Source organism: Sorex araneus, chromosome 8, assembly GCF_027595985.1.
Source record: "Sorex araneus isolate mSorAra2 chromosome 8, mSorAra2.pri, whole genome shotgun sequence".
Lineage (NCBI taxonomy): Eukaryota > Metazoa > Chordata > Mammalia > Eulipotyphla > Soricidae > Sorex > Sorex araneus.
This window is the reverse complement of record NC_073309.1, coordinates 48159793-48230713: the sequence shown is the minus strand read 5'-3', so window position 1 is coordinate 48230713 and position 70921 is coordinate 48159793. Positions and strand designations below refer to the sequence as shown.

General features: G+C 49.0%; 2 protein-coding genes across 3 annotated transcripts in view; both read left to right on the top strand.

The window, feature by feature from the left end:
• The window catches only part of LOC129406810 (poliovirus receptor homolog), a 31398-nt gene extending 18044 nt beyond the window's left edge, over window positions 1-13354 (top strand). The window contains exons 2-8 of one of the 2 annotated variants that reach the window (XM_055145994.1): window positions 2947-3324; window positions 4937-5054; window positions 6149-6297; window positions 6973-7092; window positions 8109-8140; window positions 8624-8724; window positions 12866-13354. In XM_055145994.1, the coding sequence (XP_055001969.1) occupies window positions 2947-3324; window positions 4937-5054; window positions 6149-6297; window positions 6973-7092; window positions 8109-8140; window positions 8624-8704 (878 nt within the window). In that variant the 3' untranslated portion in view covers window positions 8705-8724; window positions 12866-13354. Of the gene's footprint in view, window positions 1-2946; window positions 3325-4936; window positions 5055-6148; window positions 6298-6972; window positions 7093-8108; window positions 8141-8623; window positions 8725-9551; window positions 10191-12865 lie in introns of those variants that run through there. The other variant, XM_055145995.1, reaches the window with a different exon arrangement.
• Window positions 13355-36233: 22879 nt separating this feature from the next.
• On the top strand, window positions 36234-62456 carry LOC129406812 (poliovirus receptor-like). Its single transcript, XM_055145998.1, has 3 exons — window positions 36234-36355; window positions 57093-57455; window positions 62019-62456. Exons 1-3 carry the CDS (start codon window positions 36277-36279, stop codon window positions 62138-62140), a joined length of 564 nt encoding a protein of 187 aa, XP_055001973.1. The 5' UTR covers window positions 36234-36276; the 3' UTR covers window positions 62141-62456.
• The last annotated feature ends 8465 nt before the right edge of the window (window positions 62457-70921 follow it).

The window sequence follows — 70921 nt, the reverse complement described above, 5'->3', positions numbered from 1 at the left end:
CTGCCTACATTTTCCTCTATGTACCTTATGGATTCGGCTCTCTCTGTAGATCTGTATGTTTTCTATTTCTCTGTGTGTCTGCTGCTCTGCTGCTTCATAACCATCAGCCCTTCCAGATATGATGGTGCTGAGGTCAGAGAGAGAAGGAGAGAGAGCACAGTGTGTAGGGCACTGGCGCACAGCTGTATGTGGCCCCCACCTCCTCTGAAAAAGAAAAGAAGAAAAGATAAAGAAGAAAAAAATTGAAGCTCCAAGAGGGGAAGCAAGTAGTTCAAAACAAAAACAAATAAGTTGCAACTTATTACAGTTGCTCGGACCCTGACTGTGGGGAGCCCTGGACTTTGTCTGCTGGGGAACATCAGTGGGTGGTTAAGAACTGGGGGTCTCAGGGCTGGAGAGACAGCACAGCATAGAGGCCTCCATGAGGCTGAGTTGGATTCAATCTCCAGTACCACACAGGGTCCCTGAGCACTGGTAGGAGTCATCCCTGAATGCCGTTGTAAGTGCAAATAAAAAAAAAAGAAGGAAGAACAGGAGAAAGACAGAAAGAAAGAAAGGAAGAGAGAAAGGGAGAAAGGAAGGAAGGAAGGATGGAATGAAGGAAGGAAGGAAGGAAGGAAGGAAGGAAGGAAGGAAGGAAGGAAGGAAGGAAGGAAGGAAGGAAGGAAGGAAAGAAGGAAGGGAGAGAGGAAACTGGAGTCACTCTTGGTCCCAGTTTCCAGCATGAGAAAATGTCTGGGTCTCAGAGATGGAGAGATAATCCAGTGGTTAGGGAGTTTCACTTGTCAAGTGCTAACCAGGGTTCCATGGCCGGGATCCCATATTGTCCCCGAGCACAGCCAGGAGTAAGCCCTGAGTATAGACAGGTGTGGGCCCAATCACCTCATCTGCCCCTGTTAGAGTTCGGAGTCGACCACCCCTCAAGGACAGAGAACACAACCGATATTGCAAATCACATAGCGAGGTTTATTGCTCCAGCTAGCTGGGATCCAAATGTCTGCCTGACACAGCGGGCTTCAACAAGGACCCTGAGCAATAGGTTCAGCAAGTTCTTATACTTTCATTTTGGCAAGTCAGCATTACTCAGCAAATTTTTTTTTTAACATTTATTTATTTATTTATTTATTATTGAATCACCATGTGGAAAGTTACAGAGCTTTCAGTCTTAAGTCTCCGTTATACAATGCTCAACACCCATTCCATCACCAGTGCACATTTTCCACCACCAGGAGCGCCCCACCCCCCCCGACTGTGTAGCTGATAGATTTCACTTTACTTTGATTACCTTCAATATTTCAACAAAAAACTCACTATTATTGTTTGGAGTTTACCCCCAAAGTCAGACCTGTTGAAAAGGAACCATTTGATAATGTTTTACATTGCAGAAATTGAGAGATATGAGGTCACCGTTGCGGCCGCGTGATTTTGCATTTCTGTATTTTAGTAACAAAGTCCAGGAAAATTTCTTCCAGGAATTGCATCGCTGCAAGCATTTACTTCCCTTTTGTGGTGCTCATAAGATGGAAAAGCCAAGAGAGAAAAACCTTTCCCTCCTGGCGTAGCATGGGGTAGTGGCTCAGTTCACAGTCTAGAGACATTTCTGCGAGCTGCTGGTGCCCAAAGTAGTTTAGTTGGCCTCTGGGATCATGCTCGTGCAGCAGTGGAAAGGTCTACTCAGCAAATTTCTATTACCTACAGAGTACACGCATATTTGTGTTGTTGTTGTTTTGGCCCGCAACATCCAGCCCACCTCCCCGACAGTTACTTTCCAGAGAATCTGATTCGGGGATGTACTCTCTGACAGAAGTATCTGGTTTTTCTGCTTTTCTTGTTCCTGGAAGAGGCCTCAGTTACTCAGAGCCTGTCATTGCAGTTCTCCGGCTAAGTGGGTCCTAACACCCCCACCCTGTAAAATAAAGGAAAAAGGAAGAAAGCGGCCCCTCAAGGGAAGTTGCCAAATAGGGTTTTTCTGGGCCCATCTGGCAAAGGTTCTTGTGTTCTTCCTCCCCTCTCCCCACACACACACTTTAAACATCACCCTGGGCTACAAAGTTGTATATGATGAATTGTTACAGACATTCAATATTCCAATACAATTCTACCACCACTCTCACCTTCCCTGCACCACTGTGTCCATTTTCCCAGTCACCTGTCAAACATGCCCCCATAGCAGGCTCTCCATAATGTATTTTATATTGCTTGTTACCCATTAAGGGCTAATAGAATGATCAAAAAGTATTTCCTTATAAGAAAATTAGTGAAAAATTTTGTATCTCATATGAAGATATTAAGTATTGGTCTTAGGAATTATTATGATTCTGTGCAACCTGAACAACCACCGGGTGCCCAAGATAAACAAAAAGGGAAAATAAATATAAACCTGTAAAAAGAGAAAGTTATACAATATTGGGGGAAATTTTTTAAATCCACTTACTGATCTATAATTTTTTGTGAGATTTCATAAGTTTGACTTTATTACTATCTTCACGATAATTTTTTAAACCCCTCTTATATGTAGGATATAACAAATATAATAAAGGAACAGCAAATAGTCAAAGCACCCAAGCTGGTGAGCTGGGTGTGAAGGCCGTGTCCGTGGGGAGGGTGTGGAGGGGCGCTGGGTCACGGGGAGGGAAGTACTCTGTGCGGGTGGGTGCGGGACTGGGAAGATGCTTGCAGGAAAAGGACAGTCACCAGCGTAGTAAGGCAGGGTGCAGCAGTGAAAATGGGGAAAGAAAAAAAAATACTACAATAAAATAGTGCTGATAGTAACAGAGAAGCAGGTGCCCCGCAGTGGACGGACGCAACCCTAGTTCTGCGCCCCCCCCACACACCCGCCCTAGACCCCTGGACCAAGGTGCACACCCAGGTGAGCAGCCTCAGGGACTCCTCCCCGTCCTGACCAGGGTCCTGTAAGCCTGAGACCCATGTTTCACTCTCTTCCAGCCAATGAGATGACCGAGATGCCTGAGATGACCGTGTGGGCACCCATAGAGGTGCACGGCCGCCTGGGCGACATAGTGAAGCTGCCCTGTGAGCTGCAATTTCGGGGGTCCGGCACCCCGAAAGTGACGCAGGTAACGTGGACGCGGCGGGCACCGTCGGGTGAATCCAGCGTCCTGGCAGCCCTCCACCCGCTGTCCAGGCCCAGCATCTCAGAACGCGGCCACGTGGAATTCGCGTCCGAATGGTGGGGCCCAAAGCTACGGGACGCTTCGCTGCTGGTTCGCGGGCTGCAGCCGGAGGACGAGGCCAACTACACGTGCGAGGTGACCATGGCCCATGGCGGGACCAGGAGCGCGGCCTTCTGGCTTCGGGTGTTCTGTGAGTGCGGCCGGGCTGGGCTGGGGAGGGAGGTTGGGGGAGGGGGAGTTGGTTCCCCCAAGCTCAGATACTTTCTCAGGGTGGGGTTGTTGGGTCACCCACGGGTCCTGAGGGGTTCCTCCCGGCTCTGCACTCAGAATCACTCCTGGTGGTGCTGCTGAGATCAAAATCAGGTGAACCACATGCTCAGCAAGCACCCTGCCCGCTGCACTGACCCTCCAGCACCCTCTCAAGTTATCTTTATAGAATTATAGATCTCATTTTATGAGCTAAATTTAAAAGGAAAGCACCAAATACTTTTGTCTTTTAAGCCTCTCCTACCTGTAACCAGGGCTTACTCCTAACTGCTCTCAGGGTTCACTCCTGGCGGGCTGAGGCTTCCACAATCTCTCTGGCCCAGTAGAAATAATACAGTTTGTTTCTGCCGTAGCAGCTGGCCAAATATTTCTATTTTCACTGGCTTGTAGGTGCAACAGTATTAAAAACCAATGGTTGGCACATATGCTGCCTCAGCCCCTGTGCTGCTTGTGCCCATGTGGCCAAGCACACGTGTCCCCCCATCTCCCCCCTTGAGATGTGTACTTTCATGCTTTCATGCCTAATGCTGGAATGTGTGTGGGAGCTCTATCTGCCCCTGGAGAAGCCCGGGTTCTCTCTTGAACATGTTATTCACTTCCTCTTTCTCCTCCCCTCCAAAACCTCCAAATCAAATCTGTTTTACTTCAAAAACAGAACACAACAAAAAGCCGCTGGTCTACACTGGCTCCCTGGGCTGCTCAGCACTATCCATGGTCTACACCAGTGGTCTAGATCACACCTAGGGGGATTCTCACTGTTCCCTGTGTCATCTACACTGGCTGCTGAGACCTGGTCTCCATGGACACCCTTCCCTTCCTGCCCTGTCTACACTGGCCCTACAGGAGAAGAGTCTACACTGTCCTTCCTGGTGCAGAACCCATTGCCCTCCGCCATGATACCATCTACACCGGCTTCTCAGGGGTGCCTCCCTGCCCCACAGCTGCCTCCCTGCTGCCCCATGGCTGTCTACACGGCCTCAACACCATCTGCCTGGTCCTCCTCTCACAGTCTCACCCCCACTAGCGCCCCCAGATCAGGACCCCAGTACAGCCAGATGTAGGTCTCATTGGGGCCATGTCCTGAGTGTCCCCCATGGTGCGTACACCCCAGAGTGTCTGATACCCTCCCCACCCTCCCAGCCACCCACACCAAATATCACCAAATATCACTCTGGCCCCCAGGGGCTGTGATCCACCATCTCTGCTCTGACACCTTCACACGACTTACACTGAGCCCATCAGGGGTCTACACTGCACTGCTGGACACTCCGAACCCCACTGGGGAGAGTCCCAGTCCTTCCTGATGGCCTGGTGATGTACCTCCACACCGACTGTCCAGAAGCTCAGATATGGGGATCCTGAGACGCAGTGCCCAGTTGCCCTCCCACCCCAAAACCTTTAGCCCTCTGTCCCTCAGGGACCCACATCCCTCCCCCAGGCCTCCCATTGCAGCTGTTCCTGCGGGACCTGAACCCCACCTGAGTGTGTGTTCCTCGGGGTTCCTGTCCCTGAGCCCATCCCTATTCCCTTCCCAGATGCCCCCCAGGTCTCCATCTCTCTCTATGATGACATCGGGCAGCAGAGCCACAGGGAGACCAGCCTGACCTGTGACGCCCGCAGCAACCCGGAGCCCAAGAGCTATAATTGGAGCACGTGAGTTCTGGGCTGATCAGAGTCTAAGGGGGGGAGACTGGAATGGAATCTCTGCTCTGAGAGAGGAGACTGGGGAATGGGGTTCTGGACTGAGAGGAGGGAGAAGCCAAAAGGATCCAGGGAGAAAAGTCCCCTCTGTTCCCTGTTAAATGTCTAGTTCTGGGGCTGGAGCTCAGCTCAATAGTGGGCAAAGACCTCGTGTGGGAGTGCGCAACCCCCAGGTGGGTGTATCCCCAGCACCCTTCACTCACAAGCTACAATAATGTCATGAGACCTAAACTTTAACAACCGTACTCAGAAATTTGCTGTCAGAGGGCGGGCTGCAGGGGTTGGGGGGTTGTATGGGAGGGAGCCTGGGAGCAGTGGTGGGGGAAGCTGACACTGATGGTGGGGTGAGGGCTGCAATATAGTATGTCTAAAACTAACTATGAATAGCTGTGTAAATCACTGTGCCTTAATAAAAATAAGTCAATTTTTTAAAAAGTGTCTTGCACACATGGTTTCTGAAGGGCTGAGCCCAGGGGGCAGGTACCCCAGCTCTTCCCAGGGCTGCTCTGTGCCTGTCCTCACCTTCCTACCGCATTCCCCACACTCCCCACTCAGCACTGGGCCATGCAGGGTCAAAGATCACTTGCACCCAGTAGGTGCAACATTTGCCCAGTCACAGCCCTAATGAAGCAGAGATTACAACAAAGGAGGCTGAAACTAGTACTGGATCTGAGGTGATGGGATTCATCTAAGGAACTGACTTGCCTCTGACTGAGGTGGCAGCACTGAACAGAGTTGGGCTTGAGCTCTGTTCCAGTAAATTCTCTCAGACCACCAGGTGTGTGTGTTGGGGAATGACAAGGAAGCAGGAACCAGGGGACAAGGTAGGAGTGGAGGCCACACAGGTCCTGAGGACTAGAAGGTTCTCGATGGATTCTGAAGGCGGGTCTCAGGACCTGCTGAGCACTTGTGGGGGAGAGGGAGAGTTGGGGGGACTCCAGGTACCCCTCAACTTGGGTCACACAGGGGGCAGTGCTGGGTTCCTCAGTCCCTGTCACTCTGGGCTCCAGCAGAGACGGTGTTCTAACCAGCCTGTGTCCCCCCAGGACCATGGGCCCCCTGCCCCCCTGTGCTGTACCCCAGGGCTCCCGGCTCCTGATCCAGCCCACTGAGGAGTCCATCAACACGACCTTCATCTGCTGTGTCTCCAATGCCCTGGGGACAGGCCAGGCAGCCATGAGAGTCCAGCTCCCAGGTGAGGACAAGTGGGGAACAGGAGACACCCCAGTAGGAGGCCGAGCAGAATTGCCCCTTTTGAGGTGATAGGAGAGTCCCTGGTAAAGAACCCCTCAGCTTTGAGATGCTCCTGGACTCCTGCCATGGCCTCTGCTGGACACTCAGAAAGGCCTTTCCAGGGGAATGAGGCAGAACTCTGGTCATTACATTTATTCAAACACCAGAGGTGTCCAGGAAAGTGGCACATTATTTAAAGGTAGCTTCAGGTATGATACAATCTAGGTGCCCTAGTTATGTGTATAAACCAGGATCTGTATTTTTTCCTGTCATTTTTTCCATGCTAGCTCTGTTCTTCTGACTCATCCTCACAAGACAGGGGATCTGTAGGCTTTTCAGATTCCCATCACACCGTTCAATAATGGAGAGGGAAAGATAGCAGCGCTTTCAATAGCTCTGCTCAAAGTCCCAGACCTGTCTCTCATTGGCTCCTTGAATTCACATGACCTCCAGGAACCAATCCAGCAGTGTCACGAGGGGAATACTGTGATTGGTCAGTCTCGGGTCCCAACTCCTGAACCACAGAGCTCTATGGAGTAACAGTAGGGACTGCACACAGGAGTGAGGGGCGATGTTTGTGAGCAGCGGGACCCCAAAGTCTCTGATCCTAACCCCCTGCCTCCTCCTCTCCTCCCAGGATCTCCCCAGGAACTGTCACCCTCACTCTCGGCTCTTTGGATCAGCCTCTGCATTTCAGGAATCGTGGTTGTGGCTGTGCTGGTGGCCCTGGTTTATTCCTGGGGTCGGAGACAGTCCCGTGAGTGTCTCCCTTCTGGAACATTCCCCACCCGTGTGTCAGCCCTGAACATCCTGAGCCCAAATCCCTGAGCCCGACCCCGAGCAAGGCTCTGTGCTCGTCCCCCCAAGCAACCTGTCCTGCGTGTCCCCACAGCTGGGCGGCCCCGACCTTGCAGACAGGGTCACTGGAGGCAGGGGGCTGGTCTTCCACCCGAGAGAGTGAGGCCCCCGATTATAGGCTTGTCAGCACTGGGAGCCAACCAGGGGCACAGGGAGGCCGAGGGCAGAGTGACACCCCCCAGCTGTCCCTCATATCCCTTGCTAAAAGAGACCCCCTGATGCCCCTACAGACAGGAGGGGGCAACAGGAACTGGAACCCTGGTCCCCAGCAGGAGCTGAGGTTGACTTGTGAAAACTTGCAGGGACAAGTGAATTAACAAGCCATGATGGACTCAGTCAGTATTGATTGATTATAGGGCTGGAGGTCAGAGCAATAGTAGAGCAGATAGGGTTCCTGCCTTGCACACAGCGAACCCGGATTTGATCCCAGCACCCTATGTGGTCCCCCAGCTTCACCAGCAGTGTTCGCTGAGTGCAGAGCCAACAGTGGGCCCTGAGCTTCGCTGGTTGTGGGCTAAAACCCAATACTACTACTACTATTGGTAATAATGGGGCAGGGATAGTGTTTGGCTTGTGTGATTTATTGATTTATATCCAATAACAGGCCGGATAGGGTTTGTGGTATTGATTCATTGATTGAAAATTAATAACAGGCCGGGATAAGGTTCAGTGGTGGAACATGTGACTTGCATATGTGAGATGCCAGGTGTGATTTCTGACACTGCAGAGGAAGGAAAGGAAAGAATCAAGTGAATCCCGAGGAGTTACTGAATAAAACCTCTCCCCAACCCTGTTTTAGAACTGTGGGTCTCTGAGGGAAGGGGAGCCCTGTGGGCCTGCAGTCATGGTCCCCAGGCCCCTGGGTCTGCCCATGACTGCCTGCAGGTTCCTGATGCGTCTGCTCTGTGTCCACAGGTCAGGACCCCCACAGCGCCCCTGATCACAGGGTAAGTGTGGGTGGGTGCTGAGGTGGATGAGGTGCCCACAGAGCACTGCCCAGTTGCTCTCCCAGGAGCACCCCATTTGTGGCTCCCAAATCTCTCACACTTACTCACAACCGACCCTAGTTTGCTGGCTCTGTGCTAGGGCTGCTGGTAAGTTTACATTTCTGCACTCCTGACTCTGAGTTTGGGGGTCAGCCAGGGCAGAGCTGGAGAATCATGTGTTTTCAAGGAAGAAACACAAGCCCCCCCAGTGGGCAAAACATGTGCCAGCCAGGCCAGCACCACTTCCTGTGCTGTCTCTCAAACGTGGGGTCTACATTTTAATGGGTGTTCCTTGTCGGCCCCTCAAGATGCATCTGGGGAAACTGCCTGGCCCCCAGAGAGAATGACCCACAGGCCTGACCTCTGGGCCGAGGGGCTATTGGGAGAGTCACTGGTTTTGTCTGAAAGGACCTTGCAGGTCAGGTTTGAATCTCCCCTTTCCAGCCTGTCTCCTATGCAGCTGTGCAGAGTGAAGCCGGCACTTCCCAGGATCCACCAACAGAGGACAAAGATGGACCAACCTAGAGATGCTGGAGCAGGGGCAGGTGAGTTCAGGGCTGACCTCAGGATGCTGACCTCAGGACAAAGCTCTCCCTGTACACTGATCCCCCCCTTACTTTTTGAATAGTAGCATAGAAGCTGTCCAGAAGCACAGAAGCTTTTAGCATAGTGGCGGAACTCTACTTAGTCATGCCACAGCAGGTGCCCAGCAGATATGCTGGTTACTTAGTGTTACAGCTCAGTTACAGTTCACGGAAAGGGCCCTGGTGAATCAATCAGGGATACTTCTGGGGACTGTTTAAAGGCAAAAGTGAGGGTGAAGATCAGATTGTGGATCCTTGTGCCTACTACACTAGGTCGCTGTCCCTGCTGAACCCCGTGGTGACAAGCCTTCCCCGCTGCCCCTTGTCACCAGCAGGGACTGAGACTGTCCTGGTGTCATACCCGGTTCTCTTCTTTGCCCTCCTGCCTCCCTCTCTTCTGTAGAAGGACCCAGGTGTCAGCCATGTAGAAGAAACTCCCAACCCAAGACCCTGAATTCATCCTCCTGCAAAGGGCTTTGTCCATGTCAGGGACCATCACAGGTTCAGGGATTAGGACCTGGATGTCTGGGACCCATTATTCTAACCTCCACTGTGCCCTGGGCCCTGCTCCAGAGCAGGTACTGAGACTCTTCCCCAGGAGGATATTTCTGCACAGAGAGGATGATGGATGAATGGATGGACAGATTGATGATGGATGGATGGATAAATAGATGGGTAGATAGATGTTGGATACTATTGGTTAGTCTTTTCTTTATCTGATATCTGATATCTGATGTCTTTCTTTATCTGATATCTGATGTCTTTTCTGATATCTTTGATGAATACAGATGCTAAGATCCTCAAAAAAGTATTAGCAAATAGAACCCAGCAATTCATCAAAAAGATTATACGTCATGACCAAGTGGGTTCATGCCAAGGATGCACGGATGGTTTAACATTTGCAAGTCAATCAACATAATTAATCAGATCAATAAAAGAAAGGACAAAAACCATATGATCAGATCAATAGATGCAGAGAAAGCATTTGATAAGATCCAGCACCCATTTATGATGAAAACTCTCACCAAAATGGGAATTGAAGGAACTCAATTAGTCAAAGCCATCTACTACAATTCTACAGCAAGCATCCTCAACTGGAAAAAACTAAGAGCCTTCCTTCTAAGATCAGGGACAAGATAAGTATTCTCACTCTCACCACTATTATTCAATATAGTACTGGTAGTACTAGAAATAGCAGTCAGGCAAGAAAAAGACGTTAAGGGCATCCAAATAGGAAAGGAAGAAATCAAATTGTCACTATTTGCAGATGACATGATACTATATTTAGAGAAAATTTCTCAAAGAAGAAATTAGAATGGCCAAAAGGCACATGAAAAAATGCTCTTCATCACTAATAATCAGGGAGACACAGATCAAAACAACTATGAGATTGTCACCTCACACCAAAGAGACTGGCACACATCCAAAAGAACAAAAACAATAAGTGTTGGTGTAGATGTGGGGAGAAAAGGACTCTCTTTCACTGCTGGTGGGAATGCCGACTGGTCCAGCCTTTTTGGAAAACAATATGGACATTTCTCAAAAAACTAGAAATCAAGCTCCCATGTGACCCAGCAATACCACTTCTGGGAATATATCTGGAGATGCAAAAAAGTACAGTAGAAATGACATATGCACCTGTATGTTTATTGCAGCACTATTTACAATAACCAGAATCTGGAAAAAACCTGAGTGCCTGAGAACAGATGACTGGTTAAATAAACTTTGGTATATCTACACAATGGACTACTATGCAACTGTTTAGAAAAAAATGAAGTCATAAAATTTGCATGTAAGTGGATCAACATGGAGAGTATCATGCTAAGTGAAATGAGTCAGAAAGACAGGGACAGACATAAAAGGACTGGACTCATTTGTAGACTATAAAGTAACATAATAGGAGACTAACACCTAAGGACAGTTAAAATAAGGGTCAGGAGGACTGCCCCACATCTTGATAGCCAATCTCATGGACTAGGGGAAAAGGTAGCTGAGACGGAGAGAGGAGCACTAAATAAATGATGGTTGGAGAGATCACTCGGGATAGTAGATGCATGTTGAAAGTAGACTATGGACCAAACATGATGGCTATTTGTTACCTGTATTGCAGACCATAACACCCAAAAGGACAGAAAGAGTAAGAGGGATTGTGCCTGCCACAGAGGCAGGAGGTGGGAAGGGGTGGGGGTGGGGGAGGGATACTGGGAACATTGTGGGTGGGGAATGGGCACTGGTGGAAGGGTGGATACTTGAACATTGTTTGACTGAAATGCAATCATGAAAGTTTTTAACTCTGTAAGTGTATCTCACAATAATTCATTTAAATAAATAAATAAATAAATAAATAAAAATTGATGATTGGAAGAAAGGGAAGATGGTCATGGAGGGTCTTAGAGGAGCCCCTGAGACATCCATGATAATTATTGTTTTACGATATTTAAATTTAAATTCAGACCTTTTGAAAAGAGAGAAAGCAAAGTGTCTGTGATTTGCCCTCGTGTGAAAATCAGAGCCTGCAGGATGATTTAAGGGTTGTGTCCAGTAGGTTGAGGTAAAGGGCTCCCAGCGGATTCTCCACTCTGGAGCTGCTAGAGTGAATCGCAACACAAAACCCATAATGTCCCTCTACCCGAGGAAGTCCAGATGCCAGAGAGGTCCCAGCGCTGCCCAATGAAAACCCAGAAGGTGTACATCCAGCAGTGCAGAAGCGTGAGGAATGAACCTTGGGCCATGAGCTGTGGCCTGGGGCCTCTCCATCTCTGCAGGCTGCTGCCACTGCCTCTGGCTGTCGCATGAACCCTGATGCTGACCTAGGACTGGTGGCCAGCGCCCCTGGGGATTGGGACTGGATAGGAAACAATTATTTGTGTTCTTGGTCAGACCCTATGTCTTATTAAAAATGGTATTATCATCCTGTTTTGCTGACCAAAGATGTTGAGAGGTCAGTGGTTTGATATCCACCTCGAAAGGGGGATATGTTATGATGAAATTTATGATATGTATCATTGATTTTATAATGGATTCATAACACCTAGTTTAAAGAGATGATTTTACTGGTTGGTGGAAAGACCATTTTCAAAGATGTCCACCCTGTCTGCACTTGGGATGAACTTCTGTTTCAAGCTAAGAAAATGCTGATGTCAAGAAACTCTCTGTAGGGGGCTGGAACAACAGTATAGTGGGTGGGATGTTTGCCTTGCACGCGGCTGACCTGGGTTCGGTCCTTGGCATACCATATGGTCCCCCAAGCACCACCAAAAGTAACTCCTGAGTGCAGAGCCAGGAGTAACCCCTGAGCATCGCTGGGCATGACCCCAAAATCAAAAAAATTAAAATAAAAATAAGAAACTCCTTGTAGCCAGGCTCATAAGATGCCATCATGTGCATGCAACCCTGCATTGATTGAACATGAAACAAAAATTATGATTAGGTTTCAGTAATGCCTGATGAACACAGACTGTGGGACCCCTTGATGTTGGTGGGCCCCACAGGTGAATTATGTGAAGCGAGGAGAAAAAAGATGGTCACTTTCTCCACAACCGCCTCTACCACCAGGGACCCAGGGTTACTGGGTTCTTGTCTTGCTCTCGGAAAAGGATTTCAGGAGTAGACAAGCAGTGAAGTAAACAGATTTTATTTAGAGGTTTCTGAGGGAAGGAGAAAGGATAAGTGGGAGAGAGAATAGTAATAGTAACGTGCTCAAGAGAGAACTCGGGCTTCTCCTAGAGTGGAGAGAGCCCCTACACACATCCAAGCTTTAGACACGAAAGCATGAAAGTCCACATCTCAAGAGGGGAGATGTGGGCGACACATGTGCTCAGCCATGTGGGCATAAGCAGCACATGGGCTCAGGCAGCATATGCGCCCCCTTCCTTTGTTCAAGGTGGCTTTTATAGGGTTTCTTCAACCTGCCCCCACGTGGGGCTCCTTTCCAGATAAAAGTCCATTGCTAAGAAGGTTACCAGGGATGTTGGAAGTGGTGATGGCCTTCTTGGGGCTGAATTAATCAGGGAGAGTTTGAGGAACTTTCTGGGAGAGGGGTCCATCATCCTCAGGGTCTGCTGATGGTCTTATCCGGTCTTCTGTTTTCTGGATCCAAAAGGTGGATCAGGACTTCTCTGCGCCTGCAGCCCCAGAATGACTGAGGAAGAGGAGGAAGCTGCTTTGGACACCAGCAGCCCGCCAGCAACCTGCAGTATGTGACTTGAGCGTTTCCGCCAGGTCCCCCATGCGGGGGCCCGGCGTTTCTCTTTTTTTTAATCTCTCTCTCTCTCTCCTTCAACTTCTCCTGAGCACAGCACAGACTCCACCCCACTTCTCTGAGCACAAAATGGAGAGACGCACCCAAATGCGCGGCGCGGCTGGCGGGAGATCGAGGGCGGGGAAGTACTGGTCTCCGCCCACATCGGACACTTAAAGAGAGTGCAGCCACGTGGGCTTTCCCACTTCTCCACGCCCGCAGCCCCAGTATGACGGAGGAGGACAAGGGAGCTTTCCCACTTCCGCCCGTGCGGGGGGGCCGGTATTTCTCTAGGTTTTCCCATCTTATGAGCACCATAAAAGGGTAAAAGATTGTAGTGATAGAATTTCAGACAGAATTTTCCCTGGACTTTAGACAGAAACCCAAAACCGCGCGGCCGCGCGACCTAATGTCATCTTAGTATCAGCAATACGTAATGGTTCCTTCTTAATGGGTCGGACTTTTGTGGGAGATCCTAACAAGAATAGTAAGTATTTTGTTGAAATATTGAAGGCAATCAAAGTGGTAGCCATCTCTCTAGACTGAACTAAGCTATATCCCCAAGCCGGCTGAGAAGAAATATCCTTCTTTCTCGGGAAGAAACGCGGCGTGGTGTCAAACATAGTGTGATGTCCATTAAGCAAACAGACTTGGTGGCGTGGGAATGGGATATAAGGGGAAAAATTATGTACATGGACCAGCGGGACGCTGGTGGTATCTCGAGCCGGAGCTGATATCAGCGCAAGACCTTTGGTTCCAGAAACTGCTTGCAGACACTCTACTAGACTATCAACTAAGCCAGAGTCCCACGCCGGCCGATGATGGGAAATAACCATCCTCTTCGTTTTTTTTTTCCCTTTGTCAGACAGCGTGGCGATTACTAAACAGGCGTGAACTCGGTGGCGCGGGGCAAGGGGGAAAAAGAAAAGTTATGTAACAAACAGTGGGACTTAATATCTCTATATTCTTAGCAATGGAGAACTATCAAATGCCTACTTGGCAATAGGACTGTCTTTTTCTTGTTGGGGGGAAACCCCAGCAACGGTAGTGAGTTGTGTGTTGAAACATGGAATGTAATCGAGATAAGCGTAAACGAAGTGAAACTTATCACGTACAAGGGTGGGGACTGGGGAGGTGGGAGGGGGCGGCAGATATACTGGGGGTGGTGGTGATGGAAGATGGGCACTGGTGAAGGGAAGGGTGTTTGAGTATTGTATAACTGACATAATCCTGAGAACTTTGTAACCCTCCACTTGGTGATTCAATAAAAAAATTTAAAAAAAAAAAAAAAGGTGGATCAGTCTTAAGATTCTCCTTCCTGGAAACTTTGATAATCGAAGTTTAATTGCCCAGGGCCTTTCCCTATATACGTGCCTACATCACCCTGAGATTTGTCTAGGCCTCAGGGGCTCGCCTGCCTGGACCCACCAGTCTGATCAACCTCCCATTCTCCTACCATGGATTGTCTCGATGCGCTGGATTAAGTGAACACTGGTCACAACAATAAAACAGTATTGCTCTCGAATTTTGTCCCCCTGGGTCCCCCACTTATTATTAGACTTTGCTTATTTTTCTTTTCCAAGGAAGGAGGACGTTTGAGAGCAAAAATGAGGCTAAACAAAGAACATGTGTGAGCTCCATGGACCCCACTTCCTGTTGCTTTTTATTGCCTTGCTACTTCCTGCCTTCTAAATAAATGTTTGCTTGTGATTCTGAGGTCCCGTAGAATCCTTCTGGGGGAGCACAAGAATCAGTGAGCAGGGGACATATCCTGACCCCTCACCTCTTTCCCCTGCTCAGTCCCTGACACCCTGGAAGTGGCACCCCTCCCCCCCCAACACAAGATACCCTTTGGGGCCAGAACAACCACCACCCAGTGAACCACACAATGACAGCCTTTATGAGAGGCCAGCAGGGGAGAATGTTCTAGGCTTTTCAGACATGTGGTGTTCTCTCAGGCCCAGAAACGGCTCTGCAGAAGGCCCTACGGTGGACAATAGCGATGGCCACTAGTCCCGAGGAAAGTCTTCCGGGTCACTACAGGGTCCCCAGGACTGTGGGCCTGAACCTCAGTGAGCACCACAGAAAACCATGTGTGAGCAAAGAGCTGAGTGTGGGAGCCGCCCCCACAGTTATAGCCACGGGTGGGGGGTGGGGAGGAGAGAAAATAATAACAGCGAGAACAAAGTGATAGTAACACAAGTTCCTGAACAGAAAGGGTGAGAAAATGAGCTTGAATTTCTAGGACAATGTTCTGATCATCCAGGAGGGAAATCCAAATCTCATGAGATCTAAAGATTTCTATTGTGTGTATGTCTGTGTGTGTCATTGTGTACATATACGTGTGTGTCTGATACGTGTCTGTTTCTCTGTTTCTGTTTCTCTGTGCATGTTCGCTGTCACCTGTTCAGGAATAACCCTGCCCTTGGTACTTTCACGTGGTCCCTAAAGAAGACCATCACCACTCCCAACCTCCCTGGGAACCTTAGCAACGAACTTTTACCTGGAAGGAAATCCCACGTGGAGGCAGGTTGAAGAAACCCTATAAAAGCCACCTTGAACAAAGGAAGGGCGCATATGCTGCCTGAGCCCATGTGCTGCTTGTGCCCACATGGCTGAGCACATGTGTCGCCCACATCTCCCCTCTTGAGATGTGGACTTTCATGCTTTCGTGTCTAAAGCTTGGATGTGTGTAGGGGCTCTCTCCACTCTAGGAGAAGCCCGCGTTCTCTCTTGAGCACGTTACTATTACTATTCTCTCTCCCACTTATCCTTTCTCCTTCCCTCAGAAACCTCTAAATAAATCTGTTACTTCACTGCTTGTCTACTCCTGAAATCCTTTTCCGTGAGCAAGACAAGAACCCAGTAACTCTGGGTCCCGGGTGGTAGAAGCGGTTGTGGAGAAAGTGACTGTCTTTCTCCTCCCTGCTTCACATAAGTCACCTGTGGGGCCCACCGACATCACTGGGAGACTAAGGACTGACATGGGGGAAGCCCTGGAACATCCCTGACTGTGGGAGCACTCGGGAGTGCTCAGTGTCCTCATCCCTTTTCACTAACTAGGAAAAGGACCAGAGAGGCCCAGGAACCAGCATGATGCCTCCCAGCAGAGCCCTCTGTCTCCTTCTCTTTCTTTCCTATTTGTATTTTTGTTTTCACGCCATGCTCTATTGGGGTGAGTAGCCAAGAAGTCTGGCTCACCCCTGTTTGCCTAATTAAAGAGCCTTTATTAATCCGCAGGGGCTGCTGAACCTACAAGGGTTTCAGGGCAAGGAACAGCCCAAGCTGAGTCCAGGCAGAGTTTTCACACATTCTTATCACATCCTGGTTGGAACATCCATGAGCTGTTTTTTTAAGCAAGCAAGCATGATCTTAGTACAGAAGCGGGATATTCCAGTTTAGCCTTCAAAAGTTTAGAACTGGTTTTTTTTGTTTGTTTGTTTGGCAGCTGGAAAGAGCAATGTATGGCAGCTACTTTGTCTATAAATGAGGCTATTCCCCAGTTTGTTCTGGGGTTTCCTGTCCCTGGGTCCCTGCACCCCTGCAGTGTCCCATCCTGTTTCTTGGCTCTTCTTTTATTCAACTTGTGTTTTTCTGCTAACTTTGGGTCATCTCGTCACAATACTTGGTGGAACTCGGTTTAACAGTGACCAAAATGCAGAAAGAGCCCAAAGAATGGGAAATAATATTTATCCAATACCCATCTGAGAAGGAATTAATACCCAGGATATACAAGACACTAGTAGAATTGTATAAGAAAAAACCTCCAACCCCATCAAAAACTGGGGAGAAGAAATGAACAGAAGTTTCCTCAAAAAAAAGAAATACAAATGGCCAAAAGGCACTCCTGGCTCTATACTCAGGAATTACTTCCTGCAGTGCTCAGGGACCAAATGGGAAACTGGGGTTGTGTAGGATAAGATAGCCTCTGGTAGTTTAGGCTTATTGGGTTACTCCCACCACAGTGCTCCCATTCCTCTGTGTTTCTTTGTAGCTTCTTAATGTTCTGTTGACTTGTAAATATTGTTTTTCTCTTCTCCTTGAGTTATTTGCATAGTTCATTCAGAGCAATGTCCTTTTTGTATGGACATAGCAAGAGATACATTGAGGCTTACAAGGCAGCTTTCCTGGCAACATCTTGCCACAGACTCAGACTACAGCACTAAGGCCAGATTAATCATTTCTCACCTTAGCAGGGTCCGAATCTAGTTATTACTTTTTGGATCATGACAGCATTTGTCCATGACCAAGGTCTTAACTTATAGTTAAGCATTAGGCACTCTGGCCAGGCCCATCTTGATGCCAGGGTAGCACATAACTCACCGCTTGCCCTGGGTCCATCCCGTCCCTCCTCGGGACCCTGCTTTTGGGGGTGCTAGGAAGTAAGGGCAGCTGAGGCTTAGGTTGAGAGAACAGATGCCCAGGAGGAAAATATCATGTAGAGTCAAATGACTCCCAGGTTACAAAAGCATAGAATTTGCTAAGTCTTCCTGTGTCCATACAAAAAAGGACATTGCTCTGAATAAACTATGCAAAGGACTCAAGGAGAAGAGAAAAACAATATTTACAAGTCAACAGAACATTAAGAAAGAAGCTACAAATAAACACAGAGGAGGGGCTGGAGGTATAGCACAGCGGGTAGGGCATTTGCCTTGCACTTGGCCGACCCGGGTTCGATTCCCAGCATCCCATATGGTCCCCTGAGCAACACCAGGGGTGATTCCTGAGTGCAAAGCCAGGAGTAACCCCGTGCATCGCCGGGTGTGACCCAAAAAAGAAAAAAATAAATAAATAAACACAGAGGAGTGGGAGCACTGTGGTGGGAGTAACCCAATAAACCTAAACTACCTGAGGCTATGTTATCCTATAGGGTTGAACCTGGGTCAGCCAGTTACAAGGCAAATGCCCTGGTCCCAATGTACTAGTGCTCTGACCCTTGGAATCTGGTTTTGAACAACACCCTGCAATACTCGTGGGTTACTACGGGCTCTACACTCAGGAATTACTACTACTGGCAGTCTTCAGGGAGCCCTATGGAATGATGTGGATCAAAATGTGGTCAGCCAGGTGCAAGGCAGTGGCCCACCTGCTGTACTATCTCTCCATCCTCACATATGAATTTTTTTTTTGGCAGCACCCAGCAATTCTCAAGGGTTGCTCCTGGCTCTCTGCTCAGAGATCACTCTTGGTGAGCTCACGGGACCATATGGGATGCTGGGAATTGCTGGTCCGCTGAGCATCAATGCAAGCACCTCTGTATTAGTTCTGGTCATGGAACATTTTAACCACAATATTTTTTCAAAATTTAAAAATGCAGCGCCCCACATGCAGGCACTGGCAAGAGGGAACAGAGCAGAAATTCCCAAGCATGTGACACTGCAGAGCAGGGTCTGGATCCCGAGGACATGAGCACATTTGACATCTGTCCCCAGGTCACTAAAGTGACAGAATGAGATTCTGACCCTCTCAAGACATCCCAAATGCCTCAGGGCCATGTCATGTTGCCTGACTCAGCTGCCCCTCATGGCACCTGTATGAAATGTGGGCGGGATCTTCTCTTCTCTTCAAGTGTGGGCTCCTCGGTGTTCCTGTCCCAGAGCCTGTCCCTGTCCCGTCTCTAGATGTCCCCGAGGTCTCTATCACCCTCTATGATGACATCGGGCAGCAGGGCCACAGGGAGACCAGCCTGACTTGTGAGGCCCGCAGCAACCCGGAGCCCAAGAGCTATAACTGGAGCACGTGAGTCTTGGGGCTGATCTGGGCCTGACAGGGGAGGCTAGGGATGAACTCTCAACTATTGGGGGGCAGGACCTGGCTTCCCAGACTCCAAGGTGAAGAGGAGGAGGGCCTGACCTGGACTCCTGTATTTGAGGAAACGGTGCTGGGAGCCAGGGACTAGTGAGGGGGCTGGGATGGACTCCTGGGTCTGAGGGAGAAGGGACAGGGGGTGATTACTAGTTCCTAGGGAAAAGGCTGCGTTGGACAGCTGGGTCTGAGGGAGGAGGTATTGGGGCTGCACCTCTGGGTCTGAGGGAGGAGGTATATGATGGATCTGTGGATCTAAAGGGGGGAGGATTGCAAGACAGACTAATTAGGGAGAGGGAGGAAAGACTAAGGTGTGAACTCCTTGATCAGTTTCGGGTATTTTTGTTTGTGTCAGGGGCTCAAACCAAGCAGTGCCAGGGCTTATTCCTGGCTCTGCAATCCGGGATCACTCCTGGTGCGGCTCCAGGGATTGTGTGGGGTCTTGGGGGTCAAATCTGGGTTGGTCACAGGCAAGGCAAGTTCCCTACCTGCTATCTCTCTGGCTCTGGACTCCTGGGTTTGAAGGGGAGGAGGCTGGCAAATAAACTACTGGGTCTGAGGGAGGAGGCTGGAGATGACCCCTGATCTGCAAGGAAGGAAAAGCAAAGGGATCCAGAGAGAGAGATAGAGAAAAAGAGAGAGAGAGAGAGAGAGAGAGAGAGAGAGAGAGAGAGAGAGAGAGAGAGAGAGAGTCACCTCTGACCCCTAATAGACTGTCTTGTCTGTGGGCAGGAAAAAGTGCTCAGGGCTCAGTTGAGGACAGGGACCCAGATGTGTGGACCTGGAACTCAAACCTAGCACCCACACCCACATTGGTCTTCTATGAAATAAAGGGAACATGCACACACAGTTTCTGGGGGCTTCATCCCTGGCAGCAGGTACCCCAGCTCTTCACAGTTCTGCCCCTTGCCTTGTCTTTACCTCCTGCCCTCATCCCCACTGAGCACTGGGCCATGCGGGGTCAAAGATCACCTGCACCCAGTAGGGGCATCACTAGCTGGTTCCCCCCAAGGACCCGGAGAGCAGAGCAAAGGAGGCAGTAACTGACCCGGGGTCTGAGGGATCGGGGCAGCTCTGGGATTCTTCTCAGGACTGGGCTTTCCTCTCACTGAGGCAGGAGCTCTCTGGGTCACTGACAGAGGAGGGCCTGGAGGTCAGTTCCAGCAGGTTCTCTCAGGCCACCAGGTGTGTGCTGAGGAGAGCAGCAGCTTGGGGACAGGGGTCAGAGTGGAGGCCACACAGGCCCTAAGAACTGGAAGGTTCTGGATGGATTATGAAGCTGACCCAGGACCTGCTGTGCACTTATGGGGGAGTGAGAGGGAGAGTGGGGGGACTCCAGGTACCCCTCAACTTGGGTCACACAGGGGAAAGTGTGGGGTTGCTTAGTCCCTGTCACTCTGGGCCCCAGCAGAGGCCGCGTTCTCACCCGCCTGTGTCCCCCAGGACCACGGGTCCCTTGCCCCCATCTGCTGTACCCCAGGGCTCCCGGCTCCTGATCCAGCCCACTGAGGAGTCCATCATCACGACCCTCATCTGCTGCGTCTCCAATGCCCTGGGGACAGGCCAGGCAGCCATGAGAGTCCAGGTCCCAGGTGAGAACAGTGGGGAGCACGGAGACGCCCCAGCAGGGCTGTCTCTGAGGAGGGATGGGAGAGTCCCCAAGGAAGGAGCCCTCAGCCATGAGATGCTTCTGGACTCCTGCCGAGGCCTATGCCTGGACACTCAGAAAGGCCTTTCTAGGGGCTGGGGCCGAGCTCTCGCCATTGCAGCTGCTGGAAATGCTACAGATGGAGATGAAAATGGCCCAGTCAGGTTTGATTAGATCTGGGAGCCCCAAGTGCGGGTGTAAAGCAGGAACTTTCCTGATTTTCTCTGCACTGTTCTTGGTGCTGGCTCTATTCTCAGCCGACTCTGCCCTCAGTAATCAAGGCACATGGACACTCCAGGTGCCCATCCCGCCCTTTAGTGGGGCCTGGGAGAATGCAATACCTTTTCCTGTTTTGCTTTTCTTTTGGTGGGGGGGAGTGTCACACTCGGGGTTGCTCAAGGTTTATTCCTGGCTCTGTTCTCAAGGATGATACCCGATAGTACTTTGGGGACCATATGGGGTAGTGGAGAAGGAACCCAGGTAGTTGTGTGCAGGGCCAGCGCTTCCCCACTGTGCAGTCTCTCAGGCCCCTGAACTCAACACTGACAGTGGTTCTGGCCAATCCCATAAGCCAAAAAGAGGGGAGCGCTCTGATTGGTCAGTCCTGGGTCCTGCCTCCTGGACCACAGATCTCTATGGAGTGAAATTAGGGGCAGCGGATAGGAGTGAGGGACAATGCGCAGGCAGGGGGACATCATAGTCTCCCATCCTAAATTCCTCTTCCTCCTCTTCCTCCAGGATCTCCCAGGGAACCGTCACCCTCTCGCTCGATTCTCCGGTTCGGACTCTGGGTTTCAGGAATCGTGTTTGTGGCTGTGCTGGGGGCCCTGGTTTATTCCCAGAGTCGGAGACAGTCCCGTGAGTGTCTCTGGAACATTCCCCACCCTTGTGTCGGCCCTGAGCATCCCGAGTCACGATTCCTGAGCCCGACCCCGCGCGAGGCTCTGTGCTTGTCCCCCCAGGCAGCCTGTCCTGCGTGTCCCCACAGCCGGGCAGCCCCGACCCTGCAGACAGGGTCTCCCACCCGAGAGAGTGAAGCCCCCGATTCCAGGCCCGATAAGCAGTGGGCACCCACCTGGGACACAGGGGGACCGAGGGCAGAGTGACACCCCCAGCTGTCTCTCATGTCCCTTGCTTGGAGAGACCCCTAATGCTCCTACAGACAAGAGGGGGCAGCAGGCACCTGGACCCCTCTGCAGGGGCTGAGGAGGAAGAACTGGGAAATGTGAAGTAACAGGCCACGATGGGTTCAGCCAGTATTGATCGATGATTAATTCTAGGGCTGGGGACCCAGAACCACTGCACAACAGGTAGGATGCCTGCCTTGCCCACAGCCAGCCCCCTTTTAACACTGACTTCTTATTTGGTCACCCATGTCCACCATGTTGTAGGATATCATTGGTTTGTCCTTTCTCCTTTGTCACAAAGAGTTTGGGTTTATCTGGTAATAATCTCTAAACATTTTAAGACAACATTGGTAGGTCCTGTTCTCCTTGCTACAAGGAGCTTAGGTATATTGGTCACACCCGTCAAAGTGCCCCTGAGTAATTCCCATTCTTTTGTCTATCTGTTACCACTTCTCTATGCTCTCTTCCCCAACCAGTTATTCAGATTTTCCCCCAATCAGACTCTGTTAATTTGTAAGGTCAGACCTTTCTTGGACACTGAACTTGTATTGTAAGTTAATATTACCTTTCTCGACCGGCACCGCCTGCTGCCAAGATGTGATCTCGGGGGCCGCATGTGTGTGCGGCCTCTCCACAGCTGCATGAACGTGACTCCAGATGCCAGCTAAATTTTTCGGCATGGGTAGCTCCTCGCAGAATGTCTCCAGACTGAGAACTAAACCATGGCCCTATGCCCGCCCAGGAGGGGAAAGGTATTTCTCTCTCTTGTCTCTTCCTTGCTGGGGGTGAAGGGCGTGGTGACCGCCATATTATGATGACCACAGATGGGGTTAACAAGCTTGCAATGATCCAATACCTGGAAGAAATCTCCCTGGACTTAGTTGCTAAAGTACAGAAATCCAAAACCACGCAGCCGCTACCGTGGCCACGTGACCTCATATCTCTTCACAACAAGTCTGACTCTAGTGGGGTACTCCTAACAATAATAGTGAGGTTTGTGTTGAAATATTGAATGTAACCAAAGTAAATAAAGTGAAATTTATCAATTATAAGGTGGAGGGGTGTGGGGGGTGGCAAGATGGGAGGTGTACATTTTTTTTTGGTGGTAGGATATGGGCACTGGTGAAGGGATGGTTGTTTCAGCATTGTATAACTGAGACTTAAGCCTGAAGGCATTGTAATTTCCACATGGTGATTCAATAAAAAAAAATTTAAAAATTGCCTTTCTCCTCTCCTTGTGTCATTTGAATAGTTTACTTTAAAGCAATGTCTTTTTTGCATGTACAAAGAAAGACAGTTGTTAATATGCTTTTGTAACATGGGATTTAATTGGCTTTGAATATTATTCACTACCGGGCATCTGCTTTCTCGACTTAAGCCTCAGCTGCCCTTACTTCCTAGCACCTCCAAAAGCAGGGTCCCGATGAGGGACAGGACGGATCCGGGGCAAGCGGTGAGTTATGTGCTACCCTGGCATCGAGATGGGTCTAGCCAAAGTGCCTAATGCTTAACTATATGTTAAGAGCTTGGTCATGCTGTCATGATCCAAAAGTAACAACGAGACAAGGACCCTGCTAGGGATAGGAAAGACTAATCTGGCCTGAGCACTGTAGTTTGAGATCGAGGTGACCCCAGGAGAGCAATTCTATAAGTTTAATGCATCTCTTGCTGTGTCCATACAAAAATATTAATATTATGAATGCTTATATGTAAGCTGGACAAGGAGAGGAGAAACACACCCATGGGACCCTGCTCTTGGGCATGTTGTCCTGCTGCAAAAGATTCTGTCTAGAAGAAGCATTCCCTGATGGAAATGCTTCTTTTCTTCTAGGGGGAAAGAATTTTACCCCTATTGATGGTGACCACACCTATGTGCAAGCCCCAGCCCCTCATTTTTGGGGATTTAACTAGGCTGAAAGAGTGGGCTGGGGGCCAGTCCCAGTGCCAGATCTGGAGAAGGCAGATCGAGATCCAGATCCAGAGGAGAAGGAGAATGAAGTAGCATGGGGGAAGGAAGAAGCAGGAGGAGACTCAGAGGAGAATGGGGATTGGAATGGAATAAACTGCAACTTAGACCAACCAGCTGGCCCTTGTTCCTTCCTTCGCCTGCCTCGTCATCACAATCAACCTCCCCGGGGTGGGGGAAGCGGCTGGAGACTACCAAACACAGGCAGTGGGAGAGATAGAGCACTGCTGCCCTGTTGCCCATTGTGGTGCCTCCCTTCTTATTTTGTGTGTTTACACGCCATGTGTGATCCGTGAGTGCAGAAGCAGGAATAATTCTTGAGAACCAGTGGTTTTGAGCCAAATCCCAATAACAACAACAACAGCAACAACATTAATAATAGTGCTGGAATAGGATTCCGACTGTGTTGATTTTATTCACAGATAATTAATAACAGACAGGGATAGAGTTTGGTGGTAGAACATGGTATAGCACAAGTGAGATGCTGGATTTGATCCCCGACACAACAAAGAACTAAATCCAAAGAAAAGAATCTAGTGAATCCCGAGCTGACTGGATGCAGCTTCTCCCCAGCCGTGTTTTAGGACTGTGGGGCCCTGAGGGAAGGGGGAGTCCCGTTGGCCTGGAGATGCGGGACCCGCACCCCGGGGTCTGACCGTGACTGTCTGCGGGTTCCTGAAGCGTCTGCTCTGTGTCCGCAGGTCAGGACCCCCACAGCGCCCCTGAGCACGGGGTAAGTGTGGGCGGGTGCTGAGGTGGGTGAGGTGCCCACAGAGCACTGCTCAGTCACTCTCCCAGGAGCACCCCCTGTGCTGCCCCTAAATCAGCCGCATCAGACTCAAAGGCCGAGTCTAGTTTGCTGGGTCTGTGCTGGGGACTGCTGTTCAATTTCCATTTTGCCACTCCTGAGTCTGGGCTCAGGGGTCGCTCAGGGTGGGGTTTTGGGGACCAGACACAAACCCCCAATGGGCAAAACCTGTCCTCAGCCAGGCGAGCATCACTCTTCCCAATGCCCCTCTAAAGTGGGGTCTGCATTTTAATGGACGCCCCTTGCCGGCCCTTCATGCTGCTCTTGGGAAACTGCCCCACCCCGGGGAGAAGGGCCTACATGCCTGACTTCTGGAACCCGGGACTGCAGGGAGAGTCGCTGGTTTTGTCTGAAAGGACCTTGCAGGGCAGGTTTGAATCTTCCCTTTCCAGGCTGTCCCCTGTGCAGCTAAGAGTGAAACCAATGCTTCCCAGGACCCCCGGACAGAGGGCGCCAGGAGACAGACGAACCACCTGGAGACACTGGGGCAGGGAGGAGGAGTCAAGGCTGCCTGCTGTCCCCAGGACAAAGCTCCCTCCAGAGTCTGGGCCCTGCCCCAGGCAATCCCCAGGGGGTCTCCTCTGCATCCTAACTAACACAGTCCGCAAGTGAGAGCTTGGGGGCCCATCACCATCCAGTTTCCAGAGTGGCAGGAAGGACTCTCAGAACTCAGGAGAGCCAGGCGGTTCCTCACCCTGACCTTGTGCGATCCAGGTCTGCAAAGGGAAATCACGGGGCTCTGGGGGGACCAGCTCGGGCGCTGCTGTTTCCTGTCAAGTCCCACCCACCATCTTCTCCCAGGACCCCGAGTGCCGACCCCCACCCAGTTACTCAGCTCAGTTCCACATCCAGAGTTTCTCTGGGGTCCCCCTTGGGACCAACCTGGCTCTAGCCCCAGCAGAGATGCAGCCGATACACGTCCTCGGACGCCCATAACCGCACAGTCAGCGTAGACTCTCCCCAAGCCTCACCCCCTACTCGTTTCGTGAAAGCAAAGACTGCTTATCGTGAGGTTGTGAGTTTGATCCCTGGTGACCCCACATGTACTGAGTGTGGATCCTGCCCTGATAATGAACTGAGCATGGTCAGTGGTCCACAGCCAGGGGTGTGTGAGCACCACAGCTAGAGAACTGCCGGCTGAGTGAGCCCCATAAGTGAGCCCCCCAGGAAGCACCATGACCCACATGTGGGACCCGCACCCCAGTGAGCACCAAAACCAGCGCGTGTGGGAGATGCGGCCCTTGCAACAGCAGCAGAGAAAGAAGAGGACACTTTCTTTTTATTTTCTCTTCAGTGGATTTTAAATTTTCTTATTTTAAAAAATTTTTTTCCTCATTTTGGGAGACCACACCCAGTGGTGATCAGGGATCATATGATGCCCATTTAGTGCTGATGTTTCCCTCGGTGAAACCTTCACTCAGTCCTTACAACCGCAATACCGGTTATTTATTTATTTATTTATTTATTTATTTGGGGTGGTCACACCCAGTGATGATCAGGGGTACTCCTGGCTCTACACTCAGGAGTTACTTCTAGCAGTGCTTGGGGGACCATATGGAATGCTGGGGATTGAACCCAGGTCGACTGCGTACAAGGCAAATGCCCTACCCACTGTACTATCTCTTTGGCTCCAGTCCCGGTAATTTTTAAAGAATTTGCTAATGGGGTGATAGTGCAACAAATGGGATCCTGCCTTGCACATGGGTGACCCAGGATCTGATCTCTAGTACCACATATGATCCCCCAACCCCACTAGGAGCCCACTGAGGACAAACACCAGGAGTTAACTCCTAAGCACTGCTGGTTATAGTCAATTAAAAAAAAAAGGTTGGGAGGCTCTATGACAGATCCTGAACCAGAATCAGCAGCTGGGCTGCATGAGATCTTTAAAAGACTATGAGAATTAATTTTATTCTATGGAGAGACAAAATCTGACTCTGTAAGACCCTGACCTTGAATGTCTCGGTCTCTGCACCCGTTGAACACATAACAAGTCCTAGCCACTGGCCCTAGTCACCAGCATGACTGAGACTGTCCTGGTGTCACACGCAGTCCCCGTATTTCCCTCCTGCCTCCCTCTCTCCTGTGGAAGGACCCTCCTGTCAGCGACCAGGGCCCCTGGATACCCAGGAAAAGCTCCTGACTAAGGTCCTGAATTCATCACCCTGCATAGGCCTTTGTTGGTGTCAGGGACAGTCACAGGCTCAGGGATTAGGATCTGGATGTCTGGGACTCATTATTCTACTGACCACTGTCCCTGGGTCCTGCACCAGCGCAGGAACCAAGACTCTTCCTCGGGAGGGTATTTCTGCACAGAGAGGATGATGGAGGGATGGATGATGGGAGGGTGGATGGGAAGATAGAGGGAAGAACCATGTTCATGTCATACCTGCAATTACCGCTGAGGGCGATTCGAGCTCATGTCTTTTGGCTCAGGTTGAGGCTGTGTAGGACACTGACCTGAAAGGGAGCTTACAAGAAAAAAACCTCCAACCCCATCAAAAAATGGGGAGAAGAAATAAACAGAAACTTCCACAAAAAATAAATTCAATCGGCCAAAAGACACATGAAAAAATGCTCCACATTGCTAATCATCAGAGAGAAGCAAATCAAAACAACAATGAAGTATCATGTGGTACACATTAATAAGAACAAGAACAACCAGTGCTGGCGCGGATTCAGGGAGAAAGAGACTCTCATTCATTGTTGGTGGGAACGCCGATTGGTCCAGCCCTTTTGGAAAACAATAAGGACATTCCTCCAAAAACTAAAAATTGAGCTTCTATATGACCCAGTAATACCACTCCTGGGAATATATCCCAGAGATGCAAAAAAATGCAGTAGAAATGATATCTGCACTTGTATGTTTATTGCAGCACAGTTTACAATAGCCAGTATCTGGAAGAAAAAAAAAAACTCGAGTGCCTGAGAATAGATGACTGGTTGAAGAAACTCTGGTACATCTACACAATGGAATACTATGCAGTTGTTAGGAGAGATGAAATCATAAAATTCACATATAAGTAGATGGACATGAAGAGTATCATGCTAAGTGAAATTAATCAGAAAGAAAAGGACAGACATAGAATGACTGCACTCACCTGTGGAATATAAAGTAGCATAATATGAGACTAACACCTAAGGACAACAGAGATAAGGGCCAGGAGGATCACACTATGGTTTGGAAGCTGGCCCCACATGCTGGGGGAAAAGGCAGGTGGGACGGAGAAGGAAGCACTAAGTAAGTGATGATTGGAGGGATCGCCCAGGATGGGAGATGTGTGCTGAAAGTAGACCAAGGGCCAAACACGATGACCTCTTAGTATCTGTATTGTAAGTCCTAATGCCCAAAATTAGAGAGAAAAAAAGATTGTACCTGTCACAGAGGGGTAGGGGTGGGGGTTGCGGGTGGGACACTGGGAACAATGGTAGTGGAAAACCTGCACTGGTGGAGGGATGGGTGCTCCAGCATTGTTTGAAACACAATCATGCAAGTTTGTAACTGTATCTCACAGTGATCCAATAAAACTTCTTAGAAAAAAAAAGAAAGTGAAGCCAAGGGTGTGTGTGTGTGTGTGTGTGTGTGTGTGTGTGTGTGTGTGTGTGTGTGTGTGATGGATACTGACAAACTCACCCCTACTCCAAAATCCACTGGATGCGGATCCAGGAATAAGCCCTGAACATCCCCAGGTGTGGCCTCAAAACCTAATAAAGAAATGAAGGCAGAGTGTGTTTCTGGCTCAGGAAACAGTCTCGAGGGCAGCTCAGGCCCCCGGGATAAAGCTCCTGTACCCCATGGCCACACTCTTTTTTTAAAAATTTATTGTATCACTGTGAGATAGTTACAAGCTTTCATGTTTGGGTGACAATCACACAATGATCAAACACCCATCCCTCCATCAGTATCCCTGATATACCCCCCTTTCCCACCCTCCCCTTGCCTCCATGGCTACATTCTTGATGTGACTTGACCAGAGGGCACCCTGACCACCCCATTCCTGACAGCAGGAGGTGGCCGTGATGGAGAGAGACTCGCTGCCGTCCTGGCTGGCACCGCCTGTCCTGTCCTTCCCACTCACGTGCCACGGGGCAGTGCAGGGCACCTGGGCCCTCTTGCCCCATGCACCCGGCTGCCCTGCCTTTCCCTCTCACCTGCCCTGTGGCCGTGCAGCTCCTCAGGCACTGAGCCTCCCTGCCGGGTCCCTGCCCCTCTGCTCCCAGGGTCAGTGACAGTGTCACTCTGAGATGGGGCCTGGCCTGCTGTGAGAGTGAAGAGGAAATGAGCTTAATGAGCAGCTAGTCACTCTCTGGACTCATCTACTCTTCTTTTTATTTGGGGTCAGGGCTGGGGTTTGGGCCCCACATGGTGGTGCTCAGGGCTCACTCTTCCTGATGCCTTCAGGACCCTTTGTGGTGCCAAGTACAGAACTGGGGTCCTTCCCCTTGGTTGCTGCATTTCTTATGCTGCTCCCTGACCATCAGCACCTCCAGACCTGGGTTTCCTGGGAATGCTCTGGGTCCCTCCCCGAGAGTGACCCCCGCAGGCCCGAGCGTCTGGGTTGGGGACCCCTGCTCTACTTCAGTCTCCCAATATCCCCGAAGCAGCAGGAATAACCCCTCCTGCTCCCAGCAAGTTGCTGAGTTAGCCTCAGAGCTACAAGACAATGGCCCTATTGTCCTGGGCTGTGGCCAGCATGGGGTTTAGCAGGGCCAGATTTCAGCACCCACCCCCCACCCCCATGAATGGGCATTTTCAGGGAAACTGAGGCCCTGAGAGGGGAGAAATTTTCCAACAGCAGCCCGGGGCTCTAGGCTGCTGAAGATGGACCACAGATGGGCCATCTGTGATCCAGCCCCGCTCCCAGCCCATCTCAGCCCAGCCACCAGCACTAGGATGGGACCTGGTCTGTTCTGCCTCAGTTTCCTCACCTGGCCAGTAGGTGGCATCAGTGAGTCGCAGGCACAGTGCTGGCACAGGGCCTCACTGTGGATGGGTGCTCCCAGCTCTGTCACCACCTTGGCCCGCCCCAGGCTCTGGGACCCACTGCAGGGTATTCTCAGAATCACTATCGGGAAGAAGGCACAGAGCACACAGGCGCCTGGGTAGCTGCCCTGCGCCCCAGGGCCCTCACATGGCCCAGTCCCGCCCAGCTGGCGCTGCACCCACTATTCTGGCTGTTCTGAGGTCCTGTGGATGCTGGTGGGTGACCCCACACCACTGGCCTCCCCTTCTCCCTGCGCTCAGCTCCCCTGACTCCCCAAGCTGAGAGCCGCCCTCCTGCCTGGCCCCTAGTGCCAGCCACCCCAGATGCAGGGCCAGTGGCCGCAGGGCCTGGCTCTCGGCCACTCAGAAGGGACAGCTCAGTCCTGCGGTGAGACTCCTGGGGAAATCAGTGTGGAGAAATGCAGCAGGGGATGACCCCACAGGAGAGGGGTCCCACAGGCTGCTGGACATTTCTCCCCAGGGCCTCCAGATCAAACACCCATGCATGGAGGGGCCAGGCCCAGGGCCACATGAGTTCTGACCTAGATGTGTGACTCTAGAGTGCCCATCACGACATGCACAGCACGCACCCACTGGGTGACCATCTGACACTGTCCCGAAGGCAGTGGGTCCCAGGTCCTGAGTCCACTGAGCTCAGAGCACTTTTAGGCATGGAAACTGGAGTGAGTTCATCAAGGCGCCTCAGCTGAGTTTTCAGGGTCTGTGTGGGGAGCGGCTGGTGGCAAATGTGTAGATGCACAGACAGAATCATTAATGCGATCATTAAGGCCATGACCAGTGGACATTCTGGGGCAGGACCAATTCCACAACCAAGGTCACATCCCGGGTGCATTTGTTCAGGTCAGGACAGAGGACCTCATAGCCTGGGCCGGGCAGAGCACTGAGCTGGGAGTCAGTATGCAGTTTGAGTGGACTGATAAGAGTCTTTCCCAGGGAGCATGGGGAGTGGGGAGAGACTTGGAGGTTTTCATTGTGGTTTTTTGTTTTTGGCCACACCTGCCTGGTGGTGCTCAGGAATCACTCCTGGCAGTGCTCAGGGACCATCTAGGGTGCCGGCATTGAATCTTGGTCTGCCAGCTGCAAGACAAGCGAGCTGCTCACTGTCTATCTCTCTGGCCCAGGAAGAGCATTTCCCATGCGTCTTGGCCATCTGGAAGTCCCCTGGGAGAGTGTCTGTCAGGGTCTGGTAGAAGGCTCAGTAGCTGGAGCACAGGGTCTGCTCTGCACATGGAGTCCCTGCATGGCCCCCAGCCCTGTATGGTCTCCCATCAGCCCCCTCCCCACTCTCACCCCTCGCTGAACAGAAGAATCTAAACTTTTCCCCCATCTGTGGATGGTTTGTTTTTGTTTTGGTTGCTGAGTTTTGCTGAAACAGAGACTTCCATAGGCGCCTGGTGGGTCGAAGTCAGTTCAGACCTCACTACAGATGCCCAGGCTCAAATCCCACCTCTGCCCTTACCGGCTGTGACAGCAGCAAAGGAGACTGTGACTCAGTTTCCCTTTCTATGAATCAGGACTGACTCCTGGAGCTGTTGGGAGACTAAGTGCTGAGCCAGGGGAACCCTAAGAACATCACTGACTGTGGGAGCATTCGGGAGGGGTCACTGTTCTCAGTCCCTTTTTACTATTTAGGAAGAAGGACCAGAGAGGCTCAGGAACCAGCCTGATGCCTCCCAGCAGAGTCTGAAGGTTGTAATCGGCCCCTTCTTGTGCCAGGACATTCCTTGAGAATAATGACACCCTTTGTCATTGATTCTAAGACTAGAGCATCTTCCCCATCACTCCTCTGAGTGGGGTTGCTGAGTGTGCCTTAAATGACAGGGTTATGCTAGCGCAATTTCGTGTATACTGCCCCCTCTAAATGTAGAATTGGGCTAATCAGTTGCCTTGACCTTTTCACACCTGCTGGCCACCCTGGGTTCCCAGACCGGCAATTAGTAACAGTCTGGGGGGCTCAGTGCTTTGCAGATTCTTGTGTTTGTTGTTTTTGCTTTTGTGGCCAAACCTGACATTATTCAGGGGGACCATATGGGATATGCTGACTGGACCCAGGTCAGCCACATGCAAAGCCCCAGTTTTATGGTCAGGGCTACTTCTGGAGGCTGTTTCAAGGCAGAAATGGGGGTCCGAGGACTGGATGTGGCCCTTGTGCTCAGCTACTACACTAGGTTGCTGTCCCTGCAGGACCCCGTGGTGACAAGCCTTTCCCGCTCCCCCTGTCACCAGCAGGGACTGCGACTATCCTGGTGCCACACCCTGTCCCTGCCTTCCCTCTCCTGTAAAGGACCCTGGTGTCTCCATCAGGGTCCCCAGGATGTCCAGGAGAATCTCCCGACCCAAGACCCTGAATTCATCTCCCTGCAAAGGCCTTTGTCCATGTCAGGGACAGTCACATGCTCAGGGATTAGGACCCGGATGTCTGGGACCATTATTCTACCCACCACTGTCCCCTGGGCCTGCTCCAATGCAGAAACCGAGGGTACTGTTCCCCGGGAGGGTATTTGTGGAGGGTATTTGTGCACAGAGAGGATGATGGAGGGGTGGAGGGATGGATGTGAAGCTGGGTAGATGAATGTTTATATTGACAGATGGGTGCTAGGTGGTTGGATGGATAGCACATGGACAGAATGACAGACAGCTGGCTCAATGACAGATGTATAGAAGCTACATAAACAATAGGAGATGGGGTATCAGGGCTTCCCAACGTGGGAGCTACCAAACCCTGGGATTGCAGGAATGATCCAGGGGAGTAACTGTAGCCTTGAATGCAGTTGTGAAGGGAGCAATTTTGTTTCTTTTTTTCTTTCTTTTTTTTTTGGGGGGGGTCACATCTGGCAATGCACAGGGGTTATTCCTGGCTTATGCACTCAGGAATCACTGCTGGCGATGCTCAGGGGACCATATGGGATGCTGGGAATCGAACCCGGGTCGACTGAGTGCAAGGCCAACGCCCTACCCGCTGTGCTATCGCTCCAGCCCCTGTTTCTTTACTTAAAGAAGGCCGGTTCTGGGACCTGAGAGATAGTCCAGGGGGTCAGGCACTTTCCTTGCACACAGGTGACCTAGATTCAATCATAGGAACTACACAGGGTTCCCCAAAACCCACCAGGAGTGACCCTTGAACACAGCTGGGTGTGGCCTAAAACCTAAAAAATGAGGTTGATTTCCAGAAGGGCTCTCGTCAGTCCTTTCCTGAAAACCCAGGAGTCGGCCCTGAGCAGTGCAGGTGTAGACCCAACCCACTTCCCCTCCCCAACCACCACCCAGTGAAGTCTTTGGGGCTGGAGCAACAGCCCAGGGGCAGGACTCCAGGCTGAGGTGGGAGGGAGACAGCAAAGGGTTTCTGGGCAGCCCTGAGGGGGAGAAGGAGAAAGAAGGTTCCTGGCTGTGGGCAGGGAGGCTCCCAGCCAGGCGGTCCCGGCGTCTGGGAATTAGGAAACTGCAGCGGGTCCCACACACGGTCTCTCCCTCTGCCCGACAGGGCGCAAGTAGGTCAGCCCCGGGGACTGCTGGGCCCCAGCTGTGAAAGGGTCCAGGAGATCACACCGGAAACCACTTTCATGGAGCTGACACAGGAAGTCACTAGAGCCAGAACAGTTTGTCACATGCTTGTGGTAGGTCACAACCATTGTCCAGGCCTCCTAGCCCTTGTTGAGCTCACTTCTTATGGGAGACTGTGTTACTTTATTTGTAGGTAGGAGGAAGGTTAAGAGCAAAAATGACATAAAACAAGGAGCATATGTGATTTAGTAGCCTCGGCTACGATAAAGGCTTCACCTTCTCCCTTCGCCTTCTTAAAACTGCCCCCTCCTCCTGCCCTATTTCCATGGGCCCCAATTACGCCCTTCACCATCATCGCCCCCCTGCCCCCGTCCCTACCCACCGGCACCCTCCGGGTCCCCGCCACCCACATCCTTCTTCCGTCCTACTCTGCCTGCGGGTCCAGCACCCTCTTCTCAGCTCATCCTGGATATGGTCAACACCTCTGCTGCCGCCATCACCGACCCCTCCTATGACCAATGCTGGATCTGCTACTCCTCTCAACCGCCATTCTCCGAAGGCATTGCTGTCCTCGGCTCTCCATTGAACGTCTCTGATGCCTACGAACTCCGCTGGGAAGTGGAGCCCACGCATCAATTGACTTTGGGACAAGTGGTGGGATCCGGCCTTTGCCTGTTGGGGCCCAATATGCTCCCCCCCTATGATTTAGTACCTGTTTGCAATCAGACTCTTGTTATATCCAATTGCTCCCTCCACGTTAATGCCACCCTCTATCCTTTCTACGTCTTGGCCCCCAATGCCACCTACATTGCCTGCTCCTCTGGCCTGACTCCTTACATTGTTACATCTGCCTTTCTGGCACATAGAGATTACTGTGTTTTGGTTCTGCTTTTGCCACGCCTCACAGTTCGCCCTGCCGATGCTCTGTTCTTCTCCTCTTCTTCCTCTCTCCTGCGCCACCGCCGTGAGCCTGTTACTGCCATCACCATTGCCCTCCTCCTTGGTCTGGGTGCTACAGGCGCCGGTACGGGCATCTGCTCCCTTGTCTCCTCTCAGGAAAACTTCCACCAACTGTCCCTTGCTGTGGAGGCTGATGTCCGAGAACTTAAACAGGGCCTTAAATACCTAACTGACACTGTTGGCTCTCTGGCTGGGGTTGTCCAACTAAACAGACGCAGCCCTGACCTGGCCTTTTTGCGAGAGGGGGGAGTGTGTGCCGCTCTTTAGGAGGAATGCTGTTTCTTTAAAGATAAGCTTGGGCTAGTTAAGGATAGCATTAGACGAGTGGAAGAAAACTTAGAGGAAAGTAAAAGATTGAGAGACCAGGAGGAATCTTGGTATAAAAATTGGTTCTCCACCTCACCCTGGCTCTCGACCCTGTTGCCTAGCCTCCTTGGACCCTTCATTGGGTTCTTACTGCTAGTTTCCTTTGGCCCATGGGCATTCCGCCGACTCACAAATTTCGTTAAGAACCAGGTTGATGAGGCAACCAAACGTTCAGTACAGGTCCACTATCAGCAGCTCTCCCAACACGACCCCGAAGGGCTGGATAACTTGGAAAAGCCCACACTTCAGCCCCTGAGCTTTGCGAAGTTCGAGCACCTGGCATCCCGGCCCCGCTCACTCTGTTCCCGGCTGTGGAAATGCCTAAGACGGGGATAGCTTGGTGCCAGTATCTGGGTGCGAACATGGCACCACCTACAGTCGTGCACACATTTTTTCTAACCTTATTTGGTCACTGCCATGTCCAGAACTGGGAGCCCACCAAGTAACCTAAGACAGGCATTCCACCCACTCGCTCATTATTATAATGGAAAAAGGGGGGAGATGTTGGGGACTGTTCAGGACACTGAACAAAAGAGGGCCCCGAAACCTTTACCCTGGACAAACCGGAAAATTCCATTACCAGCATTTGCATAACCTGAGGCACAGGTGCCCTTGTGACAAAGGAAATAGCTAAACTCAAGAAGTAAAAGTAGCCCAGGGCAGTTAACCACGAGACCCCAAAAGCCCGTAAAGTAGAATGCCTTCCTTTACACTAAAAGCCTTGTGCATTCCTCCTGACAGATGCTCCTGCCAGATAAACCCTTGTCTTCCCCTCCCCACTATTTCTCAACCGACTCTTGGAGAATTGTTGTAAGCCCACCAAATAACACCCCGAACTTTTCCTTATTTGGTCTGAGAAGACACTTCCCTGATGATTGACAACTCATGTACCAACCCCCTGCTAAGAAAGGTATAAAACCAGCATGACTGCCAATAAAGACGCTCTTGATCGGCACGTGTTGTCTTGAGCCCCTGTTTACTAACATCACCAGTTTTATTTTCAGATTGGGATCATTCATAGTGTTAAGTTGAAAGAAATTATATTGAGTTAAAATGGTTGGCAGCCCACTCCTGACTTTTGTAACCTCGCTTTTTCTGCTTCTGTAACCATGCTTATGCCCCCAAACTGTATATTACAATGCACTATGCCTGAATCCTGTCACTTACATCCTGACATCTGCCTGTCAGTTGGGTTGGAATTCAGGTATGTGCCTAACAGATAGGGACCCGCTCACAGAAGGAGTTGCTGAAAACAAGGAGCCCAGATAGTGACTCCATTCCCACGGCCCAGCAGATAGTGACTCCGGCCCAGCAGATGGTGACTCCGGCCCAGCAGATGGTGACTCCGGCCCAGCAGATGGTGACTCCGGCCCAGCAGATAGTAACTCTGGACAAACCCCAGGTAGCGACTCCGCCCCTGAAGCAGAGCCCAGATAGGGACTCTGGTCTCACAGCGTTACAGATAGTAACTCCTGACGCAGGGCAAGGAGATTGAAAGAATGTCTTCGGACACACGAATTCTAAGAAAGTGGCTCTGGACGAGGCTACGTGACAAACGTGACTGACCCAGAGGACTCAAGCCCTATAAAAAGGCTGCCCTAGCTAGCACAAATCGCTGCATCTACTAGGGGTGCAGCCCCAGCATGTTGGTCTGAATAAACTTTTGTCTTGCAAGACTGGCCCATCTCTGCTTCTTGAGGCTCCAGACCCAACAATAGAACCCACACAATTAGGAGCGCCTTCCACTGTTGTCTCTTTGATTTCCCAGGAACTCAAGTGGCCTGTTCTCTGGGATTCAATTCTCCCCTCTCTTCCCATCTGCCCAGTCCCTCCCAGCCATTGCGCATGTCAGGAATATATTTGTCTCCAGACCAATAAGGAAGCTGTGGGAGGAGACTATTGGGGTCTGGCTAGTGTTTCTCCAACAGCTTTTAACTGTTAGGTGTCTGGTTCCTCCAGCAGCAGCTGCCCCTGAGGTCCTGCTCAGAGGGAACTAAAGAGCGAGATGTTAGGACCATGAGGATGAAGGACACCTCTGGCCACCCTGCTCCAGCCCGCTAGGACCCTCCCCCCACACACTTTCTCACATGGCCTGGACTGGGACACTGCCAGGCCTGACTCTGCTGCTACCTCTGCTCTTACCGCCCTGGACACCCACCAGAGCCAGTAAGTGACCCCTTCTCCTGCGCTCAGACCCCAGGCTCCCACCTGCACCCAGTCCTGTGCAGAGCTCACCCCACCCCTGCCGCTCCCACAGGCAGGGTCAATAGCCCTCCGGCTACCCGTACAACCACCTAGAAATCATCAATACTAGTCCCAGGGACTTTGTCACTCTGTGTAGGATAACATTGCTTTGTTGTTCTCCCTGATTGCAGGGAGATAAATAAACCTGCAATAAACCGAATTGCAGGTTTATTGGGTTACACCCATCACTGTATTCCCCAGACACTCACATTCCTCTCTTTGTCTGTAACCTCTTCTTTGTGCTCTTCTTCCCCAACTGGGCAATCACCTTTATCCCCAAATCAGACTCTGTTGACTTGGTCAGGTCCTACTAGGACACTGGATTTGTATTTGTAAGTGTAATATTGCTTTGCTCTTCTCCTTACGTCCTCTGCATAGTTATGTTAGAGCAATGTTCTTTTTGTACAGACGCAGGAAGACCAGTTAATGCTATGCTTTTATAACTTGGGAGTTAACTGACTCTGAATAATATTCACTCCTAGGCATCTGTTTTCTTTATTTAAGCCTCAGTTGCCCTTAGTTCCTAGAACCCCAAAAGCAGGGTCCTGGTGAGGGACTGGATGTATCCAGGGCAAACTGTGAGCTACCCTGCCATCGAAACGGGCCAGGACAAGTGCCATAATACTTGCCATAATACTATAAGTTAGGACCATGGTCATGGACAAATTCTGTCATGATCCAAAATGTAACAACTGAACTAGGACTCTGGTAGGGTTAGGAAAAACTAATCTGGCCTGAGCACTGTAGTCTGAGATCTATAGCAAGATGTCCCCAGGGGAGACACCCTATTAGCTTGATGTATCTCTTACTGTGTCCACACAAATGGCTAATATTATTAAGGAGTATAATTTGGATGAATGTTTGAATGGCTGTTGGATTAAGGAAAGGAGAAATGCACCCTTAGATGGTAATTTGCCCTTAGGCGGGTCATCTTGCCTTGGTCTGGAGTTTTCTGTCAGAGGTGGTGGTTTGATCACAAAGGGACAGCTTCAAAGTTTCCTGTGAATCTCCCTCAAGTCTTTGATACTAGTTCCTGCCTCTGCTGAAGTCTGAAGTCTGTCCCCTCAGTGGTGGTCTGGCCTTCTCTGGGTCTGTTACTGGGGCTAGATGAGGCCTCAGTTCCTGTTTTCCTGTAAATTTGGCTTCTGCAACTTCAAGGCTACTGATATTATTACTTCCCAGGAGACTCACTGACATTGCCTAGGAAGGGGCCTTCCCTCCCTTCCTGCCTACATCATGTGCTGGGTGCCAGGTGCTCTAAAGCCCAGGACGGGGGCTGTGAGTTCAAGACACTCAGAGCATCTTTTACAGAGTTTGAAGGGGGTTCAGAGTCTTTCTGAGGGAAGTTACCACTTGGAGTGTTTCTGGAATTATTGAGCAGAGGGTTTTGTGTTCTCCCCACCCCACAACACACACACATGCTTATTTAAGCACCACCCTGGTTTACAAATTAAGAAACTTATTTGTTCGCTCTCCACCGAGATGCGACCCTGGTGGCCACACGTTTGTTTGGCCCCTCTGATGCTGGTCGACCACGATCCAGAGGCCAACTAGACTACTTTTTGTACCAGCAGCTGCTTGCAGAAATGTCTCTAGACTGTGAACTAAACCATAGCCCCATGCTGCCCCAGGAAGAGAAATGATGCAATTTCTAACATAAATCTCCCTGGACTTAGTTACTAAAATACTGAAATACAGAACTCCCAAACCGCATGGCCGCAATTTGATATCTCTTCATTCTCAGCAATGGAAAACTAATTATCAAATGCTTCCTTGTAAGCAGGGCTGTTTTTTTGGGGGAAACTCCAACAACAAAAGTGAGTTTTGTGTTGAAATATGGAATGTAATCAAGGTAAAGAGAAAGTAAAGTGAAATTTATCAGCTACGCAGGCGGGGGTGGAGGGATTGGGGGGTGGGGGGTATACTCGGGTTTTTGGTGGTGGAATATGTGCACTGGTGAAGGGACGGGTGTTTGAGCATTGTATAACTGAGACATAAGCCTGAAAACTTTGTAACTGTCCACATGGTGATTCAATAAAATAAATTAATTTTAAAAAAGAAACTGTTGCAACAATGTTGCAATTTTACCGGACAGTCAGAGGCATTTTACTAGCACAAGAAATAAACATTTTTTTGGGAGGATCACAGGACTGCCTCCGGAGGTTTTGTGCTATGGCCTGCCAGAGAGCAGCCTGTTCAACGTCCTTTTATTTATTTGGTTAACGTACAAACCAATCATATTCAGCCACATGAGCTGAATAAGCAAATTAACCAACGGGAACAATAACAGTTATTTAAAGTTACAGTGACAAAAACATAAACCGTCGTTTACATCCAGGCCTAGCTAGGCCTGAGATTATGGGATGTTGTATACCAACATTTCCCCCTTTTTTGTTTAAAATGACCAGTAGTAAATAATACAAACATTTTCATAAATCTTTCAGGTAATACCTCAAGAAAATCTTAAGAAAATCTAACCTTATTTTACAGAAATTGTTTTTCATTTTATAATACAGAGTTTATACACATTAAGCAATATTTCAGTTCCAGTCCTGGTTCAGAGACATTTGTCAATGAAGATCAATTAGTCTCTATTAGTTAGTTCAAAAACAACACTTTCATGCTATTTTTGGATGAACTTCACAGTCCAGGTTTTTCCACAATCAGTAACTGTCGAAGTACTCCTGTTATCAGATACTTCTCTCAGAAGAATCACCGGCATCCATAAGTAAAATTAGAAATTTCCTCCTTCTCAAACTTCATAAATGTCCCAATAAAATATGCATGGAATATCAACCAGTTTCTTATAATAAACCTGTTATCTCTTAAAATAAACCAATATCTTTTGAACCTATTTTATATACAGTTATTTCAAGTCTCTCTTAGCGGCTCATTTAATAGTTCTTATGCTTTAGATATTTTAAATCATGAACCTTTTATATCAATCTTTAACAAGCATGAAATCTTTTACCTTGGTTTCATGCTCTAATTTTACAAGTCTTAATAAGCTCCAAAAAACACTCACACTTTAAAAAATTTTTTGGAGTAGGATTGCCACTTTTGATTTCAATCTGACTTCAATATTTAAACACTTAACACAGACAGACATACAGAAAGACAACAGAATCACATGCATGTGCATTCATATATACCTGATCCTGATTCTGACCCTCCAAGAACCAGAGAAAAAAACTGATGGACAGAGAAAGAAAGGGCAGTCCCCAGGGTAAAAATTTCCCTGTCGGCCAATTGGGATTATCCCCCATTTTCAGTCCAACTAGCCTGTCTCTTGCTTGTAGAATTGGATCCAAAAAGAAAATAAGAGAAGCACTTCTGTTTTTACAAAGCCGGCCAAAATTCATGAAAAAGGAATCCACACTGCAGTTTTTTCATTTGCTATCCATTATTCACTGAGAAGTTTTAGTCTCTTTGTAGGACACCAAAGGTGGTTTCTGTTTGCTGAAATAACAGCAAAACCTCGGCCCCACCTTTCCACCTGGCCTGGCATCCAACTCCCAGAGACTGGGTCCCTATAAAGGACCTTACATCTCTGATTAATTTTATCTAAATCATTTTTAATTCTATTAGAGCTTATTTCTTCTGAGCTATCCTGAATTTTCCAATGTTTTCCCGCCAATGTCATTTCATCAGAGCAATTCAAAAAATTCAATGTGAACAGTGCAAACTTAAGAAATTGAAATATCTTTTGCTTTGGAAAGTTGTTGTGAATTTTGCCCAGATAATCAGTGCAGGCAATTTGCCAATCTACATCAATTTCCTACAGCTCCTGAATTTGCTCATTAGTCAATGGTACAATATTTTCAGTAGGATCGTTCCCTATTAATTGTCTAGTTCTTCTTCTTCCTTTAAAAATTATCTGAGGGGCCGGAGCGATAGCACAGCGGGAAGGGCCTTTGCCTTGCACGCGGCCGACCCAGGTTCGATCCCCGGCATCCCATATGGTCCCCCAAGCACTGCCGGGAGCAATTCCTGAGTGCAAAGCCAGGAGTAACCCCTGAGCATCGCTGGGTGTGACCCAAAAATCAAAAAAAAATTAAAAAAAATTAAAAGTTATCTGAGATATTTTATTTACATAAGTAACCAATGTTTTACTAGGCTTGTTACATAAAAAACTCCATTCCACAATATTAGTTCCTTGTACCAAAATCCCAATAGGAGAATGTGAAGTATGCAACACTATCAGATTTAAACTTTCTGAAGAGTCAATTCTATCCAGCTGAGCCTTATTAACAATTTCTTCAATTATTTCTAATTCCTTTTCACCTGCCAGGCTAAGTTGCCTTGGACTGTTTAAAGAGGGATCACCTTCCAATGTTTGAAACAAATTTTGTAGGGCATAGGTTACAATACCCAAAGAAGGCCGTAGCCAATTTATATTTCCTAATAGTTTTTGAAAGTCATTTAAAGTTCTTAATTTATCTCTCCGAATTTGGACCTTTTGAGGTGTAATTCTACTCTCCCATATTATTTGTCCCCAAAATTCCCAAGGAACCTGACGTTGAATTTTGTCCTGTGCAATTTTTAACCCCATAACTCTAGTTCATAAGTTACAGCTTCATAAACCTTTTGCAAATTTATATGAGGTGGAGCAGTGATAAGAATATCATCCATATAGTGAATAATTTTGACGTCAGGGTACTGTGCCCTAATTATATCCAGTGGTTGATTAACAAAATACTGACACATCCTGGGACTGTTCATCATCCCTTGAGGCAAAACAGTCCAGTGATATCTTTTAGCAGGAGTTTCACTATTTAAGGAAGGCACAGTAAAGGCAAATTTTTCTCTATCCTCTTCTCTCAAAGGGATGGTATAAAAACGATCCTTTAGATCAATTATAATAATATTCCATTGCTTTGGAATAATGGCTAAATTAGGTAGGCCCATTTGCAAAGGGCCCATTGGTTCCATGCAATCATTAACTTTTCTTAGATCACTTAACATTCGCCATTTACCAGTCTTTTTCTTGATAACAAATCCTGAAGAATTCCAGGGACTAGAACTGAAAACAATATGTCCCAATTCAAACTGTTCTGTAACTAATTCATTTAAAGCCTTAAGTTTTTCTTTTGTTAAGAGCCACTCTCAACCCAAACAGGCTGAACCTTTTTCCAGACTATTGGGAGAGCTGTTCTTCGAACAGCAGCCCAAATTAAAAAGGCGATTGCTGAGACACCTCTTTTCCTTTAATATATTTCACACCAAGTTTGGGGGCCATATGTTGCAACAAATCTCGTCCCCATGGGGTGATAGCTATTGGAGCAATATATGGCTGGATGACTGCCGTGTCTCCATCAGGATCACTACAACGAAGAGCCTGCACACTCTGTTGAACATCAGTGACCACACCCATACCAGAAAAAGTAACGTCCACACAACATTTTTGCCAAACTTTAGGCCAATGATGGGAGGCGACAACAGTAACATCAGCACCTGAATCTAACATACCCTCCAGTCTTGTTCCATCCTCAAAGGTCATAACCAAAGTAGGCTTATCATCAGTAATCTTTTTTGCCCAAAATATTTCTGCATTAGTGCTTCCAAAATCACCCTTTCTTTTTATGCCTGTATTTTTTCCTAGTATACACAGAAGCAAAAGCAGTTGAGCAATACGTTCCCCTTTTAATATTCTAATATCCGCTTGGACAGTGACTATAATTGAGATTTCATTCACAAAATCACTGTCAATGAGTCTCACTTGTACATTAACACCTCGCAGAGTCATACTACTTCTTCCTAAGATCAATCCTGCTGTTCCTTTTGGAAGGGGGCCATAAACATTAGTTGAAATGTTATAAATTTTATTAGGAGTCAGAAACAAATCCTGTAAAACTGAAATATCAGCTGCTACACTTCCCTCTGTTGCTCTTACAAGGTCTGTGTAGGACAATTTATTGCTAATGCCTTTTGGTTTATTGATTGTTATCAAGGTAGGGGATGAAGAACTCTTGATAGATTTTATTGAAGATTTCCCGTATTGTTGAAGGGGCCCTGGGTGGAGCCCTGACTCCCGTTTCCCGACGGCTCATTATATTTTCTAACTTTTTCTCTTTTGTAATGGCATTCATTGGCCCAAAGCTTCCCCTTCCTACATTTTCTACAGACGCCTGGTTCTTTTCTCATTCTAGAGTTAATACTTGTACAATTTCGTCTGAGATGTCCCAAAACTCCACAGCCGTAACATTTTATCTGGTTTACTCTTTTAAAAGTAGCGGTTATTATTTGTGTCTGATGGGTTGGTGTTCCCACTTCCCTACATACTTTAATAAAATCATCCAGAGAGTTTTTTCCCATTAGCTTAGCAGTTTGAATTGCCTTTTGGCAGTCTGCTGTAGCATTTTCCACCGCTAAAGTTAGCATAAGCATTTCATGAAGGCCTTCATCAGGTATAGCCTTTTCAAGAGAATCTTGGAGTCCAGCAAAAAATCTGTGTAAAGTTCATTTGCTTCCTGAAAGATTTTTGTGAATGGCATAGTACGTTTTGCAGAGGTCTCAAGATAACGCCACGCCTTTAGACAGGTCTTATTAACAGCTTCTAAAATATTTGCCTCTAAATGGACTTGTTCTTCCACTAAAGCCCACTTGCCAGTGCCTAAAATCTGGTTTACAGTGTTAGCAACTTGTTTTGGTGTTTTAATTCTAGCAAATTTCTCAGCCTCTTCTCTCCACCAGGATTTAAATTGTAGATATTGAGAATTTTCTAATACTGCCTTTGGAAGAGTTTGTCAATCAAACGGAATTATAGTATTAGCTTCTGCAAAATTTTCCAGAAGGGCTAGCACATAGTTAGAAGTAACACCATAGGTGGTCACAGCTTGCTTAAGCGAGGAAAGAAACTTAAAAGGAACAGGCTCATATTCCCCTGCCTGTCTTTTTCTTTTTATATCAGGATTACAAACAACTGGAAAAGTCATAAACTGAGCAGGCTGTTGACTCAACTTTGTTTTATATAAAGGAACTTCACATTTTTGCATCAGAGAATGCAACTCAGGAGTAAAATTAAAATGGCGACACAGAGATTTCTCTTCCCTATTCTTATATAATTGAGGGGAAGGAACTGCCAAAGAGTCAGGATCAGTGATACCCTGTACAGTAGGCATTATCCTTCTTTCAGAAGGGTGGTGCATCTCAAGGTACTTCATTTGTCTAATGAATTTATCTAATTTTTCATTAACTTTTCTCAACTCATGGGAGTTTACATCCTCTTTTAAAACCGAATCTTCTGTGTCTGACTTGAGGCTGTCAGACTCAGACTGGGCAGGTGAATCATCAATTTGCTATGATTCACCAGACAAGACAGATGCTGTTGGCTTAGCACAAAATTTTGGTAATATCAAAGATTCTTCCCCACTTTTCTCCTCTAACACAGAAGTTTCCCTGTAAGTTGCCTTAGAATTTGATGAATTAGTGGAGAGAGTCGTATGAGAAGACGAAAGAGTTGATGAATTAGTAGAGAGAGCTGTATGAGAAGAGAGAAAAGGCTCCTCATACTCAAAGTCAAACTGAAAAATTCAGGGCACCAGTAATGCTATTGTACGCCCTCCATTCCTTTGCTGGGATCAAATCTCCATTTTTCTGTGCATGACACAAATCTCTCCCTATTTTTACCCATAAATCTAGATTGAATTGTTCTATATTTTTTGACTTAAACCAATGACAATACTTTTGTATCCTCTCAAGGAGGCATCTTATTATCTCTTCCTTTAAAGGCAGACCAGCTGCTTCTGTTAGAGAGTTCAAAGTGTCAACATAGGCATCCTGCTGAGAAGTTACAGAATTGCCCATTGCCCCTGTTTCTTTTTCTTCCTTTATTTATTCTTTATTTCTTTTCTCCCTTTCTCCTTTTCTTCTTTTCCCTTTCTTTCTTCCTGCCTATCTTTCTTTCTCCCTTTCTTTCTCTTTTTCTTCTTTTCCCTTCTTATCTATATTTCTTCTTTCTCCCTTTCTCTTTTTTCTTCTTCCTTCCTTATCTATATTTCTACTTCGTTCTCCCTTTCTCCTTTTTTCTTCTTCCTTATCTATATTTCTTTTCTGTCCCTTACTTTTTTTCTTCTTCCTTTCTATTTCTTTACTTCCTTTCTTTCTTTCTATCTATATTTCTTCTTTCTCCCTTCCTTTCTCTTTTACTTCTTCCTTATCTATGTTTCTTCTTCTTTCTCTCAATTTATATTTCTTTATGCCCTTTCTCTTTTTCTTCTTTCCTTCCTTTCTAACTCTATTTCTTTATTCCCGTTTTCTTCTTTCCTTCCTTTCTTTCTCTATTTCTTTATTCTCTTTTTCTTCTTTCCTTCCTTTTTTCTCTCTATATTTCTTCATTTATATTTCTTTATTCCCTTTATCTTTTTCTTCTTTCCTTTCTTTCTATCTCTATTTCTTTATTCCCTTCCTTTTTCTTCTTTCCTTCCTTTCTTTCTCTCTATATTTCTTCATTTATATTTCTTTATTCCCTTTATATTTTTCTTCTTTCCTTTCTTTCTATCTCTATTTCCTTATTCCCTTTTTCTTCTTTTCTTTCTTTCTTTCCTTCCTTCTTTCTTTCTTTCTTTCTTTCTTTCTTTCTTTCTTTCTTTCTTTCTTTCTTTCTTTCTTTCTTTCTTTCTTTCTTTCTTTCTTTCTTTCTTTCTTTCTATATTTCTTCTTTTACGTTTCTTATCTCTCCGCTTTCTCTATTTCTTCCGAACCGAGCCTTTATCTTCAAACATGACAGCAGGGGCTCCGGAAGTACAGGGAAGTGGGGGCAAGTAGCCATCCCAGTTCCATAAGGTTGGGTGCTTTCAGCCACAGGTACCCTTGTACTTGAGGATTTGCAGGATTTAGTTCACTGTGAGGCTCGTCGTCCTGAGGTGAGGGGTGCTTGTTTGGAGGTGTAGGAGCCAGAAGCTGCTAGGACTTTGGGTGGGAACTGGCCTGCCCTCCCGAGTGTTATGGGTACTAGGAGAGATGCACTAGGAAAAGTTTGTCAGGAATTGTTAGTTAGCAGATCAGTGACTCTTTTCTCTGTCCAGAATTTCAACAAGAGAGCAGAACCCCCCCCCCGAATATGATTTTGAGCTTTTTGTGGACCTGATTCTCCTCCCATTCTCATGCTAAGTGAGCAAGCCACACACAGAAGCCAAAGATAAGCGATTAGTAAAGCAATCTATTGATTCCAAAATAGGACTATTTCTAGGAGAGTAGGTGAGCTATTCCGACAGAAGAAAGGAAGGTGAGGGCGGGGACAGGAGGGAGTACAGTGGGGAGGGCACTTACCTTGCATGTGACTGACCCAGATTTGATCCCCGAGACCCCATTTGGTTCCCCCTGAGTACAGAGCCAGGAGTAATCCCTGAGCACTGCTGGGCGTCTCTCCCCTCCCCAGCAAAGCAGGGAGCAGGGGTAGAGAGTATTAGAGGAGCAGGGAGGGCACTTGCCTTACACATGACCAACTTGGGTTTGATCCCCTGCACCTCACTCATATGGTCCCCTGAATCCCCTGAACTGTGCCAGTTGTGATCTCTGAGTGCAGAGCCAGGAGTAAGCCCTGAGCACCACCAGGTGTGGCCCAAGAACAAGCAAGGAAAGAAGGGAGGAGGGGGAGAGGGGAGAGATGGTACTTGGAATCCTGTCTGTCCTTGCTCCCAAGGAAGAGAAGGAGGGAAGGCAAGCTCCAGCTGCCTGCCTTCAAGGGAATTCATCAGCAACCAACTGCTGGGTGGGGGCATTGGGCAAGCAAAGGGCAGAGAGTTTTGCTTTTCTTACAAGTGGTGGTGGGAGGAAGAGTGACTATGTAAATGGAGAAAGAACTCCCCTCCCCCCATCTCTGCCAGCTACTTTCTCTCAAACCCTTTTTTTTTGAGTTTGATTGTCCTGTGCGGTGGGCTGGAGCTATAGTACAGCAGGTGAGACATTTGCCTTGCACACAGCCAACCTAGGTTTGATTCCTCCGCCCCTCTCGGATAGCCTGACAAGCTACCGACAGTATTTCACACGCATGGCAGAGCCTGGCAAGCTACCCATGGCATATTCGATATGCCAAAAGCAGTAACAACAAGTATCACAATGGAGATGTTACTGGTGCCCGCTCGAACAAATTGATGAGCAACGGGATGACAGTGATACAGGTGAGCTATTCACTGCTTAACAAAGAGCCCCCACCCCCATAAGATACTAAAGATAAGACAGTTGACAATAGTCAAACAAATATCAAAACAGAATAGTCAGGTAACAGTTAAACAACTGATTGGTTGATTCTGGGACTAACACATATCAGCAGCAGGCTACCCTCTTCATTGATCCCCCACGTCTTGGGACTTGTTTTTCTGCCAAGTGAGCACACGTCCTGCCTCTCTGCCACAGGAGCTCATATCCTGCCTTTCGGCCAAGCTCCCTTGCACACATCCTGCTTTTCTGCCCTGGGAACACACACCATCTTACCTGTCAAAGGGGCTCACATTTTGGGCACCAGGTGCAAAGTTTGCCTCTTTCTTTCTCAGGGGAGTGGGGTCAGTTGGTCTCCCACCCCGAGAGCGCCCCCTCATGTCTCAACCAGGTAAGCGTCTGAGAAGATTTTGCAGCAAGTTAGTTGATCGATCACTTTAGAGATTTATTTATGTGTCCTGGAACAAGGCCAGTAAGCATGAGCTTATCTGTTGGCTAAGGTGGTTTGTGGGCACCTTGAAGGTTTTACGTTCTTTGTCAGTGCTGTGTCACCCTATTTTTAGCTTTTTTTTTTTTTTTTGCTTCTTGGGTCACACCTGGCGATGCACAGGGGTTACTCCTGGCTCTGCACTCAGGAATCACCCCTGGCGGTGCTCAGGGGACCATATGGGATGCTGGGAATCGAACCTGGGTCGACCGTGTGCAAGGCAAACGCCCTACCCGCTGTGCTATTGCTCCAGCCCCCTATTTTTAGCTTTTGAGAATCATCCTGTTTGATGATGAGAAATCATCATTTCTGTTTCCCAGAAACAGAAAGTGAAACCAGCTTCCTCTGCCCCCTACCCCCAAGCTGCTCCCAGCCTTTGTTGGCTCCTCTGACACCCAGGCCCCCAACAGCACGGGGGTAGTGAGCGCTCACTGCCCGGTGGGTGTGCGTGTCCCTGAGAATCCATAGGGATGGGGTGAGAGACACACTCCCCAGGCCCAGAAGTCAGAGAAACAGCAAAAGTGAGGTGCAGTGAGGTGAGGCGTGTCCTGGCCTCTGGGAAGAACAGGTGTGGGCTGGATGGGCCTTGGCTCAGGGAGCTGCTGGGAGACTAAGGGCTGAGATGGGGGAAGCCCTGGAACAGCCCTGACTGTGGGAGCACTCGGGAGTGCTCACAGTTCTTTTTTTTTTCTTTTTCACACCTAGCTATGCTCAGGGATTACTCCGGGCTCTGCACTCGGGAATTACTCTTGGCAGTGTTTGGTGGGCCATGTGGGATGCTGGGGATTGAACCCCGGTTTGCTGCACGCAAAGCAAATGCCCTACCTGCTGTATTACCACTCTGGCCCGGTGCTCACTGTCCTCATCCCTTTTCACTAACTTAGGAAAGGACCAGAGAGACTCAGGAACCAACCTGATGCCTCCCAGCAGAGCTCTCTGTCTCTGTCTCTTTCTCTTTCTTTCTTATCTTGTGTTTTTGTTTTCAGGCCAGACTGTTGTGGGGTGAGAAAGTAGCCAAGAAGTCCGGAGCACCCTTGTTTGCCTAATTAAAGAGCCTTTATTAACCCACAGGGGCTGCTGAACCTAACAGTAGTGTTTCAGTGCAAAGAACAGCCCCAGCCTGAGTCCAGGCAATTTTCAGTCATTAGAATCTCGTCCTGTTTGGCAACATCCATTGCAGTTTTCCTGAGAAATGAACATGATCTCAGTGATGTGGGCAGGCAGGGAGATAGGGAAGGGCCCTCCCTCAAGGCAATGGCAAGGCAATGAATTTCCTGGGAAATAATAATATCAGTAGGCCTGAAGTTGTAAAAACAACTGCAGAAAACAGGAACTAAAGTCTGATAAGACTTTCACCTGGCCAGCAACAGACCCAGAGAAGGATGAACCCACCTCTGAAGGAAAGTCCAGCAGATACTAAAGGCCAGGAAAGGCTTTTCTTTGGTTTCCCTTTCTCTCTCTCTCTCTCACATCACCATGAGATACCGTTTCAAAACTTTCATGCTTGAGTTTCAGTCATACAAAGATTGAACACCCATCCCTCCACCAGTGCACATTTTCCACCACCAATGTCCCCAGTATCCCCCCATCCCAGCCCTCCCCGTGCCTCTATAGCAGACAATTTCCCCCATCCTCTCTCTCACATCTCCCATCCTGAACGATCCCTCCAACCATTGTTGGCTCAGTGATTCCTTCTCTATTCCAACTGCCTTCTCCCCCAGCTCATGCGGCAGGATTCCAACTGTGGAGCAATATTCCTGGCCGTTGTGTCTACTGTTCTTGGGTGTCAATCTTATACTATTTTATTTTGTACTCCACAAATGAGTGCAGTCATTCAATGCCTGTCCCTCTCTTTCTGACTCATTTCATTTAGCATGATACTCTCCATCACCATCCACTTATAAGCAAATTTCATGACTTCACCTTTCTTAACAGCTGCATAGTATTCCATTGTGTATATGTACTAAAGTTTCTTTGACCAGTTGTCTATTCTCGGACACTCTGGTGGTTTCCAGATTCTGGCTATTATGAACAGTGCTGCAATGAACATACAGGTGCAGATGCTTTTTGTACCTTCAGGATGTATTCCCAGAAGTGGTATTGCAGGGTCATATGGAAGCACAATTTCTAGTTTTTTAAGGATGCCCATTTTCTTTCCAAAAAAGCTGGACTAGTCACATTCCCCCTATCAATGAAAGAGTCTTTTTCTCCCCATATTTGCTCCTGCACTTTTTTTTTATGTACGCCAGTATCTTTGGGGTGAGATGATATCTCATTGTTTTTTTGATTTGCCTCTCCCTGATGATTAGCGATGTACAGCATTTTTTTCATGTGCCTTTTAGCCATTTGTAATTTTCTCTTTTTTGGAGGAACCTTCTCTTCATTTCTTTTTCCCATTTTTTGATGGGGTTGGAGGATTTTTTTTTGTACAATTCTACTGGTGTCTTGTATATCCTGGATATTAACCCCTCATCAAATGGGTATTGGGTAAATACCCGTTCAGTGAAATCTTTCTGTATTTTGGTCACTGTTTCTTTTGAGATGCAGAAACTTCTTAGTTTAATGTTCAATTTATTGATGTTTTTTTCCACTTGCTTGGTCAGTGGTGTTTCATCCTTCAAGATGTTTTAGCTTCAAAGTCATGGAGGGTTCTGCCTACATTTTCCTCTATGTACCTTATGGATTCGGCTCTCTCTGTAGATCTCTCTGTTTTGTATTTCTCTGTCTGTGTGTCTGCTGCTCTGCTGCTTCATAACCATCAGCCCTCCCAGATACGACGGTGTTGGGGTCAGAGAGAGAGGGAGAGAGAGCACAGTGTGTAGGGCACTTGAGCGCAGCTGTATGTGGCCCCCACCTTCTCTGAAAAAGAAAAGAAGGAAAGATAAAGAAGAAAAAATTGAAGCTCCAAGAGGGGAAGCAAGTTGCTCAAAGGAGCTCGAACCCTGCCTGTGGGGAGCCCTGGAATTTGTCTGCTGGGGAGGATCAGCAGGTGGCTAAGAACTGGGGGTCTCAGGGCTGGAGAGACAGCACAGCGGAGAGGGCCTCATGAGGCTGAGTTGGATTCAATCTCCAGCACCACACAGAGTCCCTGAGCACTGGTAGGAGTCATCCCTGAATGCCACTGGATTTGCAAATAAAAAAAAAGAAGGAAGAACAGGAGAAAGACAGAAAGAAAGGAAGAGAGAAAGGGAGGGAGGAAGGAAGGAAGGAAGGAAGGAAGGAAGGAAGGAAGGAAGGAAGGAAGGAAGGAAGGAAGGAAGGAGGGAAGGAGTGAGGGAGGGAGGGGGGAAGGAAGGAAGGAAGGAAGGAAGGAAGGAAGGAAGGAAGGAAGGAAGGAAGGAAGGAAGGAAGGAAGGAAGGAAGGAAATTGGAGTCACTCTTTGTACCAGTTTCCAGCATGAGAAAATGTCTGGGTCTCAGAGACGGAGAGATAGTCCAGTGGTTAGGGAGTTTCACTTGCCAAGTGCTAACCAAGGTTCCATGATTGGGATCCCATATTGTCCCAGAGCACAGCCAGGAGTAAGCCCTGAGTATAGACAGGTGTGGGCCCAATCACCTCATCTGCCCCTGTTAGAGTTCGGAGTCGACCACCCCTCAAGGACAGAGAACAGAACCGATATTGCAAATCACATAGCGAAGTTTATTGCTCCAGCTAGCTGGGGTCCAAATGTCCGCCCGACACAGCGGGCTTCAACAAGGACCCTGAGCACTAGGTCCAGCAAGTTCTTATACTTTCATTTTGGCAAGTCAGCATTATTCAGCAAATTTCTTTTTTTTTTTTACATTTATTTATTTATTTATTATTGAATCACCATGTGGAAAGTTACAGAGCTTTTAGTATTAAGTCTCCGTTATACAATGCTCCAGACCCATCCAAATATCAGTGCACATTTTCCACCACCAGGAGCCCCTCTGCCTGCCTGTGTAGTTGATAGATTTCACTTTACTTTGATTACCTTCAATATTTCAACAAAAAACTCACTATTATTGTTTGGAGTTTACCCCCAAAGTCAGACCTGTTGAAAAGAAACCATTTGATAATGTTTTACATTGCAGACAATTAAGAGATATGAGGTCACGGTTGTGGCCGCGCGACTTTGCATTTCTGTATTTTAGTAACAAAGTCCAGGGAATTTTCTGCCAGGAATTGCATCACTGCAAACTTTTACTTCCCTTTTGTGGTGCTCATAAGATGGAAAAGCCGAGAGAGAAAAACCTTTCCCTCCTGGCGCCACATGGGGCAGTGGCTCAGTTCACAGTCTAGAGACATTTCTGCGAGCTGCTGGTACCCAAAGTCGTTTAGTTGGCCTCTGGGATCATGCTCGTGCAGCAGTGGAAAGGTCTACTCAGCAAATTTCTATTACCTACAGATTACACGCATATTTGTGTTGTTGTTGTTTTGGCCCGCAACATCCAGCCCACCTCCCTGACAGTTACTTTCCAGAGAATCTGATTCCGGGGATGTACTCTCTGACAGAAGCATCTGATTTTTCTGCGTTTCTTGTTCTTGGAAGAGGCTTAAGTTACTCAGAGCCTGTCCTGGCAGTTCTCTGGCTAAGTGGGTCCTAACAGCCACACCCTGTAAAATAAAGAAAAAAGGAAGAAAGTGGCCCCTCAGACCAGCATCAATTTCCTCTCCAGGCTACTGGGCCGGTCCCTTGGGTGAGCTGTGGGGCAGCCACAGAGCAGAGGAGAAAGCTGTGGGCAGAGGGGGCGGGTGTTTGGGGGATGAGAAAGTCCCTCTTACAGTTTGCAAACTTTAGTCAGGCATCTGGTTCCTTTCAGCAGCAGCTGCCCCTGGGCTTCTGCAAGAGGAAATCATGGGGCAGGATGTTAGGACCTCAATGGTGGTGGAGACCCCGATCCACCCTGCTCCAGCCCACTACAACCTCCCCGTAGGGTTGGGGCCCCAACCCTGATGGGCCTAACTCTGTTCTGCCTCTGCTCATAGTGCCCTGGGCGCCTACCAGAGATGGTAAGTGACTGCTTGACCTATACTCGAACCCCCAGGCTCCCGCAGGCTCCCAACCCTGTGCAGTGCTCACCCCACCCCTGGACCCCCACAGGCAGGATCAGTGGCCCTTGGGGCCCCTGAAGCCATCAGGGAATCGGCAATTCCAGTCCCACGGGATCAGTCACTCTGCAAAAGGGGCACAGCACCCCATTCCACTCTGTACCTAAACGTCCAATTTGAGGGTGCCTATTCGCCAGCATTCACCCCTCACTGCCCCTTCATCTCAATGTTCCAGGGACCAGGTGGCCACTCCTGAGTCAGCCTCAGCTCAAAACAGCGTCAGGCATTGACCCCCTGGAAAGGCACCTCAGTGTCCCCAGAAATGCTGGAGAGTGGAGGGGATGGACTGTCCGTGAGTGAGAGGCCATCAGACCGTGTTCTTAGGGGCCATTACTGCGGCTCAGGGTCCAGGCTGGGTTCCAGGGTGTCTGAGCAGGTGCTGTGCGCCAGGTGCCCTACAACCCGGGTCGGGGCTGTGAGTTAAAGACACTCAGAGCATCTTTTGCAGAGTTGGAAGGTGGTTCCGTCTTTTAGAGGGAAGTTACCACAGGGAGTGTTCAGGGCCCATCTGGCAAAGGTTCTTGTGTTCTTCCTCCTCTCTCTCCACACACACACTTTAAACACCACCCTGGTTTACAAAGTTAGATATGATGAATTGTTACAGGCATTCAATATTCCAATACAATCCCACCACCACTCTCACCTTCCCTCCACCTTTGTGTCCATTTTCCCAACCACCCCTCAAGCCTGCCCCCATGGCAGGCTCTCAATCATTTACTTTATATTGCTCGTTACCCATTAAGGGCTAACAGAATGATCAAAAAGTATTTCCTTAGGGGCTGGAGTGATAGCACAGCGGGTAGGGCTTTTGCCTTGCACGCGGCCGACCCGGGTTTGATTCCCAGCATCCCATATGGTCCCCTGAGCACCACCAGGGGTAATTCCTGAGTGCAGAGCCAGGAATGACCCCTGTGCATAGCCGGGTGTGACCCAAAAGAAGCAAAAAAAAAAGTATTTCCTTAGAAGAAAATTAGTGAAAATTTTTGTATCTCATATGAAGATACTAAGTACTTGTCTGAGGGATTATTATGGTTCTCTTCCAATTTCAGCTTCTATGTTAACAGTTTTGTTATCCAGGTTAGTTGGCTTCTTTTTACATCCTGCACTTGTTTTTCTGCCAACAAGGAGCACACATCCTGCTTTTCAGCCAAGCTCTCTTGCACACATCCTGTTTCTCTGCCATGTAAACATGCTTCATCTTACCTGTCAAAAGGGCTCATATTCCGAGTCCCAGGGTCAAAGACAGTTTGCCTCCTTCTCAAGGTAGTAGGGTCAGTTGGTCTTCCACACAGAGAGCGCTCCCACCCACCAGTGTCCCCCCACCCACCGTGTCTCTACCAGGTAAGGGTCTGAGAAGTTTTTCTAGCTAGTTGATCCCTTTAGAAATTTATTTATGCGTCTCTGGAACAAGGCTGGTAAAGATGAGCCTATGTGGAAGTGGTTTGTGGGCGAGACTTGCCTTGTTTGTCTATGCTGGGTCACCCTATTTTTAGGTGTAGAGAAACATCTTTTTAACAGAAGAGCAACAGAAGGTGAAACCAGCTTCCCCTGCCCCCCCACCCAAGCTGCTCCTAAGCCTGTATTGGGCTCCTCTTACACACAGGCCCCCAACGGCACAGTGAGCTCTCACTGCCCTGTGGGTGTGTGTGTCCCCGAGAACCCACAGCTCCTGGAGCTCTGGGAGACTAAGGGTTGAATGGTGGAAGCCCTGGAACATCCTGACTGTGGGAGCAGTCGGGAGTTCTCACTGTCCTCATCCATTTTCACTCACTAGGAAAGGACCAGAGAGGCCCAGGAATCAGCTCCCAGCAGAGTTCTCTGTCTCCTTCTCTCTTTCTCTCTCTCTCTTTCTCTCTTTCTTTCTTTTTCTTTCTTTCTTTCTTTCTTTCTTTCTTTCTTTCTTTCTTTCTTTCTTTCTTTCTTTCTTTCTTTCTTTCTTTCTTTCTTTCTTTCTTTCTTTCTTTCTTTCTTTCTTTCTTTCTTTCTTTCTTTCTTTCTTATTTTATGTTTTTGTTTTCAGGCCAGACTGTTGTGGGGTGAGAGAGTAGCCAAGAAGTCTGGCTCACACCTGTTTGCCTAATTAAAGAGCCTTTATTAATCCATGGGGCCTGCTGGACCTACAAGGGTTCAAGGGTTTCAGCACAAGGAACAGCCTCAACCTGAGTCCAGGCAGAGTTTTCACACATTCTTATCACATCCTGGCTGGAACATCCATTGGCTATTTTTCTAAGCAAGGAAGCATGATCTAAGTACTGTGGTGGGATATTCCAGGTTAGTCCTCAAAGGTTTAGAACCTTTTTTTTTTTAAACCTGGCAGCTGAGAAGAGCAATGTATAGCAGCTATTTTGTCTATAAAAGGCTATTCCTGAGGCAATCCCCGGGGTTTCCTGTCCCTGGGTCCCTGCATCCCTGCAGGGTTCCATCCTGTTTCCTGGTTCTTCTTTTGAGCAACTTGTGTTTTTCTGCTAAATTTGGATCACCTAGTCACAATACCTGGTGTAACTCAGGGGTTATTCCTGGTTCTGTACTCAGGAATTATTCCTGGCAGTGTTCTGGGGACCAAATAGGAAGCTGGGGGTTGAACCTGGGTCAGCCCTTTGCAAGGCAAATGCCCTAGGCAAATGTACTAGTGCTCAGATCCTTGGACTCTTTGTTTGTTTTTGAACAACACCCTGCAATACTTATGGGTTACTACCGGCTCTACACTCAGGAATTATTCCTGGAAGTCCTCAGGGAGTCATATGGAATGATGTGGATCAAAATTAGGTCAGCCAGGTGCAAGGCAAGAGGCCTACCTGCTGTACTGTCTATCTCTCCATCCTCATATATGGATTTATTTTATTTTATTTTATTTTATTTTATTTTATTTTATTTTATTTTTTGACAACACCCAACAATTCTCAAAGGTTGCTCCTGGCTCTCTACTCAGAGAACACTCTTGCTGAGCTCAGGGGACCATATGTGATGCTTGGAATTGAACCTGGGTTAGTCAAGCATCAATGCAAGCACCCAACCCTCTGTATTAGTTCTGGTCCCTCCTATCAATCCCATCCTCCCTCCACCCCACCCTGCTTCTGTAGAAGGGCATTCCCTTTTGCTCTCTCTCTCTCTCCTTTTGGGTGTTGTGGTTTGCAATAGAGGTATTAAGTGGCCATCATGTCCGGTCTACAGTCAACTTTGAGCCCGCATTTCCCATCCTGAACGGGCCCTCTTAGCACCCTTTACTTGGTGTTCCCTTCTCTATGTGAGCTGCCTTTCCCCCCAGCATGAGAGGCCGGCTTCTAAGCTGTGGAGCAAACCTCCTGGTACTTATCTCTACTGTTCTTAGGTGTAAGTCTCCCATTCTGTTACTTTATATTCCACAAATGAATGCAATCTTTCTACATCTATCCCTCTCTTTCTGACTGATTTCACTTAACATGATACTTTCCATGTTGATCCACCTATATGCAAATTTCATGACATCATCTTTTCTAACAGCTGCGTAGTTTTCCATTATGTAGATGTACCAAAGTTTCTTTAAACAGTCATTTGTTCTCGGGCACTTGGGTTTTTTCCAGATCCTGGCTATTGTGAACAGTGCTGCAATGAACATATAAGTGTAGATGTCATCTCTACTATGCTTTTTTGCATCTCTGGGATATATTCCCAGAAGTGGTATTGCTGGGTCAAATGGGAGCTCAATTTCTAATTTTTTGAGAAGTGTCCATACTGTTTTCCAAAAGGGCTGAACAAGTCGGCATTCATACCAGCAGTGAAGAAGAGTTCTTTTCTCCCCACATCCACGCCAACCGGTGTTTGCTTTTGTTTTTCCAGATGTGGGCCAGTCTCTGTGGTGTGCGGTGGTATCATTGTTGTTTTGATCTGCATCATTTGCCTGATGATTAGTGATAAGGAGCATTTTTTATATGTCTTTTGGCCATTCGTATTTCTTCTTTGAGAAAATTTCTGTTCATTTCATCACCCCATTTCCTGATGGGGTTGGATGTTTTCTTTTTGTGGAGTTCAGCTGGTGCCTTGTAAATTCTTGATATCAACCCCTTATCAGATGGGTATTAAGTGAATATCCTTTCCCATTATGTAGACTGTCCTTGTATTCTGGTCACTGTATCTTTTGAAGTTCAGGAGCTTCTCAGTTTAAGGTAGTTCCATTTGTTTATCTCCGTTTTCACTTGCTTGGCCAGTGGTGTGTTGCCTTTAAAGATACCTTTAGCTTCAATGTCATGGAGGGTTTTGCCGAACTTATCTTCAATGTACCTGATGGATTCTGGTAGGATGTTGAGGTCTTTAATCCATTTTGTTTTGTTTTTTCTTTAATCCATTTTGACCTGACATTTGGGCATGGTGTTAAGTAGAGGTCTGAGCCCATTTTTTTTGCATGTAGCTGTCCGGTTTTGCCAGCACCATTTGTTCAATAGGCTTTCCTTGCTCCATTTCATATTTCTTGCTCCCCTATCAAAGATTAAATGATCATATATTTGAGAGTGTGTGTCAGGATATTCAACCCTGTTCCCTTGCTCTGCCTTTGTTCCAGTACCATGCTGTTTTAATTATTACCACTTTGGAGTAGAGTTTGAGGTTGGGGAAGGTGATGCTTCCCATCTTCTTTTTTCCCGCGAATTGCTTTAGTAATTCATGGGGGCTCATTTTTCCACATGGAACTTTTTAACTGCAATTATTTTTTCACAATTTAAAATGTAGGAAACTTGTTTGTATAAAATCTGGTCACGGCCTAGAGCAGCACATACACCCACAGTACACGGATGTGCTCCCCTCATCCACCCTGCCCCAGCTAACTAACCCTTACCCCACACTCTCCATCCTGCTGATTTGCAGGTGACCACCCAACTGAACACCCTGGGCTCTCCCCATCCTGACCTGCCTCTTGGGATCTGCAGCTCCTCAGCCTGGCCCTCTCTGCTTCCCTGTTTACCCCACAGGGGCTGGGAAGGTGGTCGTGCTGGCACCCACTGAGGTGCATGGCTCCCTGGGCAGCACCGTGACCCTGCCATGTCACCTGCAACGTCTGGAGTCCGAAACCTCGCGGGTGACTCAGATCAGGTGGAAGCGGCTGGACCCGCTGGGGGACCCCAGCATTGTGGCCGAATTCCACTGGGAGAGGGGCCCCAGAATCCCAGAACCCGACCGTGTGAAATTCAACTCTACCCAGTTGGGTGCGGACCTGCTGGATGCCTCGCTGACCATTCGTGAGCTAAGCCCTGGGGATGAAGACAACTACACCTGCGAGATCCACATCAGCACGTCCGAGATGGGGAGCGCCCGCACCTGGCTCCGCGTGTTCTGTGAGTGTGAGGGGCGGGGCTTTGGGGAGGGGTGGAGCTAGTGGGTAGGGAAGTGCGGGAAGGACTCAGAGAGGGAAGGGGCAGGACGAGACCCAAGGAGGTAAAGCAGCAATGGTGGGGCTGAGGGTGCATATGGGGCCTTGTTGAGGGTCAGGAGAGAGTATATAGTTTGGTTCTTGCAGAGATCTTGGTGACTTTTGTGAGGTTGGTGGTGGGGGGGGCATTTTTTGTTTTGTTTTTTGCCTGGGCCGGATCAGTTATTCTGAGCCAGGTTGGGGACCTGTAGTAATGTTTCCCAGTGGGCCCTGAGTTGATCCAGGACAAAGGCTGAGAGCTGAGATGCTCATGCTCAGTTCCTGCCTCAGCGCTGCTGTGACCCCACCACCAACACCAGCACACTCACCTTCATTGTCTACACGTGGGTTACCAACACCACACCAACACTCATTGTCTACATCTGGACACCAACACCCCCATCACACCAAGCCTTATCTATACTTGGGTCACCACCACCACTGTCCTTTGCTGCCTCCTCCAACTTCTTCTTTTTTTTTTTTTTAACTCAACGTGAGATACAGTTACAAAGCTTTCATGTTTGAATTTCAGTCACACAATGATGGAAAACCTGTCCCTCCCCAGTGCACATTTTCCACCACCAATGTCCCCAGTATCCCCTCTCCCCATCCCCACCCCTCCCCCTTCCTCTATGGCAGATAATTTCCCCCATACTCTTTCTCTACTTTTGAGCATTATGGTTTGCTTGAGTTTTCCCACCACAGTTCAAATCTGCCTGCCAGGGGCAGGTGCTAGATAATTTATTTTCTATTGCTTATTATAAATATTGTGAAAGGTCACGCAGCTGCTTATGTGGCCGCATGCTTCTGAAATTCTAAAATTGTAAATTGTTGGACTCCAGAGACATCTCTATACGGAGCTGATCCATTTTGAGATTGATTTGGGAATCTCTGGATCAAGGCCGTTGATGCACTTAGATGGCGCCTGGAGGCAGCTGTAGGTGTGACAATCAGGACCCCAAGCAGGGGAGACAGGAGGGGCAGCCCATCTCCTCTGCCGCCAAGGGCCTCTCCTCCAACTTCTTGCATCACAGATATTCCTGTTCCCCGTTGTCTCCGCCACTGCCATCTACACTGACTCCCACACTGTCTACACCTGCTCCTTCAGCAGGGTCCACACACACTGCCTCAGCTGCTCTCTGCCCCGGGCTGCCCACTCTGGCACCTGCTGCCCCCCATCTGCTCGGCTCCCAGCCCATTACCGCACCCCTTTCCAGCATCTCCACCAGCGCTTCCCAACCCTGTCCACAGCCTGGTGCTGATCCACAGAAATTTCCTGCTGGGCCATGGGAAAATTGGCTAGGACTGTCAGTAGCATTTTGGTTTACTGCTTGTTTCTGGTTAAGTTAAATAAATATAGAGTTTTTATTATGATAAGAGATTAAGAACAAATACACAAAATACTTTATAATGTCCTTTAATCTCTTCTTTAGCGATTGGTAAAATATTTCAATTTTCACTGGTATGTAGGTGCAAAATAGTATAAAACCACTTCACCCTGGCCCCTGGGCCACACAGCACTAGCCACTGTGTACACAGTGGTCTCTCTCAAAACTGGTGAAGTTCTCACTGTTCCTGTGTTGTCTATATTCGCTGCTGATCCCTGACTCCATGCACCTCCCTCATATCCTGCCCTGTCTACACTGGTCCTACAGGGGAAGGGTCTACACTGTCTTTCTCTTTACAGATCTCACAGCTTTCTACCCGATACATCTATACTGCCTCCTCATGGGCTGCCTCCCTGCTGCCCCATTACTGTCTACACAGCCCCCAAAACCATCTTCCTGGTCTCCCCACCCCAGCCTCATTTCCATTAGCAAGCCCAGGCCAGGGCCTTCAGTACAGGCAGATATGAGTCACAGTGGGGCCCCTTCTGGAGTGTCCATCCATGCAGTGTGCATCCAGCAGTGTCTGACACAAGCCCCAGGGATCACCTGCATGCAAGACCTTCTGTACAGGAGTCCCCATGTCTCCACCCCCACCCCAGCGCTGCCCATAGGAGCAGCAGAAATTGTTCCAGCCTCCCCATACTAATTGAGAATAAAGACAGTGAAAGGTCAGAGGTGGAAGATCCGAGTTCTCAACATTAATCGTCCTTAGCCCTCCTGAGCATGTGAGGTCATGCGCCACAGACCCTCTCACTCTTGTCTGCACTGACTCACTAATTCTGCACCTTTGTGTTCTCTGGAGCTGCAGTGTTCCCAGGGCTTGTGGACAACATAGTGGGAGGAGGCAGGCAGTGTGGACAGTGAGGATCCAGACTCGTGTTCTGCACTGATCCAGCCTATTGTTGTCTACACCCCTCACAGCCTGTCTTTCCCGACTGCCCGGACATTCTCTGCTGCATTTGCAGCTGTCATGCTGGCATGTTGGGTCCAGGGAACCAGCAAGGCAGCCGGCCATGGCAGTCCACCCAACCCACCCACTGTGCACCAGACAGGGAAGGGGAACAGCTCCCAGAGGGAGGATGAGGACACGGAGCCGTATGATAACAAGACAGACAAAGACCAGACATGGCTCCGGGAGCCTCTGCAGGGACGAGACTCACTCTGCTGCAGGCAGGCTTAGGTCTATGTACCTTCAGAGAAAAGGGAGAACAATGGATGGAACCTTTCAGAGGGCATTTCCTGCACAAGTCCACAAGCAGTTGAACAGGGTGTTCTGGCTCCTTATTCTCCCTGGTGGGCAGTTAGTTTGCTCAATGGTCCCTGATGGTTTGTTTAAGCATAGTGATTGGACATTGCATCTGGGTGTCTGAGGAGGGAGGGAGGAGTTGCTGCTGGGAAGCCAAGGGGGCCCTGCCAGGGGAGGGGCCCCTCCAGCTTGTCTGCTTTTCCCAAGGCTCAGGGGCTCACCCTCAACACCGCTCGTTCCCCCAATCATCCCGTGCAGCACCCCCCAAGTCTCCTTTTTGTTTTTTCAAAGCTCAGATTCAAAACAGTTTTGTTGGGGGTCAGTGGACAGTGGCAGGTACCGCTGTCAGTAAGTGAAAGCATCATAGGAGGCTTCCTGTGATCTATCAGGTCACAGACCATGATTCTGCTCATAGTCTGAAGTTGCTGTTGAGCAAATCTCAGACCACAGGGGGCCAGCAACAGTATGACGGCCAGCACAATCAAGGGAACCATGAAAGGCATAACCCAGGTAGCCAGGTACCCTTGAAGCCAGGGAAAGGGGGAGTGGGACAAGTACCGGGAATGCTAATCCTCATTAAACTTGGTCAAACTGTTGATATTCTGCTCAACCACCCCGGATCCATCAATAAACAGCATTGTTCTCACAGGAAGAGACAGATGTCCCTTGTCTGCTGTTAAGTCCGGTGCCCTCCAGTCTGGGAGAGTCACGGCGCCAAGGAAGCTAATCTGGCACTGGAGCGCTGCCAGTCTCTCGGTGGTGAAGTCAATGGCTTGCCGCAGCTGCCTGGCAAAGTGCTCTGCAGTCAGAGCCCATGGGTTACAGCCCAGCGTAGAGAGCTAGGGCGGTGGTCAGACTTCGTGGTGTCTGTCAGGGTCTGACAAGCCATCTTGGTGGTCAGCAGGGAGGTGCCATGTCTACTTGAAATCCATATGAGCTTTGGACTGTCCTACAGGAAAATGCAAGTAATACCTCTCCCTGTCATAAACGAGGGGACCCTCCACATACCATAATGAATGGGACCGGTGCTGGAGGATGCCAGTGAATAATAATGGGGGGTTATCCAACAATTTTAAAATATTAAAAAGATTAAGGATGGAAAGGGCTAAAAACAACCTGATGTTAGGGGGTATATGCCCCCCTTTTTTTAAAATAGATTTTCAAAGCAACACGGGTATCAGGATATAGGTCTGAAGGCCTTTAAGATTAACATGAGTCAGGCAATGAAAATCTTTTGTTGTATCCAGCAAGGAGAAGCGATGACATTGCCCTTGCTTCGGCCAAGGCTCAGGGGCTCACCCTCATCCCTGGCTGTTCCCCCAATCATACCCTACAGCACCCCACATGCAGGCACTGGCCGGAGGGGACAGAGCAGAAATCCCCAAGCATGTGAGGCTGCAGAGCAGGGTCTGGACTCCGAGGACATGAGCACATTTGGCATCTGTCCCCAGGTCACTAACGTGAGAACTAGACTCTGGCCCTTTCCCAGGATCCTGAATGACTCAGGGTCATGTCATGTTGCCCAGACTCAGCTGCCCCTCACGTTGCCTGTGTGAAATGTGGGAGAGGCTCTTCTCTTCTCTTCTCTTCTCTTCTCTTCTCTTCTCTTCTCTTCTCTTCTCTTCTCTTCTCTTCTCTTCTCTTCTCTTCTCTTCTCGTCTCGTCTCTTCTCTTCTCTTCTCTTCTCTTCTCTTCTCTTCTCTTCTCTTCTCTTCTCTTCTCTTCTCTTCTCTTCTCTTCTCTTCTCTTCTCTTCTCTTCTCTTCTCTTCTCTTCTCTTCTCTTCTCTTCTCTTCTCTTCTCGTGTTGGCCTCTCGGGGATCCTGTCCTTGTGTCTGTCCCTGTCCCCTCTCCAGATGCCCCCCAGGTCTCCATCGCCCTCTATGATGACATCGGGCCGCAGGGCCACAGGGAGATCAGCCTGACCTGTGACGCCCGCAGCAACCCAGAACCCAAGAGCTATAACTGGAGTACGTGAGTCCTGGGCTGATCCTGGTCTGAGGGGGGAGACTGGGGATGGACAATCAGGTCTAAAGAGCGGGTCTAGGGATGATCTCACAACTATTGAGGGGCAGGGCCTGGGTGCCCAAACTCCAAGGTGAAGAAGAGGAGGGGCTGACCTGGACTACTGTACCTGAGGAAAGAGGTGATGGAAGCCAGGGTCTAGTGAGGAGGCTGGGATGGACTCCTGAATCTGAGGGAGGAGGCTGAGCATGGAATCCTGGGTCTGCGGGAGGAAGTGGATATGCACTTCTGGGTCTGAGGGAGAAGGGACTGGGGATGACTACCGGTTCCTAGGGAAATGGCTGGGGTTGGACTCCTGGGTCTGAGGGAGGAGGCATTGAGGCTGGGCCCCTCTGTCTGAGGGAGGAGGTATAAGATGGATCTGTGGATCTAAGGGGGCAAAGGACTCAAGGAGAAGAGAAAAACAATATTTACAAGTCAACAGAACATTAAGAAAGAAGCTACAAATAAACACAGAGGAGGGGCTGGAGGTATAGCACAGCGGGTAGGGCATTTGCCTTGCACTTGGCCGACCCGGGTTCGATTCCCAGCATCCCATATGGTCCCCTGAGCAACACCAGGGGTGATTCCTGAGTGCAAAGCCAGGAGTAACCCCGTGCATCGCCGGGTGTGACCCAAAAAAGAAAAAATAAATAAACAAACACAGAGGAGTGGGAGCACTGTGGTGGGAGTAACCCAATAAACCTAAACTATCTGAGGCTATGTTATCCTATAGGGTTGAACCTGGGTCAGCCAGTTACAAGGCAAATGCCCTGGTCCCACTGTACTAGTGCTCTGACCCTTGGAATCTATGTTTTTGAACAACACCCTGCAATACTCGTGGGTTACTACGGGCTCTACACTCAGGAATTACTCCTGGCAGTCTTCAGGGAGCCCTATGGAATGATGTGGATCAAAATGGGGTCAGCCAGGTGCAAGGCAGTGGCCCATCTGCTGTACTATCTCTCCGTCCTCACATATGAATTTTTTTTTTTTTGGCAGCACCCAGCAATTCTCAAGGGTTGCTCCTGGCTCTCTGCTCAGAGATCACTCTTGGTGAGCTCACGGGACCATATGGGATGCTGGGAATTGCTGGTCTGCTGAGCATCAATGCAAGCACCTTTGTATTAGTTCTGGTCATGGAACATTTTAACCACAATATTTTTTCAAAATTTAAAAATGCAGCGCCCCACATGCAGGCACTGGCAGGAGGGAACAGAGCAGAAATTCCCAAGCATGTGACATTGCAGAGCAGGGTCTGGATCCCGAGGACATGAGCATATTTGACATCTGTCCCCAGGTCACTAAAGTGACAGAATGAGATTCTGACCCTCTCAAGACATCCCAAATGCCTCAGGGCCATGTCATGTTGCCCGGACTCAGTTGCCCCTCATGGCGCCTGTATGAAATGTGGGCGGGACTCTTCTCTTCTCTTCAAGTGTGGGCTCCTCGGTGCTCCTGTCCCTGAGCCTGTCCCTGGCCTGTCTCTAGATGCCCCCCAGGTCTCCATCACCCTCTATGATGACATCAGGCAGCAGGGCCACATGGAGACCAGCCTGACTTGTGAGGCCCGCAGCAACCCGGAGCCCAAGAGCTATAACTGGAGCACGTGAGTCCTGGGGCTGATCTGGGCCTGACAGGGGAGGCTGGGGATGAACTCCCAACTATTGGGGGGCAGGGTCTGGCTGCCCAGACTCCAAGGTGAAGAGGAGGAGGGGCTGACCTGGACTCCTGTACCTGAGGAAAAAGTGCTAGGAGCCAGGGTCTAGTGAAGACGCTCGGATGCATTCCTGGGTCTGAGGAAGGAGGCTAGGGATGAACTCCCAACTATTGGGGGGCAGGGTCTGGCTGCCCAGACTCCAAGGTGAAGAGGAGGAGGGCCTGACCTGGACTCCTGTATTTGAGGAAACGGTGCTGGGAGCCAGGGACTAGTGAGGGGGCTGGGATGGACTCCTGGGTCTGAGGGAGAAGGGACAGGGGGTGACTACTAGTTCCTAGGGAAAAGGCAGTGTTGGACAGCTGGGTCTGAGGGAGGAGGTATTGGGTCTGTACCTCTGGGTCTGAGGGAGGAGGTATATGATGGATCTGTGGATCTAAAGGGGGGAGGATTGCAAGACAGACTAATTAGGGAGAGGAAGGAAAGACTAAGGTGTGAACTCCTTGATCAGTTTCGGGTATTTTTGTTTGTGTCAGGGGCTCAAACCAAGCAGTGCCAGGGCTTATTCCTGGCTCTGCAATCCGGGATCACTCCTGGTGCGGCTCCAGGGATTGTGTGGGGTCTTGGGGGTCAAATCTGGGTTGGTCACAGGCAAGGCAAGTGCCCTACCTGCTATCTCTCTGGCTCTGGACTCCTGGGTTTGAGAGAGGAGGAGGCTGGCAAATAAACTACTGGGTCTGAGGGAGGAGGCTGGAGATGACACCTGGTCTGCAAGGAAGGAAAAGCAGAGGGATCCAGAGAGAGAGAGAGAGAGAGAGAGAGAGAGAGATAGAGAGACAGAAAGACAGAGAGACAGAGAGACAGAGAGAGAGAGAGTCACCTCTGACCCCTAATAGACTGTCTTGTCTGTGGGCAGGAAAAAGTGCTCAGGGCTCAGTTGGGGACAGAGACCCAGATGTGTGGACCTGGGACTCAAACCTAGCACCCACACCCACATTGGTCTTCTATGAAATAAAGGGAACATGCACACACAGTTTCTGGGGGCTTCAGCCCTGGCAGCAGGTACCCCAGCTCTTCACAGTCCTGTCCCTTGCCCTGTCTTTACCTCCTGCCCTCATCCCCACTCAGCACTGGGCCATGTGGGGTCAAAGATGACCTGCACCCAGTAGGGGCATCACTAGCTGGTTCCCCCCAAGGACCCGGAGAGCAGAGCAAAGGAGGCGGTAACTGACCCGGGGTCTGAGGGATCGGGGCAGCTCTGGGATTCTTCTCAGGACTGGGCTTTCCTCTCACTGAGGCAGGAGCTCTCTGGGTCACTGACAGAGGAGGGCCTGGAGCTCAGTTCCAGCAGGTTCTCTCAGGCCACCAGGTGTGTGCTGAGGAGAGCAGCAGCTTGGGGACAGGGGTCAGAGTGGAGGCCACACAGGCCCTAAGAACTGGAACGTTCTGGATGGATTCTGAAGCTGACCCAGGACCTGCTGTGCACTTATGGGGGAGTGAGAGGGAGAGTCAGGGGGACTCCAGGTACCCCTCAACTTGGGTCACACAGGGGGAGGTGTGGGGTTCCTTAGTCCCTGTCACTCTGGGCCCCAGCAGAGGCTGCGTTCTCACCCGCCTGTGTCCCCCAGGACCACGGGCCCCTTGCCCCGCTCTGCTGTACCCCAGGGCTCCCGGCTCCTGATCCAGCCCACTGAGGAGTCCATCAACACGACCTTCATCTGCCACGTCTCCAATGCCCTGGGGACAGGCCAGGCAGCCATGAGAGTCCAGCTCCCAGGTGAGAACAGTGGGGAGCAAGGAGACGCCCCAGCAGGGCTGTCTCTGAGGAGGGATGGGAGAGTCCCCAAGGAAGGAGCCCTCAGCCATGAGATGCTTCTGGACTCCTGCCGAGGCCTATGCCTGGACACTCAGAAAGGCCTTTCCAGGGGCTGGGGCCGAGCTCTCGCCATTGCAGCTGCTGGAAATGCTACAGATGGAGGTGAAAATGGCCCCGTCAGGTTTGATTAGATCTGGGAGCCCCAAGTGCAGGTGTAAAGCAGGAACTTTCCTGATTTTCTCTGCACTGTTCTTGGTGCTGGCTCTAATCTCAGCCGACTCTGCCCTCAGTAATCAGAGGCACTTGGGCATTCCAGGTGCCCATCCCGCCCTTTAGTGGGGCCTGGTAGAATGCAACACCTTTTCTTGTTTTGCTTTTCTTTTGGTGGGGGGGAGTGTCACACTCTGGGTTGCTCAAGGTTTATTCCTGGCTCTGTTCTCAAGGATGATACCCGATAGTACTTTGGGGACCATATGGGGTAGTGGAGAAGGAACCCAGGTAGTTGTGTGCAGGGCCAGCGCTTCCCCACTGTGCAGTCTCTCAGGCCCCTGAACTCAACACTGACAGTGGTTCTAGCCTATCCCATAAGCCAAAAAGAGGGCAGCGCTCTGATTGGTCAGTCCTGGGTCCTGCCTCCTGGACCACAGATCTCTATGGAGTGAAATTAGGGGCAGCGGATAGGAGTGAGGGACAATGCGCAGGCAGGGGGACACCATAGTCTCCCATCCTAAATTCCTCTTCCTCCTCTTCCTCCAGGATCTCCCAGGGAACCGTCACCCTCTCGCTCGATTCTTCGGTTCGGCCTCTGGGTTTCAGGAATCGTGTTTGTGGCTGTGCACGGGGCCCTGGTTTATTCCCAGAGTCGGAGACAGTCCCGTGAGTGTCTCTGGAACATTCCCCACCCTTGTGTCGGCCCTGAGCATGCCAAGTCACGATTCCTGAGCCCGACCCCGCGCGAGGCTCTGTGCTTGTCCCCCCAGGAAGTTTGTCCTGCGTGTCCCCACAGCCGGGCAGCCCCGACCCTGCAGACAGGGTCTCCCACCCGAGAGAGTGAAGCCCCCGATTCCAGGCCCGATAAGCAGTGGGCACCCACCTGGGACACAGGGGGACCGAGGGCAGAGTGACACCCCCAGCTGTCTCTCATGTCCCTTGTTGGAGAGACCCCTAATGCTCCTACAGACAGGAGGGGGCAGCAGGCACCTGGACCCCTCTGCAGGGGCTGAGGAGGAAGAACTCGGAAATGTGAAGTAACAGGCCACGATGGGTTCAGCCAGTATTGATCGATGATTAATTCTAGGGCTGGGGGCCCAGAGCCACTGCCCAACAGGTAGGATGCCTGCCTTGCCCACAGCCAGCCCCCTTTTAACACTGACTTCCTATTTGGTCATCCATGTCCACCATGTTGTAGGATATCATTGGTTTGTCCTTTCTCCCTTGTCACAAAGAGTTTGGGTTTATCTGGTAATAATCTCTAAACATTTTAAGACAACATTGGTAGGTCCTGTTCTCCTTGCTACAAGGAGCTTAGGTATATTGGTCACACCCGTCAAAGTGCTCCCGAGTCATTCCCATTCTTTTGTCTATCTGTTACCACTTCTCTATGCTCTCTTCCCGAACCAGTTAATCAGCTTTTCCCCCAATCAGACTCTGCTAATTTGTAAGGTTAGACCTTTCTTGGACACTGAACTTGTATTGTAAGTTAATATTACCTTTCTCGACCGGCACCGCCTGCTGCCAAGATGTGATCCCGGGGGCCGCATGTGTGTGCGGCCTCTCCACAGCTGCATGAACGTGACTCCAGATGCCAGCTAAATTTTTCGGCATGGGTAGCTCCTCGCAGAATGTCTCCAGACTGAGAACTAAACCATGGCCCTATGCCCGCCCAGGAGGGGAAAGGTATTTCTCTCTCTTGTCTCTTCCTTGCCGGGGGTGAAGGGCGTGGTGACCGCCATATTATGATGACCACAGATGGGGTTAACAAGCTTGCAATGATCCAATACCTGGAAGAAATCTCCCTGGACTTAGTTGCTAAAGTACAGAAATCCAAAACCACGCAGCCACTACCGTGGCCACGTGACCTCATATCTCTTCACAACAAGTCTGACTCTAGTGGGGTACTCCTAACAATAATAGTGAGGTTTGTGTTGAAATATTGAATGTAACCAAAGTAAATAAAGTAAAGTGAAATTTATCAATTATAAGGTGGAGGGGTGTGGGGGGTGGCGAGATGGGAGCTGTACTTTTTTTTTTTGGTGTTAGGATATATGCACTGGTGAAGGGATGGTTGTTTCAGCATTGTATAACTGAGGGACTTAAGCCTGAAGGCATTGTAATTTCCACATGGTGATTCAATAAAAAAATAATAATAAATTGCCTTTCTCCTCTCCTTGTGTCATTTGAATAGTTTACTTTAATATTTTTTTATTTTATTTTTTTTAACTTTTTATTAAATCACCATGTGGAAAGTTACAAAGTTCTCAGGTTTATATGTCAGTTATACAATATTCCAACACCCATCCCTTCACCAGTGCCCATATTCCACCACCAGAAACCCCAGTATGCCCCCCGCCCCCACCCCCTTGTCCCTACCGTATAACTAATGAATTTCACTTCATTTTTTCTTTACCTTGATTACATTCCATAATTCAACACAAAACTCACTATAGTTGTTGGAGTTTCCAACCAAGAGAGACAGACCTACTACATTTGATAATTAGTTTTTCATTGCTGGAAATGAAGAGATATGTAGCCCCACTGCTACAAGTACATAACTCTTTCTCTCTCTCTTTTTTTTTCCTTTTTCCTTTTCCCTTTTTTTTTCTTTTTCCCCCTCATCCCCCTTCCCGCGCCTCATAGTATGGTGTACGCCACGCCACGTCGGCCAGCGTGGGGCTTTTGCTTAGTTCACAGTCCAGAGAGGTGGCTGCTACATTAAAAACCTTCAAAATTTCAACAAAAACTTACTGTTATTATTTGGAGTTCCCCCCCCCCAAGTCAGACCTGTTCAAAAGGAACCGTTGCACATTGCTGACAATTATAAATGTTAAGTCACGCGGACGCAGCAGCGTCCGCGCGGTTTTGGATTTCTGTATAAAGTCCAGGGAAAATTCTGCCAGAAATTATATAGCCCAGCTCACAGTCCCAGTGCATTGCTGTAAGAAGTCTCTGAATTCAAAGTCTTTAGGCGCAGAGTGTCCGATTCGCGCTCAGCGGCTCCGGATTTATCTGGGCCGAGGGTGTGCTGGTTACGCCCCCTTCCCATGAGTTCCTGGGAGCCCCAAAAGTAAAAACCAAATACCTCTGGGTTTGGAGTCACAGAAGATGGCGCCTGCCACATGGGTGCTGCCAGGACACTGCTTTCCATGCAGGAAGACAGGGTGGGGAGGAAAAAAAATCCACCCCCGGCAGCACAGAGTTGTAGCCCAGTTCGCAGTCCCAGTGCATTGCTATTGAATGCTGTGCTGGACGCCCAAATGTGTTACATCTCTGGAATCAAAGTCTTTAGGCGCAGAGGGTCCTGAATAGTTTACTTTAAAGCAATGTCCTTTTTGCATGGACAAAGAAAGACAGTTGTTAATATGCTTTTGTAACATGGGATTTAATTGGCTTTGAATATTATTCACTACCGGGCATCTGCTTTCTCAACTTAAGCGTCAGCTGCCCTAACTTCCTAGCACCTCCAAAAGCAGGGTCCCGATGAGGGACAGGACGGATCCGGGTTAAGCGGTGAGTTATGTGCTACCCTGGCATCGAGATGGGTCTAGCCAAAGTGCCTAATGCTTAACTATATGTTAAGAGCTTGGTCATGGACAAATGCTGTCATGATCCAAAAGTAACAATGAGACTAGGACCCTGCTAGGGATAGGAAAGACTAATCTGGCCTGAGCACTGTAGTCTGAGATCGAGGTGACCCCAGGAGAGCAATTCCATAAGTTTAATGTATCTCTTGCTGTGTCCATACAAAAATATTAATATTATGAATGCTTATATGTAAGCTGGACAAGGAGAGGAGAAACACACCCATGGGACCCTGCTCTTGGGCAGGTTGTCCTGCTGCAAAAGATTCTGTCCTAGAAGAAGCATTCCCTGATGGAAATGCTTCTTTTCTTCTAGGGGGAAAGAATTTTACCCCTATTGATGGTGACCACACCTATGTGCAAGCCCCAGCCCCTCATTTTTGGGGATTTAACTAGGCTGAAAGAGTGGGCTGGGGGCAAGTCCCAGTGTCATATCTGGAGAAGGCAGATCGAGATCCAGATCCAGAGGAGGAGAATGAAGTAGCATGGGGAAGGAAGAAGCAGGAGGAGACTCAGGAGAATGGAGATTGGAATGGAATAAACTGCAACTTAGACCAACCAGCCTGGCCCTTGTTCCTTCCTTCGCCTGCCTCGTCATCACCATCAACCTCCCCAGGGTGGGGGAAGCGGCTGGAGACTACCAAACACAGGCAGTGGGAGAGATAGAGCACTGCTGCCCTGTTGCCCATTGTGGTGCCTCCCTTCTTATTTTGTGTGTTTACACGCCATGTGTGATCCGTGAGTGCAGAAGCAGGAATAATTCTTGAGAACCAGTGGTTTTGAGCCAAATCCCAATAACAACAACAACAGCAACAACATTAATAATAGTGCTGGAATAGGATTCAGACCGTGTTGATTTTATTCACAGATAATTAATAACAGACAGGGATAGAGTTTGGTGGTAGAACATGGTACAGCACCAGTGAGATGCTGGATTTGATCCCCGACACAACAAAGAACTAAATCCAAAGAAAAGAATCTAGTGAATCCCGAGCTGACTGGATGCAGCTTCTCCCAAGCCGTGTTTTAGGACTGTGGGGCCCTGAGGGAAGGGGGAGTCCCGTGGGCCTGGAGATGCAGGACCCGCACCCCGGGATCTGACCGTGACTATCTGTGGGTTCCTGAAGCGTCTGCTCTGTGTCCGCAGGTCAGGACCCCCACAGCACCCCTGAACACGGGGTAAGTGTGGGCGGGTGCTGAGGTGGGTGAGGTGCCTACAGAGCACTGCTCAGTCGCTCTCCCAGGAGCACCTCCTGTGCTGCCCCTAAATCAGCCGCATCAGACTCAAAGGCCGAGTCTAGTTTGCTGGGTCTGTGCTGGGGACTGCTGTTCAATTTCCCTTTTGCCACTCCTGAGTCTGGGCTCAGGGGTCGCTCAGGGTGGGGTTTTGGGGACCAGACACAAACCCCCAATGGGCAAAACCTGTCCTCAGCCAGGCGAGCATCACTCTTCCCAATGCCCCTCTAAAGTGGGGTCTGCATTTTA

Bases quoted from the DNA above. Each gene is read 5' to 3' on its own strand.
- LOC129406812 (XM_055145998.1), top strand. From the start codon at position 36,277: ATGGCCTGGACTGGGACACTGCCAGGCCTGACTCTGCTGCTACCTCTG. The intron at 36,356-57,092 runs GTAAGTGACCCC...TTTACCCCACAG, and splicing joins CTGGACACCCACCAGAGCCA to GGGCTGGGAAGGTGGTCGTG. The intron at 57,456-62,018 runs GTGAGTGTGAGG...TCCCCTCTCCAG, and splicing joins CACCTGGCTCCGCGTGTTCT to ATGCCCCCCAGGTCTCCATC.